The 72,089-nt window shown below is 41.7% G+C and overlaps 4 protein-coding genes across 7 annotated transcripts in view; 2 read left to right on the top strand and 2 right to left on the bottom strand.

Annotated features, from left to right (window-relative positions):
* nmt1a (N-myristoyltransferase 1a) overlaps positions 1-12,479 on the bottom strand; it is a 19,041-nt gene extending 6,562 nt beyond the window's left edge. The window contains exons 1-9 of the mRNA XM_063222853.1: positions 12,335-12,479; positions 8,670-8,769; positions 8,037-8,181; positions 7,780-7,898; positions 6,787-6,878; positions 4,868-4,984; positions 3,790-3,960; positions 3,075-3,183; positions 2,343-2,513 (exon numbers count right to left, since the gene is read on the bottom strand). Coding sequence (XP_063078923.1) covers positions 2,343-2,513; positions 3,075-3,183; positions 3,790-3,960; positions 4,868-4,984; positions 6,787-6,878; positions 7,780-7,898; positions 8,037-8,181; positions 8,670-8,769; positions 12,335-12,444 — 1,134 coding nt within the window. The 5' untranslated portion in view covers positions 12,445-12,479. The remainder of the gene's footprint in view (positions 1-2,342; positions 2,514-3,074; positions 3,184-3,789; positions 3,961-4,867; positions 4,985-6,786; positions 6,879-7,779; positions 7,899-8,036; positions 8,182-8,669; positions 8,770-12,334) is intronic.
* Positions 12,480-33,220: 20,741 nt separating this feature from the next.
* Positions 33,221-37,347, top strand: LOC134460851 (uncharacterized). Of its 2 annotated transcripts, none has more exons than XM_063213440.1 (2): positions 33,221-33,354; positions 35,992-37,347. In XM_063213440.1, the coding sequence occupies exon 2, from the start codon at positions 36,302-36,304 to the stop codon at positions 37,064-37,066; it is 765 nt and encodes a 254-aa protein (XP_063069510.1). In that variant the 5' UTR covers positions 33,221-33,354; positions 35,992-36,301; the 3' UTR covers positions 37,067-37,347. The 2 variants fall into 2 exon arrangements, with proteins under 2 accessions (XP_063069510.1, XP_063069518.1); XM_063213448.1 differs by lacking the exon at positions 33,221-33,354 and adding an exon at positions 33,388-33,444.
* Positions 37,348-43,140: 5,793 nt separating this feature from the next.
* Positions 43,141-50,579, bottom strand: LOC134459642 (elastase-1-like). The gene is made up of 10 exons (XM_063211992.1): positions 50,413-50,579; positions 49,428-49,507; positions 49,216-49,281; positions 48,412-48,503; positions 45,989-46,089; positions 45,695-45,820; positions 45,194-45,330; positions 44,671-44,813; positions 43,970-44,119; positions 43,141-43,256 (listed from the first exon to the last, which is right to left on the bottom strand). Exons 1-10 carry the CDS (start codon positions 50,577-50,579, stop codon positions 43,245-43,247), a joined length of 1,074 nt encoding a protein of 357 aa, XP_063068062.1. The 3' UTR covers positions 43,141-43,244.
* LOC134468897 (elastase-1-like) lies at positions 46,159-67,859 on the top strand. Of its 3 annotated transcripts, none has more exons than XM_063222844.1 (9): positions 46,159-46,178; positions 53,839-53,899; positions 54,911-55,017; positions 55,814-55,914; positions 56,513-56,638; positions 57,249-57,385; positions 58,200-58,345; positions 58,629-58,775; positions 67,736-67,859. In XM_063222844.1, exons 2-9 carry the CDS (start codon positions 53,851-53,853, stop codon positions 67,745-67,747), a joined length of 825 nt encoding a protein of 274 aa, XP_063078914.1. In that variant the 5' UTR covers positions 46,159-46,178; positions 53,839-53,850; the 3' UTR covers positions 67,748-67,859. The 3 variants fall into 3 exon arrangements, with proteins under 3 accessions (XP_063078914.1, XP_063078898.1, XP_063078906.1); XM_063222828.1 differs by lacking the exon at positions 46,159-46,178 and adding an exon at positions 53,607-53,704 and having other exon boundaries at positions 53,834-53,899; XM_063222836.1 differs by lacking the exon at positions 46,159-46,178 and adding an exon at positions 53,664-53,704.
* Positions 67,860-72,089: the final 4,230 nt, after the last annotated feature.

Below are 72,089 nucleotides of genomic sequence, written 5' to 3'. Positions count from 1 at the left end.
CACAGGCCTACAGAAGGATAAGGAGGTTTGCTGTCATCAAATTAGGTATGGAAATGGAAGTTTGGAATGGAAGAACAGCACAACACAGCAGCAGAAACTAACGTTGGTGAGTGTACTTCGGCGCATCTACTTGTTGCTATTGAATGACTGACATGTCCATCAGGATACACTAGTGACTAATAATAACGAAGCCAATTGGAGTGGAGCCAATTTTTGGTTCCCTAGAGGAAATTCTTTCTCTGCATTTATCCCATTTGGACTAGTGAATCACATTGAAGTACACACACTAGTCCGTAGCAGTGGGCTGCCTGCTGACCGGCGCCCGGGGAGCAGTGTGGGGTAGGTGCCTTGCTCAAGGGCACTTCAGCCGTGGTCCAGTTGGGCATTGAACCGGGAATCCTTGGGTTGCCAACCCAGTGCTCTAACCACTGAACCACGACTGCCCCACGACTAGCTCTTCCAGTGATAATATTAGCAGTAAACAGAAGTGATCCAGAAGTGTTTTTTTCATGAAAATAGTTAACTTGGAAGCGACTGGTCTTCTCTTTGGGGCATGAAAATATTTTTGCATTTTTTGCTAAAGTAGCTGCCGCTTAAAGAAGAATAACTTTCGAACAAGCTCTAACATGTGTCTGTAGGTCTAAGACAAAATATTCGGTGGCTGTTCGAAAATGACAACAAAATGATGAAACTGGCTGGGATTCTTGGGCTAACATTTCAAAAAACGCCTGGTAGTCAATAGTCTCTTTTCCATTGGGTTCCGCGTTCCGGTGCGGGCTTTATAAATATTCATGAAACTTGACGGGGGGTCGATGGTGCTGTCTCGCACGCATTTCCATACAACAGGGACCAGAACTGGGCCGTATGATCAGCTGCTGCAACTAGCCCCGACAACACCGTGTTTTCACGCCATGGTGAATCTAAGCCCTAATCTAAACAATAGGACCTATATAGGACTAAATATAACCAGCGATCTCCTTCTCTTAGACCCATAGACATGTGTTTGGGCTTGTTCGAAAGCTGCGAATCTTAGCTTTTCACATGTTTTTACGGAACGTTTTTATGTTCTTTCAATCCAAAGTTATATAACTTTAAGTGGCCGCTGTTTCAAGTGAAAAAATAGCGCTTTCCAACCAGTTTTTTTTTTTTAAATCTCTTGTCATTTTGTTTCCGAACAGCCAGCGATGTCCTTAACCTAGACCTACAGACATGTGTTAGGGCTTGTTCGAAAGCTGAGATTCTTAGCTTTTTACAGGTTTTCACGGAACGTTTTTATGTTCTTTCAATCCAAAGTTACATAACTTTAAGCGGCCGCTGTTTCAAGCGAAAAAATAGCGCTTTCCAACCATGTTTTTTTATCTCGTCATTTTTTCCGAACAGCCAGCGATCACGTTAACCTAGACCTACAGACATGGGTTTGTTCAAAAGCTGAGATTCTTAGCTTTTTACAGGTTTTCATGGCACGTGTTTATGTTCTTTAAATCCAAAGTTATTTAACTTTAAGCGGTCACCACTTCAAGTAAACAATGGCGTTGTTCTCCAGTCGGATAGAGAGGAAATCTTTTTGTCATGGCTGTGTTCTTTGTTCCCTCGAATAAACCACAGTTGTCTTTTACATTCGAAATTTTCATTTTTACATTTAATTTGATAACAGCAAATTCGCCATCCCTCTGCAGGTTCGTATATGAAGATATGTGCAATGAAAAGGGCTACTTTAGTGTGCCCTATTTTGCATGGTGTTAAAAAAAAAACGACTTCTCACAAGGAGGAGGCGTGGAGCTTTGGAAATAGCGTGATTTTAAAATAATAGCCTAATAGGTATAATAATATAACTCCTTGGCCAAGGACTGGAGTTAGGCTACTTTAAAGAACATGATAATTGCTTGAGCAAATTTTGTCTGTCTACTGTAAAAACTGCCGACAGAAAAGCGATGTTGATTTTTAAAGTGCGTGGGTGGGGATAGGTGTTTGCACATGCCGGTAAATCCTAACACAGGCAACATGTAGCCTAGTGGAACTCAGCTCCGCACGCCTCGAACCACGTCTTTCGCGATTCTATAATCGCCCCTGTTTGAGCCCTGTTTGAGCTGATGATGGGTGTGTATGGGTGGAGTAAATGCAAAAAGAAAACGAAACCACGCCCCAGCAGTGCGCAGCCCCGTTCTAACAGGGCTAGTCGAAAAGGGGCTAATGTGTTAATATGGGCGGTTCCAAGCAAACCAACGCTTCCCTCACCCCTGGGCAGATGGGGTGCATCACTGGTCGTGTAAGCTAATGCAGTAACCTCTCCCTATTGTAACAGTCTACTATCTTGAAAATCTGTGTTCAAAGCGCTCTCTCACCTCCACCACGTAGGTGTCTATGATGTTCTCGCGCGGCAGCAGCCAGTGCTCCACCTCTTCCTCGCTCATGATGGGGGCCAGGTGGAACTGGCTCAGGTACTCCAGCAGCAGCCGGTGCACTGCACCTATGTCCTTCTTAGTCATGGGCCGCAGACCTGAAGTCTTGGGGGTCTACAGCCCGACGCACAGAGATAATGAACACATTAAAAAAACATTGAGGTATAATTCAGTTCAATTTAACTTTGCCATTACACATGTGTAAATAAAAGGGTAACAAAATGCAGTTTAGCATCTGATCAGATGTTTAAAGAGCAACAGTGCAATGTATACAGGTTAAATGACATTAGTGGAACATATGGGCACTATTACACAATGTACATAGTAAGACAAAATTGCAATACATGTTAATAGCATAGGTGCCAACAGTAGCAAGATATAATAATAATAACTACAATTTTGTGGGTTGGTTTGGACTTGTATATTTAGGACATGACAAAGTGCCCCCATCTATGTCTGTGCCTCATGGTGTGTAACTCTAAACAAGAGTGCAATAAGGTAAAGGTAGACCATGCACACGGAAGCGGAATATTACGCGAGTTGTAGTGAGCCCAAATAGTGCATTTCAAAGATCATCAGTCGAAGTGCTATCAATAGCATTTAATTTATGACAACGTTTACAAACAACCCAAATGACATGATAATGTAATGCGCTATGATAAAGGAATAGCTTACATCTGGCAGGCGATACAGTTTCATGGTCCGCTGCATAGTCATGTTCCGGCTCAGGTGGGAGAACTTCACCTCGATCAGTTTACGGGGGTTAAGCGATCGATGCCAGTACCTGGACAAAACACAACACACGCAGACAGTTTGATGGTCTCACCGGACATGTGGGCAGTAAATATCCTCACATGTAACGCATGCAACAAATGATTTAGGGAACACAGGGACAGAAAACAATTGTAGACCTTAGCAGCTGCAAGGATGAAAATCAACCAACACAGCTTGATAAACGCTCAAATAAGTGGGATATTAGTTTAAAGATCTATGCTGGAGTGAGTGAATGGCCGTGTCGATATACAGGGTAACTTTCTGAGCAACAATACCATAAGATGTTGTTCAGACTTTTTATCACTATGAAGATTTAAAAAAAAAAAATCATTCCAACAGATATGTAGGCGCTCATCATGTTGATGCCTAATCACATATTTTCGATTTTTAAATATATATGTATTTTTTTGAAGTCTTCATTGAGACAGGACAGCTTGAGAGTGCGGCAGGAAAATAGTGGAAGAGAGGAGGGGGAGGATCAGGATATGATATGGATAAAAACAAATCCCTGGTATAACCGTAAGTTGCCTTGGCTGCTTGAACCATCTTTTTAATTTTTTTAAATGAATGAATTTGGCACATGGTCAAAATAAACCAAATGAACTAAACTTCTCACCTGCAGGTTCCCACGGGCTTAGGGAGCACCACCCCTGCGGTGTAAACGGCCTGGAACATCCCCTGCTGGTTGACGCGTCTGGTGATCTCACGGATGAGCACGGGTGCCACGCGCTTGGCACGCAGCTTCTTGTGCACACACAGGAAGTTGATCTCCACCATCAGCTTCTCACTGCACACAGCAAACCCCACACACAAGCAGGTATTAGTATGTCCACAAGCCCTTCAAATGCAATCAGAAGAGGATCCGGGCAATGCAAAAGCACATCTGAGCTCCACCAACATTTCTTTGTACTTCTTACAAAGGTAGCACACTCAAAACCTCAGTAAAGCTTGGAAAAACGAGTTACTTGTTCAGTTACAAAAGAATGTTGTTGAGGCCTGGACAGACGAGGAGAGTGAAAGTGATGTGATAGGATTCAGAGATAAGATTTTTTTTTACTTTGCGAGTAACCAAATGGAATGCCGACAGTTAACTTCTCGCTTTTGGTAGTTGCAAAAGTGTCAATGTCAACAAACGTTACTAGAGTAACTAGTGGCAACTTGTGTAAATATAACTGAAGAATATAGCAAACAATGCCAAATTAATTAGAGATCATTAGTGATCACTTTGTGAAGTAGAACAACTTTCTAGTTGTCTAGTTGTATATCATTGGTGACACGGTGCACTGATGGTCGTGGTTCAAGTTCAGACATCACCTGGTATGTGTTCAGTTAGAATGGCCTGGAGGGAACTGGGGACCCCTGGAAAGGGGAGGGTTTATCTTTTTCCCTTTTTGTAAAAATCAGTTAGTCTAGAGTAGAGTGTTATCGCCCCATCTGTATCCCATCCCTTTCTTCTTCAACTTGCACGATGTCAACGGGGAAAACACTTCATCTAGTACTATATGTACCCACCTTCATGCATATTATAAATATTGCTTGGTGCTCTGGACGTCATGTTTTCTATCATCCTAACAAAAGATTGTTCAAGAAGGAGCATACTTTGATATATGACCAAGTATTTAAGGTATTTTTGGGGGGAATACTGCCCATCAATCTGAGGGTCATATTCAGCGTGTTTAAATGGTTACACTCACGTGTCATAGATGCGAATGTTGGCAGGAATGGCACTGATGAAGCCCACAAGCTTCTGGTTAGAGTCCACCCTCACTCCACAGTGCCACTGCGGCATCCAGCCCGGGGGTCGGAGAGCCCTGAAAGCATCGGAGAAAACACACACACACACACACACACACACACACACACACACACACACACACACACACACACACACGCACACACGCACACACGCACACACGCACACACACACACACACCTTAAAAATCTAGCTATGGATTTTATTAACATTGTACAAATAAATGCGATAAAGATCAAGCTCCAGATCGGATTCCACTGTTTATCACCCTCCCCTTTTAAATAACATTCCATCAATACTTTTCACAAGAATTTGCATCAATGCAAAGGGCAGGCTAATAGCGCTCTCTGGCCTTCATTGGCATAATTTTGCAATATCGAGTTTTTTAAGAAGTCGCCAAAATCAACAAAGCGTAGAGGCTGGGCTTGTCCTCACCAGGCGCCAGCCAAAAGCCTGTCAGCCAATAGTAATATTGCTTTCAACTGTCTCTGGGTGAAGGAGTCTGTGAACCAATAAACAAACGGGGGCGGGTGGCAGCGCTCAATCTATTTTGTAAAGGAGGAGGAGAAATCTTCGTTCGGGTAAGCAGCAGTGCTCTGCTGGGCATTAGTTGAGAGTGAAGTTGTTTTGATCTGATGCTGGATATATGAGGAATTCAATCCTTAAACCAGTCATTGCATGATGCCGGAGTTGCTGATGGTGTTTTTGGAACTATGTGCTTTAATCAGCAACCATTTGTGATTATGGAAAGCCTACTAGTTAAGAGGCTGCGGTTTTGAGGAAAAAACAGCTTTGTTTCTGGTCTGAGAAACCGCTTGTTAGCATGCTAACACTAGTGAAATATGCCAAGCAATGTTCTTAACTCTAGAACTACAGTACGAGTAGCTGTTACTCACTACTCATTAACACCCACCTGCCTGTAGATATCATAATATTTGCTTAGTCTGATAAGCAATGTAAAAGCAATGTAAAGTAAGACTTCAATTACAATGTGAAATTCAACACAATTTTTAGCTGCCATAGTTAGCTTTTGCTTCCATTCACTAAAATGGGTTACTTCGTTAGCTTGTTAGCTTTAAAAATGTACTGCATTATTTCCAGTCCAGAATGACAATCATCAAACAGAACCATACACAATAATACACAGCATGTTTTCATGCTGAGTGATACAGTATTGCAGACCAGAGCATATATATACACGTATTATCAAATTCAAAAGTGTGACAGCTCTTAAACCCAACCCTCTTCTCCCTTTCTCTCACTCTGTCCCTCTCCAGTTCAAACACATAGATAACCCCCTTCTCACTCTCCTACTCACAAGCGCACCACTATCTCCAGTCCAGAATTGAAATTAGTTGGGAATCAAACAAATTATAGACAGCACAAATGTGTAGCTCATAAAAAAATGCTAGGCCGTCATGCTTTGTGACGTTGTAGCAGCATGACATAATTTATGCAGACCATAGCTTGGTATAGGTCTACTATGCCTTTTACATGCAAATGTGTCACTTGCCCTCCCCTGCCATTCCATATTACAATTCAAACACATTGATAACCTCCTTCTCTTTCCCCACCCCCACCACCACCAACACACCAGACAGTGCAGCTACTTTCATGCGGCAGAACTCAAACTCGCCTAGGGCAGCAAATAGGCCAGAACCGGCCTTGCCATTTCCCAACATTTCTTTCTCAGTATTGAAGACTTAAAAGCAGATGGCTGGCTTCAAACTGATAACGGTGAGCAGATTTCATCACAGCACAGGCCAGGCCAAGGCATGGTCTTAAGATCACATCAGCCAATGGAAGATGGTGACAGTGACCAACAGGACAGCAGTTAGGGGACATGTCATGCCAACTCACCACAGCAGGAAGTCAGGAGAGTAATCGAAACGGAACATGTTGTCATCATCCTCAACGTAGTTCTCATTGAGGAGGGTGTAGAGCTCCTTCAGCTGGAGACACACATTTAAGGCAGAAGAGAGAACAGGCGCAAACATTGAAAAGTTAAAATGCAGTGATCGTTTTCTCTGAGACCTCAAAACACTGGACAATTAAAGAATGCAATTGTGGAATGGTCATGTGGTGCTAGGTTAAAGGAGCAGTCCACACTTTTTTGAATTTCACATAATTGCAGTATTTCCAAGCATTACTCAAGAATGTCCATATCATTTTCATCTAATTGTTTTCAGTACTTAGATTTATTGGTATCAGAATTATTAGAATAGCTTAGCATAATCACTGGAAGTAAATGGGAGCATTAGCATCAAGCTACAAGTGATCACCGGACAGGATTAAATAGCTGGTTTGCACTAAGGTGAATTTCACATTAATTTATGTAGTTTATAAGTGCATTTGATGATGTTTTGTTTGCTCCCATAGACTTGCATTGCTACGCTTAATCTGGCTGTATTGTGAAAGTAGGCAATGCAAACACATAGACGAAAAATCCTATGCATTATCATATTTTACTGGGACTTAACTACATATTAGCAATTTCTTGAAATGAGGTGGACTGTTCCTTTCAGGTTGTGAAGGGATTCCAGTGCAGATTCCAATTTGCCAGAGAGGGTTCTGATCAAGAAATATACCACTTAAATATTAGTAAATCTTGTGCCACTGCTAGAGACAAAAAGCACAGGATGAGCTTATTTTTGTAGACATCCCTAAATCTTCCCATCACTTTCTTTAAAGTCACAGTTCTAACGATAGAACGGTCAAAGTAGACTACGCTAAAGTAAGGTAGCAAGAAAAGCGTTCGGATGACTATGGCAAAGGTGGAATGAAACTCAAAAGGTAGGAGCACAAAAAAAAAAAAAAAAAAAAGCAGGTGGACAGGGCCTTAGGTCATCTCACCACTGCAGGATTCCCCAGGTCGAGAGCATCCCAGCTGAAGCCCGTGGGGAGGCTGTAGGGCTCCTCTCGAATCTGGTCCTTATCGGGTTCAATACAGCCATGTGACGTCACCACTTCTCCTACATGGAACACAAAAAACCCCAAAGAACTCAAAGAGGATTTACATGTAGGCGGCCTTTGAACATAACAACAAAAACAAAAAAAATCTCACAGGTTCACCGCCCTATGGACAAACGAATGTTTGAAGACTTGCTTACCTAGTTTGGGGACAGGCTGTGTGTCCCAGAACTGATAGCTTCGACGGCTTGCCTCCTCCATTGTCTTGGCTGGACCCTGGCCTACGGAAAAGAGCTCAATGGCTTTTTGGATCTCCTGCAGTTTATCTGCGGGGAGGGAGTTCACCTGTGACGGGAAAGATCGAAAGAAAGAATGAAAGAAAGATAGGGTCAAATGCCTTGGGTTAGGTCACTAAATCCACAATTCTTATCTCAACTTTTCTTCTCACAATCTCTTATCCATGTTATAAAAAAGAAGAATGAGCAGAGATAACAATGCTACTAAACAAACCTGGCCACCATGTTATAAAAGTGAAACTTTTCCACTAGATGTATTTAGCTTAGCAGATTGCACTGTAGATGAGAACATCGCCATGATGCAAATGCTTACCTCACATGATCATATTTCTATCGTCATGGTCTCGATTCCATTGCCATTCTATTACTTTACATATTCCGAGGCCGCAAATGATGATCATATCATATCTAATGACATGAACAACCTCAATTTCTAAGACCTCAAGCGATAACATTCTTGAACATTGACAAACAAAAAACACCCTCAATAACCAGCAACAGAACATCTACCAATGAGTACAAGACTGAAGAAGTCACCTTTGCCAAGGGATCCTGTGGAGGCTCCTTAGCTGCGGACTTATCCTTCTTCTTCTTCTGTTTCTTTTTCTTCTTCTTGGCTCCAGTGTCACCTTTCTCCCTGGAGAGCGATAGCAGACAAAGTCACAGCCGGTATCAAACAGATTCTGATGACAACTTATGTGCCTTTGACACCATAGCATATCCCCCAGAAACACAGCCTGCATTCTTTGCAATAGTTTATTATTCCAACAATTGGCTAGTATGAAGCAAGAACCAACTAGCCTGGTTCTCACCAGACCTCCGTTAGGCCTTTCAGGCCGACCAGAACGGAGCCCGCACCAGTTACGTTCGGCACTAAAGTGCTGATCTGCGAACCGCCCGTGTTCATACCGGGCTCTGAACTTTTTCCGCACGTGACTGTTACCTGGATGAACCTGCTGATGGCCACACTGTCGTCACGGTTCGCGGAGAAAAAACAAGTATTTTGCGGTTTGAATAGCGAACCAACTTTCCTGTTCGCCAACGCTAATATCTGTGGCGTGAACACGGCGGCCGGTTTCGCAATTAGGTGCGGGAACGGGCTACAGCACGCTTCTCAGTCGGCCTGAACGTGCTATGAGTGTATATGTGTGTGCATGCGCATGGCTCTGGAGCCCCCTGGTGGAGCTCCAACACACACAGAGGTCTGGGAGACTGTAGCAGGATTCCATTTCTCCAGTCAAAAAATAATCGGAGCATATATTGCTTCAATATCAATGGTAGCTTGCATTGAGGAGTCGCAGGACAGTTTATAGACTAAGTTTATATTGACGCTTTACAGACCAACAGAAAACATTTTTTGAAGGTATTTGTTGGTGGCGAGGACGGGCAGAATGGTGTATAAAGCCATGCTTTCTGAAGGAAGAGCCAATATGTACTCTCCCAGACCTAGTAATGGAGCTGACAAAGCTGCGTGGAACTTCAGGTCGGGCAAGAGCCAGGCAAAGAACTAACAGGTGTGGCACAAAACAAGGCAATAAAAAAACCGCACCATCAGAAAAAGTGATATCTTCGATAAAATGGTCATGAGTGTGCATGCAAAAAACCTTTCACAGCAAGTTTGTCTGCACACAAGTTTAGTATCAAAATGTTACTCTGTCTATGGGAACACCTAAAGAACAAAACAGCCAATTAAACAATAAGTGCAAGACTATTAGACACAGTGCAGCACAACGCTTCCTATCCAAGACGATGGGCAAGTGGCTGTGTTACACGGTTTGCCCTCAATCCATGCACATGGAAGCATACACATGTGCCACTACTTGAGTTTGCGACATTAACCAACGTGTACATGGATCCATCAGCCTAAAGACTGGCTGATTCTAGCCTTAATCAACATTTACCTCGACAACAGAACACAGGCTACAACACAACACAGCACTCCCAAAAGTGTTCTGACCAAATCAAATGGACCTACCAAGTCATCACATATGCATACGACATAAAGACCTGGCCAGTAACTCCTGACCAAAGTTTGAATACCATCAGCCAATGAAAGTCAAATTCCCCTAAACATAACATTAAATACACATGCCTAAAAAACTATTTATAAAGCAAAGTAAAGGAACATGCATCAGGTCATATACCATGCAACAGATTGGGCCAGCAACTTAGGTTGACCAACACCTCAAAATAGCAGCAAACTCACAAGAAAATTGGAAAACCGTGGATTGTGCACAAAGCATAGGCCTACTGAGGAAATCTAAAATACCCTTCCTGTTGTGCAGATTGCCATTTCCTTGTCTACATTAATGGCACCACAAAAGATACCCAGCATCGATGATGGAGGCCATCCGGGGGGCAAATGTGTTTGTGACTGTCTTATGATTAAGGATTTCCCCCTGGGCAAAAGCACCCCACCTCAGTGGAATAACAGTGATAGAAAACAGCACCATACTTACTAAACGGAGTAGGCTAATCCTATTAGCAGCCGTGGGAAGAGTCAGGATGGGACATGGGGCACCAAACTACGGTGCTTACACCGGCACAGATGGTGCACCACATGACCCGGGGGGTTAAGGGGACACTTGACTCCAGTGTAGACTACCACAATGGGTAATGACAACAAAACAACCATCCAACACATGCTATTCGACAGCCTTCCACCAGCATTGGATTGGTTGGATGATGCAAACAACAACCCTCCCCTTGTTGTATTGCAAAAAGCTACAGTATATAATGGTTTACACTACACTGCTATAAGTTCATGGTTATTAGCAAGGGCTTTAGAGACCAGACAGATTCGCCATTTGGTGGAAATTAGCTGGAGCTAACAAGGATGTGCGAGAGATAAGTAGCTAGCAGAACGAAAAGGATAGATTAGCTCACGAGAAAAGGTTCAACTGTAAGAACAGAGCCAGGTATTATTCGCAAATCATATTGCCATACCAGTTCATATGTACGAGCATGAAATGCAACATCAACTGAGGAGTTAAATGAAAAAAAAACAAGGGGAATTGTCGTTGCTGTGTTACATCTTGCGCGTAGGCTAGCCAACGGCGATGCTGCTATTAACATTGTTAACTACTAAAAGAAATAGGCCGCACATGACCTTGACTAGATGGGTGAATTTGGAACGTCGTGACCAACCCCAACATAGCTCAAGAGACTCATCTGAGAATATCCTATGCGAGTCTTAATTTATTGCATACGATTTGACAACTGTCTTTGTTTCTCAGACAAGACAGAAGCAGCGTGAAAACGGCAGCTATAACTATTCGATTAACCAATGGCTGTCAACTTCACTCAATCGGACGCTAACGGTTTCGTGGTACAATGAACTGTACCATGCAAATAAACTGGCATTTACAAGTTACTTTGAATCGTAACGCGTGGTCAGTGGATGACAGCTAGCACTGTTAGCAACTAGCAGACATGCACAGACTGCAGCCTTAGCAACGTCAAAGCTGATGCAGATATGCTAACAGAGCTGAACCTGTGCCGATGTGGACTGGCGTTATAGAGCTATTACAAACGCTTTAAACGTGTAGGGTAAGGTTATGTGCTCTAATTACATGCACTGTCTTGCTGAGTACATGTGTAAAACAAGTGTTTTTCGCTCAGTTGTTTTGAACTTGTGTGGTGGAGATCTCAAACTACCCTATGATAACGTCACATGGCTAGTAAGCTAGCGCAAAGTGGATCACGTTAGCCATTCAGTGCTTGTATGGAGACGAGTTAGCTGGCTGAACCTGCTTCCTTCGCTGCAGGGCAAGTTTGCTTTCGGTTTCCACCCAAAATGACAGTTACATAACAATTTATACATGGCATGTGCTTCATGTTATCATGACATTAAAATTGACACCGCTCGTTTGGCATGTTTCGTTGTTTCTTCAGGGGGAGCGTGAGACATGCAGCATGCATATCCAATTTTGATATTGCGGTGCCGACTCGAGTCATTGGCACACGGTGTCAAACGAGCCTGAATCGCAAATCATTTACACATGTATTCGTAGATAGGTTAATCTAGAAGCGATTTCTCCCTTCGATATAATAGTTTAGAAAATATTCATAAGGGGGCGTGCTTTTATGGAATTAGGTTTCCCTAAGACCCGCTGAGCTGAATCTGGAATCCCAACTACCACGGTTCGAGGCAAGCGTCCATGGCATTTTCAACGTGACAGCAGAAATAAATGTATCATTACCCATCATCAAAGTGATGCTCCTCATTTTCGCAGTCGCTACAATGTCCATGATCTTCTTCTATTCCTACTTTTTCCTCCGTCTTCGGTGCTGTCTCATTCTCATCCGCCATCTTTAATCAGGAAGTAGGAAATTGGTCGTGTGCTGCTCCAAGAACCCTGAAAGACATGCCGCAAAGGTGGATGGTATATGTAGGCAGGTTTGCTGTAATGGTTTGGCCATGCCTTGCACCTTCTCTCTGACAAAGTGTATAATCTATAGGCTATGGCATGTGTGGAGTTGAACTAGTCTTTATATAGCTATAAAAACCGTGTATTTAAAATGGGCCTTATTATTTTTCAGTGGCAAAGGATTCTGTATTCAGTGCCCAATCATGAAATGTTCTCTACATCACAGAAGCATGCTCATTAGGCCTAATTGCAGTTCTACCAAAAGATTGTCTTAGTTCTAATACACTGCACTACTCTGCAGGCATTTCTGATAGGTGTTTAAGCTATGGACATGTCACTGCATTGTTTGTGCAAATGTCAAATGCCCTAAAACCTAAAACCAAAAATGCTGTGGGATTACATTCCTTCCGATGACCACCAACACCTGGTGAAGCTACATCCCCCCTACCCCCACCCAAAATGCTGAAATAACACTGCAGATTGTATGTGCTATGTTTGGGCCGGGTAGTGCTGTAAAAACCTTTACTATTGAGACTTTGAGTAATTTAAATACCGGTACTCAAATACTCATACTTTTAATAAATTTCTTTAATACTCATACCCAATACATTTTAATACTGCACTACCCCACTAGAACACACTATCACTCACACACACAAACAGTCATGTACTCCACACCTCTCTTCCCCCAGGAGCATCCCCATTAAGTCCATGTGAAGTTGCTCTGTTGCAGCATGCTGCTTTGTCAGTCCTTTGTTTCATTAAACCCCCCCACAAACAAACACACACACACACACACACACACACACACACACACACACACACACACACACACACACACACACACACACACACACACACACACACACACACACACCACCCCACCTATGGTACAGCACCATGAGACTGCACTTTACCTGCACTACCTCAGTCCTTGAACAATAAGACAATAAGACAATAAGAATACAACATGCTGCTTACAATTCTACTCCAATCTCCTACTACTTTTTAAACATATAACTATTATTATTACTTTTACTATTGCTACTGTCACTATTGTCTTATTATTTTAATGTATACCAGGGGCGGAGCTACAGGGGTGGCTAGGGGGGCATTTGACCCCCCCTGAAATCTGATTGGCTACCCCAGGGGCTCCCCCAGAAAATGGACAGGAGCCCCGCCCACTCGCCTTACACGAAGCGCATAGATCGCCTGCAAATCGCTATCGCGAGTGAAGAAAGGATAACCATTTTTCCCACACACATTTAGATGCAAGTCTGTGTACACACCACCCTCGTGAATTTACAGCAGGCATATGGGATATGTCTAGTGGTATGCATGGCAACTCTCTCTCTTGTACAGTCTGACGGCAATGATTCATAGAAGCAGATGTGTGCTTTTCCGTCCTGAAGAAGAAAAGCCTTAGAGAAAAAAACTGCTTATTTCAGCCCAGATTCATTTCGTTTTCCTTTTGGAAAGTTAGCTGTCTGCCATTTAAGATTTTTCAGTACTAGGCCTATATATTTCTCAATTGCCCATGTGATGAATAAATAGATTCATTTTTGGTGGTTAATGAAAGTAGCTTCATGATTAATTCATGTGAATTCAACTCAAACCTCATGTCTTAAGTCCAAATATTCACTGGCATAATACTAATTGCTGTCTTTGTGTTGGAATAGAGATGCTGATGAGTATTTTAAAAGAATGTCCTTACAGCACCTTCGATAGCATTGTTATATGTGTGAATTGTAGCAAGCTCATAGAAGCATCGCCACATTACAGTGACTGGATTTTATGGAAGTAACTCTGAAATCTGAAGTCTGAGTTCAGACTTAAATTATTGATGGGAAATTCGAATTACATAAAAACACAGATGATAGAAAATAATTTGATTAACCCTCAGACACCTAACCATTAATTTCCTTTCAACTTCAAAGTCTGATGCAGAAACTTTTATGTTCATTTCTGAGAATTCTGTAGAAACGTTGAAAATCTGCAATAATGGGCATCAGTGAAACACTTATCTTTATCATCTCACATCACTATATGATTCTCACAAACACAGATAGCCTACAGGTGTACACACCTGTCAGTGTATTCCAATGGCGTAGCACCCAGGTATTAGCATTTTCCTTCCAAAAAAAGCAGCCCTTCATATACTTTTCTCAAAAACGTATGTTTCCCACATTTCTGGCACATCTTTGGAGAAAAAAGAGTAGCCTACATATTAAATTATTACCTCTACAATGGTTAAAATGTATTCAGAAAAGTCAGAAAACAGTTAATAAAAATGGCCGTGTTTTACTTGAAATGTGATATTTTCTATATTAATACTATTTTCTATCTGGAAATGACTGTGTGGTGTTGGGATATGTAATTTGAGTTAGGTTCAGTCAATGTAAGGCACATAGCTCTTTGTAAATCTTGCCATTTGCAATGCAGGGTCTGAGGGTCAAATCACAAAAAAAATCACATCACAAATCACCAAAAGACATAAATTGTGACTGATTACTCTTTGACATAATCGGAGACCTAAAACTTAAGGGTGCAGTTATAGGGTGCACTTTAGAAGGGATTCAGTGACAGTACCTTACAGCAGGTGTTAGGGTTGCCAAATGTGACCAATGATTACCAACCCAAAAATACTCAAAAGAACGCCTTAAAACTAAAATCCTGCCAGATTTAAACAGAAGTCTTGATTTATATGACCACAAATTTACAGAATTTTTTACCCATAGATGACAATTGGATGCCGCTCAATCTGGTACCAGTGACGGGTGTCATAAGAACCCGGGACTATCATTCTCTTTAGGCCTATCTATTCTAGTGTTTGAGTGTTTTTTTCTTTGTGTAAGAGTATGCCCCTGTGAAATTCATGTGGCTACCCCATTGCCCCCCCCAATAATACATGTCTGGTTCCGCCACTGATGTCTACATTATATTAGCCTGGTCCTGACCATCCCATAATACTATCATTTCATTTGGAGCCAATCCTTTGGCGGAAGTACGTAGGATGGCTCGCGAGGCTAACATTATATAGGCCTATTCATCTTTTCTTTCTGTCTACATGTTACATGTTAAATGTTTAATGTGAAATGTTCATTTCATTTGTACTGTTCTTAGTATTAATCACTTATTGTTAACAGTCCATCACTGTTACCTGTCCTGTCTTGCACTTTATGTCAGCCTGTAAAATGCCAGTCTTGTCTATGTCTATGTCTTGGCATAGTATAGATAGAAAACGTAATTTCATTTTCCTTGTATGACTTGTGCATATGAAGAAAGTGACCATAAAAGCTGACTTGACTTGACTTGATTTGACATTTTTCTGACCTGTGACGTTACACAGGCGTTTTATTTTATCATTGTGCTATTATTATGCAATTATTTTATTAATTACTCAAACTAAAATGTTTACAGCACTATCCGGCACAAACATAGCACATACAATCTGCAGTGTTATTTCAGTATCTTGGGTCTGAGGGGGGGCCAGCTTCACGCAGGTCCACCAAACACAGAGGTAAGCTTAGGCCTGTTGGGGTTGCAACCGGACCAATCTTTGCTGCTACACCTAATGGCTCTTTAAAAAATAAAAACAAGAAACAGCCTTCCCACTAAACATTTTTTGGAGACTTAACATTAGTTTGCATTTACACTGTATGCTGTACATTGTTCCAACTTATTATGCAAATCACATTCTTCACTTGGGCCTATTTTCCAGGGGTGGGGGACCTATGTCTTTCAGCCCTTGAGGCCATCTTATCTGGTGAAACAGGTGACATTTGAAATTGATGGTAGTTCATGAGTCCCACAACCTACAAGGTATAGCTATAACGTTATGCATCAAACCTGGGGCATCCTTAATCAATGCTCATTGATTATGAATATGAATTATGAATATTTTTATGAATATTTTCTAAACTATTATATCGAAGGGAGAAATCGCTTCTAGATTAACCTATCTACGAATACATGTGTAAATGATTTGCTTTTCAGCCTTTATTGGTTTTTATGAGACAGTATACAGTGGAGAGACAGGAAGTGAGCTGGGAGAGAGAGATGGGGAAGGACGGCAAAGGACCCGGACCAGGAATCGAACCCGGGTCGGCCGAGTGGTATAAACGTGTGCCCTACCATATCAGCCACGGTAGGGCCATGGTGTGCTTCTTTAGGGTAGGCCTACCCGAAGGTGTGAAAAGGATTTTTGGGAAGTACGTGGACTGCATGCCTGACCCTTTTTCTTCATGACAGAAAATTCAACTGGAGTGGTTTCTGCTTGTGTGGTTGGCATTATAGAAGGTTTATGCATAGCTGCATAACTACGGTACACCTTGGTGTTCTTAGGACTCCAGACCTACCAGCAGCTTCAAATGTCACCTGTTTCACCTGTTTGCTGCAATGGTATTTAAGCATGCTCTGATGCATTTGTGTGGCAGAAACCTTATTGTGCCTCTATCTGCATAATCTTGTGTGTACTCTGAAACAACTGCAACTTGACCTGTAAGACCTTTAAGAGAAGTTGAAAGTTGAAATAACACTTTGGCACTTTGGTCAGCTGCCTTTGCTGTTTTAAAAGTGCATTATAAATACACTCTGACTGAAAACATTCAATGTCATTAAGACCAGTGCTTCTAATCTTGCAGATGACAATTTTCAGTTATTTACAAGACTAAAAGTTTTGAATATCAGTTTTGCGTAATAATTTGACAGGTCATTTTAATTTCTTATTTAGAAATATACCATTTGAATTCGGTATCTTCTGCAGTGTTATCTATTTTAAGCATCTTGCAGAAATGTTTGTGTAAATGTAAAGTAACTAAATAGAGCTTTTTGTTTGTTAGTTACATGAAATGATACAAATAGATTTCTCCTGACTCCCTGGTGCATAAACAACCCATAACAGGATGCACCTGCTGTCTTGAAGTAGGCCTGCTTTGTTTTACTTTTTAAAACATGATCTCTTCCTCATTCGGACATGTTGGTTCGGACCGAGGATCCTGATTTAATATCATTATATTATATTATATTATATTATTATATTATATTATATTATATTATATTATATTTAATATCATGTATTATTATGTATTAATACATTAATACATTTCTGAGGGTTATCAAGTCAAGTCAAGTCAAGTCAGCTTTTATTGTCAGTTTCTTCATATGCTCAGGTCATACAAGGAAATTGAAATTACGTTTCTCTCTCCATGAAGGACATAGACATTCACAGGGCTGACATTTACAGACTGACATCAAAGTGCAAGACAGGACAACAAGTAACATTGATGTACCAATGACAGTAGTGATAAAGTGATAAAAAAAAATACTTAGGAACTGGTGAGTGACAATGATGGACCAGTTATAAACCAGTAACAATAAGTGATTAGAGTAATAAATAACAATTAACATTTAACATTTAACATCAAAAATTTAACATATAGGGGAAGGAATAGAAGACATAATAATAAAAATAATAGTAAAAATGTAGAAAAAAGCAGAAAAATACATCTTATGGTCTTACTGATAATGATTTACTTGTGACCATTTTATACTTGCACACTTACACGTGAGTGAAAACACCAAAGAACCATGCCGTGACTGGTATCCCTCACTCAGTAGCAGTGATGCATACAACCTAATGACACATGTGCATGAAAAATGTGTTTGAAAAACAACTTTTGCCAAGCCCAGGGTCCTCCATCCAATAGCTTCATGGCGAATTATTGACCATCCACCTCGCTGGGCCCGGGACAACTTACCCCTTTGTCCCACCCCCTGTCGGTTTCTCTGTGCATGGGCCACAACTCCCCTGGGAGTGGTGTGGGTCAATCCTTAACTGCCTATTTATGTGGAGGTGCGGTACTGAGTGTGCTCCATCTCAGGTCATATCAGCATTGACATGATGAAGGACACATTCTCTCTCCTACTGCTACTGCTTAGCCTCTTACCCTGTAAGTTGGACACTGTTGAGGGACATTTTTTGCCATAACATGACACTGAAAATGTGGTGAAAATGTACCGTGTCTTTGTTTTGTCCTCAGGTTTAATATGTCAGAGTTTGGAGTCGATGCCATCCTCCTCAGTGGTGTCAAGGCCAGGTGAAACCCTCAGCCTTTCCTGTAAGGGGTCAGGCTTTACATTTAAGGATTATGGAATGCATTGGATCAGACAGCAAGCACCGGGAAAGGCATTGGAGTGGATGGGTCTTATCTATTATGATGCAAGCAAAACGGTTTATTCTCAGACTGTTGAAAGTCGGTTGGTGATCATCAGAGATAATCCTAATAGCATGGTGTACATGAAGCTGTCTGATCTCAGAGGAGAGGACTCTGCTGTGTACTACTGTGCCAGATATCACAGTGACAGAAAGTCTGCATGAGGCTGTACAAAAACTACCTACAGTATTTCCTGATTAATTGAGGACATGACTCATTGCAACCAGCTGGTGGCAGTGTAAGACAACAAATGCCAGAGCCTTCCATCAAAACTGTTGTCAGACCCACACAGAGAAATAAAGTCACAGGCAAACCACATGGCTGTTGCCGTTCAGTTTGAAGCAGAGATGGGACCAAGTCATTAATTTGCAAGTCGCAAGTAAGTCTCAAGTCCTTCCAATCAAGTCAGAGTCAAGTCGCAAGTTACGATACATTTGACCAAGTCAAGTCCAAGTCCAAGTCGTGCTTAAGCGAAGTCAAGTCCAAGTCTTATATTTAACAAGTCACTTTGTATTCTATGTGCAATATTGACAATTACTTTTGGTCATAAATGTATTACCTCTCCACACTGCTTTGCATGTCCCCCTTCGCCCTTACGAAAATCGACCATGGTATACCATGATTTCATGTTTTTTTGAGTATAGTTTGACATTGGTTTTTATAACTATAAATTGAACCATGGTTTTACTCTGAAAACTAACCATGGTTTTACCACGGTTTATAATTACTCATTAAATTACACTTAGTTGCCACTTCTTTTATCCAACGCACATATTGGTGACACCTTGTATTCTATGTGCAATATTGACAATTTCTTTTGATCATAAATGCATTACCTCATAGCCTATGTCCCCCTTCGGCAGTCATGTCGAAAATCGACCATGGTATACCATGATTTCATGCGACTGGTTTAACTATAAAATGAACCATGGTTTTACTCTGAAAACTGTTTTTTCCACGGCATATAATTACTCATTAAATTACACTTAGTTGCCACTTCTTTTATCCAACGCACATATTGGTGACAGTCCTTGGAGCAATGTGGGGTTAGGTGCCTTGCTCAAGGGCACTTCAGTCATGGATGGAGGTGTAGGGAGAGGTAGACCTAAGGGTGGTATTCAAACCTGCAACTCTGTGATCTTCATCCCTAACCATTACACCACGGCTGCAAACATGTGATACTATGGATGGTTCAGAGTACTATAGAGAGACCATGGTTACTACATTAAACCATGGTTACAGTAAAACCATGGACACTTTTCGTAAGGGGTTCTAAACAAAAATAGTAGGCCTACTACTACTGTTTAAGAGTAAATCGTTTAGTTTTTTTTCCTTCATGCATTCTCTTCGCACACAAATGCAAAAAAATAAATATATTCAGACGACTTGGAACGCTTTTGCAAGTCATTTCAAGCTAAAACTGTCAAGTCGAGTTAAGTCACAAGTCATTCATAATATTGGTCAAGTCTCAAGTCGAGTCATTTGTGACTCAAGTCACAAGTCAGTCCAAGTCACAAGTCACAAATCTACATCTCTGGTATAGGCCTAAGAGTTTACCGGGTGCCACTGTTGTCAGAAACTACAGAAAACTGAGGCTAGAATTCACACAGGTTCACAGAAATTGGACAATAGAAGATTGGAAAACGTTGTCTGGTCAGACGAGTTTCAATTTCTGCTGTGACATTTGGAGGGAATTGGGTCTGAATTTGGAATCAACAATATGAAAACATGAATCCACTGCCTTCTTGGCTGATGGTGTAATGGTGTCGTAGAACATTTCTTGGCAAACTTTGTGCCCCTTCAGGTCTACTATTGGTCCAAGGCCACAGGCTACCTGGGTGTACCTAGTAGCAAAGAGTATCTAATAAAGTGCCTTAGTGTATGTAGCCTACTGAGAGGATCCTATTCTGTATCTTCACTAGGCCTGAGACAACTAATCCCATTGGCTCCCCAAGAGTATCTGCATTGGCCTATGGCAGGGTTGAGGAACCGGTTTCATTCGAGGGGCCACTTCAAATTCCTCCAAGGGTCGTAAAAGTCCTCCGAGGGCCGTATGAACACGAACCAGGATTTCCCCCTGCACTTTAGGCCTATATTGAAGGCAGCCACACAACAGACACCTTGTCTTGGTCCCTAGAAACATAACTCGATTGCAAATGTAATTTCTAAGATTCCTTTACAAAATATGTCATATTTCATGTGAAGGTGCATAACATTAAAATTATATCGGGGGCCGGATAAAACGGCCTCAAGGGCCGTAAATGGCCTTCGAATCGAGATAAAGGTTCCCCACCCCTGGCCTATGACCTTCAACACTCAATCAGGGAGACCAGGCTGATATGCAAACAATAGGTTAACATGCTTCTTGTTCAGTACACAGCAAAAGAGAAATGTCAGGTTGTAGCCCATGAGTTTTTATTTGTTGCCCATACTTTTAGTAGGCTATTTAATCATTTTAAATATGTAAAAACGATTTTGCACAGTGCCATATGCAGTGTTGGGCAAGTTACGCAAAAACTGTAAGTAGTAGTAATAGCAGCTTTATTATCCCCCATGGGGGAAATTTCTTCTAGTGAGAGGAGTGTAAGACATGAAAACAAACACAATACAGTCAGATTACCAAGCACATTTACCCCAAGCAACACATTCCCCCATAACACAGACAAGACATTGGACAAAAACAGATGTCATCCATCAACAGTGGTCAGTCCCAGTTAACCCCATAGCGTGGACAAAGCATGGGAGGATGTGCAAGCAGCAAATAAATAAATAGATAAGCAAAACATTATAAAAAAGATAAAGCATTAGAGTGTCATTCATTCCTTCTCAGGCCTGCTGAGACAGGGTGTGCAAATTAAGATCTACCTTTTTGTTTCACATGTTTGCGAAAAACTGTAATGTATTACTGATTACGATACTGTCTCTTCAAAATAATCTTTTACACTCTAATATTACTATATTTAAAAAAGGCACCACACTCCTTTTGCTTTACTTTAGTTACTCTTGCCAAATTAACTGAATATAGATAGTGGCCATTTACAGTGTAAATCAAACGCATGAGTCCTGACCCTTTCACCTCCCATCCACGAGGTGTTTCGGTAGCATGCGGACTAAAAAGTAGCAGGTTCAGGAATGGCTACTTTCTCACTCACCACACTGATCACCATTAAAATCCAGGTTACAGTAGAACATGTTGTAACTTAGTTACTAGCATGTGTAACAGCTTTTCCCCCGTAATGCCTTACGGGAATTTCCTGGTGAACCAGTAGCCTGTAAGTAACCCTGGGCGTCAACACATAGCTTCTGGTTCACCAGGAAAATACGGGCATGGATCGACTTTGTTTTGTGGAAATAACACTGTGAAATTTACAGTATAAAGATCTCCCCTCCCCTCCCAGGCTATATGCCAGTAGAAGCATTACACTACTTAGTTATATCAAAAAGTAATGCATTACAGTAAATTACTTTTGTAACAAGTTACTCCAAACACTGGCCATATGGCAACTTCACCAAAATACTTTACCCTTTAATGCGCAGTGTCAGTAATTCTACTACACTTTAGTTAAATTGTGTTATTTTTTCCAAATTGTATATGGGAAATACGATGAGGTTCGTTACAGTTATAACTTTTTGTACTAAATATTAAGTGTTTGATGACATTATCAATCTAAGATGGCCACCAAAGTGAGTTATGACCATAACAACCCACATTTATGTCTGAAAATCAAATCAGAATCAGAAAAACTACCTAAAATTAGTGTTTCACGCAGGCCCGTCACTAGGTTTGAGAGAGAAGGTGGGCTTAGCCCCAGAGGAAGAAAATGCGCGCGCCGAATTTTTTTCCGCTCACCTACTAAGGTTTTGTCTATAAATTCATTATTTTAAGAGCAAAGAAATCCCGCACACTGTCCATTCCACCAACAAACTTTAATACATTGTTTCGGTCATCCGACCTTCTTCATGTTGTATTAAAGTTTGTTGGTGGAATGGACAGTGTGCAGCATTTCTTTACACTTGAATGATAACCCCACTGGGATAATATCCTACACACCTGCCCACCTACAGAGGTGTGCAAAAGCGTCTTCTTGAACAATTATTTCAAGAGCACCATACCGATTTTTAAACACTAGTTACAGTGAAAAAACAAATGATTCACATTTTAATGAACATTCCTTATATGTAAGATAAACAAAACATTACAAAATGTTTCAACTGATGAATATTATGTACAGAAGTTGAAATAATTAGATGAAAATGCCGAGAGCATAATTTACACAAGGACTAGGAACTTTAAGGAGTTACTAACTGCGCGTCTCCAGGAGAAGCAGTGGTCAGGAAGCGATTTATTCAAACAGGTTCCTTACTTGGAAAACTATGCATCCCCGGCAGATATTAGGTCATTTTTACTCCATTAGTAGCTATTTTAATCAGTTCATGTGTGTTTTCAAACTGTTAAGACAAATATTAAAGCTCAACTATAATTTCAAGACAATGTCAAATGGATTTATTAAAAATTGGTACTTTGGGTCGGAAGATTTCATCCGTGTAAGTAATTACACTTTTCTCGAGGTGTTAGTCACAAAGCACAATCCTCTACCTGTTTCCCCCCTGCATAACATATTGCTGTGCACCCTGCTTTTATTGCTGTGCAGTAAAAGTGGCATTAAACAATAAATAAGCAAACAGGAACTTGTATTCAGATTAACTTGCCTTCTTGGTGGTTCGTATTCAGTGCTTTACTGCATTTGTTTTTGGAAAAATGTAAAAAAATAAAAAAATAAATTAAATTGTTTTTTTGCAAAATTGTTAAAGAGGGGGCTAATACTAATGTAGTGGGGGGGGGGGGGGGGGGGGGGGGGGGGGGGGGGGGGGGGGGGGGGGGGGGGGGGGGGGGGGGGGGGGGGGGGGGGGGGGGGCTAAAGTTGGCCCAACGACGGCCCTGGTTTCACGCATGTGTCTATAGGCATATTTCAGGTTTCTTTACCCACAAGGATGACACAAATGATGTAAGAATTAGCTAGAATCAAATACAGATGTGTCTTCATCAGAATTTAAGTTTTTTTCCACATGCAAGGTTTCCCCACAAATCTTGCCATGGCCGTGTATGCAAATATTGCTTAATTTGCAGTTTTTTCCTTGTTTTTTAATTTTTGTTGGTGAAATAGTGTAATATATAGGCCTAATGTGTAAGTGTCATAATGTTGTAATATGACATGAGGTAGGCTAACATGAAAAGTAAAAAATAACTTACTTTTATATTATGGGGTCTATTTAACACTGTTTTCATGGAAAATACTTAAAAATGCTCATGCATGACTACAAAACGCGTGTCTGGAGGCAAATAGGCCTACATTACCTCTTACTAGGGCTGGGCGGTTTTGGAAAAAATGAGCATCTCGGTTTTCTTGATGAAAATTGATATCACGGTTTTTTGATAAACAGTGATTTCCCCCCAAATCTTAATCTTTCGGACGAAAAAAACTGAAATTTAATTTAAAAATGAGATACAATCATGAATTTAAATTAACCTCCATTTCTATGTTATCACTTCTTCATCTCAATAATATTTTATTTTTATAATTTATAGTTTATATTTCCCTACCCAAGACTAAGTTCCCTTTCAAGTAAAAAGGGTTAAGACTAGGGGTGGGCAAACATAAAAATCTTTAATCGCATTAACTCAATGACTTTCTGTGATTAATCGCGATTAATCGCATAGAGCGCGAAACCCAAAAATAATAATAATAAATCATGAATAAAATAAATAATGAATAAAATAAAAATATTTTTTAAATTAATAAAATAAAATAATTAATAATAATTTGCATATGTACTGTGTACATAACCTATGTAGGTCTAATATAATATTCCACAATGGAAATGTAGGCTATTTGCCAACCTATCAGTCTAAATGTAGTAGGATTGTAGGCTACTGAAACTGATATATTAGAAATTATAAACACAAATTAGGATGGTCTACATGGGCCTACAAGAAAAAAAGAAAAAAACGTGTCACTTAAAAAAACTATATGTTAAAACGGCTTGCCATAGGCGTGCGTCTGTGAGATATGTCCCGCCTTCTCTCACTGTGAAAGACTCCCACCTTCTCTCCTATCTGTCTGTCGCTATTTTTAAGGTGTTTCAGCGACTAAAAACTAATTGACTGTCTGTTGGCATTGACAGCAATTACATCTTTCAAAACAATAACGTTGACATGACTAACACTATCTTAAATGATGACGAAGTTGCCGATGTCGCGAAATGTTGATGCAGCCGACTATGCACGACCAGCGCCATGTAGATAAACGTTGCGTGAGGAATGTAATATCTCGCGGTTCGCTTTTTGATCAGGGCTTTAAGTAAGTCCGCGTGGCGTTATTGACAGCTGATAGACAGCCAGCACAACAGTAGGCCTACCCTTTTCATGCTGACCGTACAATAGACTAACGTGCTACATGCTGCTCGAGAGTTGCGCAAGGAGGACCAGAACTGTGTACCGAACATGTCCATTCAGAAGTTGACGTCCTTCTGTAGGCTATGCCTGTTTTGTTTTGACTACTTTTCTAGACATTCTTCTTCTCTGTCAGCAGTCACTGGAAGCAGCAACAAGCGCGCTGACGCTTTCAAAATAAAAGCCACGAACGACGGTCATAAAAGGCAAAAAACGTTATAACGTTATAAATAGCGTTATAACGTTAACAAAATTGTCGGGCGATATTGACCTCAATAGTTAACGCACCGTTAACGCGTTAACGTTGCCCAGCCCTAGTTAATACATTATTATAAGCAGCTGTTTTTGGCTTTTTTTCTCAAGACAGCCCAAAACTGCCCAAAACGCCTTATGTCCCCTAAACCTAAACCTAAACCTAACCCTAACCTTAACCCTACTTAACCCTAAACCTAACCCTAACCCTAACCTTGACCCTAAACCTAACCCTAAATTGCTTGTTTGAAATGTTTGATTACCATGTGACGGTAGGCTACCGAAAGGGCATCAAACTAGTGGGTCGCTAGGCAACAGTCGGGCAATTCAAGTGAATAGGCAGCGTGAAAATTAATCTATTATTTTCGTGAAGACTTTACGAAAGGCGGGCAATAACGTGAATGCACCACGAAAATTACTCTATTATTTTCGTGAATACCTCACGAAATGAGTGAGATACGGTTGCACAAGCAGAATTTCGGATTGACTGGGCGCAGACATCTTTGCGATTTTCGCGCCCCATCGGCTCCTCCCACAGACATAGCTCCTCCTAGTGAAGACTATCAGAGCTGTGAGCCATAGGAATGCATACGATTTCAAACTATGACTACAACGTTATCAAAGTGTGTTTCAATAATTTTCTGTAAGATTTTAAAAAATCGTAACATCTATATTGTCACTCCAGGAATGGAATCACCCTCACTACCACCAAACGTTTTAGAATAGACCCAGAAGTTGAGCAGTCTTGCCAGATCGGACGGTTTCCCGCCAAATCGAGCCGTTTAGGAAGGCGGTATTCGGGTAGAAAAGGGCACACGATCATCATCTCATCTGGCAACCCTGCCGAGACTCTATTCGTTGCAGCAATGCAGGTTACGGTTTGATGATATTTTGTGATACTGAATCGGTCATGCTTGTGTGTATGCAACTTATTTGGAGTTATTGACAACTATGTACATAGATGTGTATATAACCCGTACGTTCAGTAAAGCAGACTGTGCAAGCTTCCCAGAAGACGCTGATGGTAACCTAGCAACATCACAAGCCCAGAAAGATATTCAGACCCTCGTCTTCGCGTGTAATGGCATTGTACAACATTATGCTGTGTTGTATTGTGTATTACGATGTTGTGTTATATATTATTATAGATACACAACACATACGGCAAACGAAGCGTCACATTATTTTTGACACTTTTAGAAGTTAATTTCACATACAGGAAGAACTTTGCTTATGGACTGATGACGTCATTACGTAAAAGTTTGTGGTTACGGGAGTCTTCACCAAGATGGCGGTCTGCTTTGGTCTGACTGCTGAGAAATCCGAAAATTTCGAGGCCCATTGCCAGTCTAGGTTAATCTAGGTCTGTGGTTAACACACAGAGGTTAACACAGTGGGACAGAAACGGAACAGACTGAAGAGACACGAAAACAAACGGATTTACTTGACATTGTGTGAATATTTTCTTTGAATTAAAGGCCAAATCTAATGTAGAATGTATTTTGTCAGGTAGTTTGTGCCATACGGCAATGTATTTCACTCCTATTTTGCTCCCAAATCATTTCAAACAGCAATGTATCTTGTCTGCCCATTGCATTTTGCAAGCTAGGCTAAATTAGCCTCAATGGCAAAACTCATAAGCAGCCTTAACAGCAGTCCTGCACACACAGTTGGGGTGGTAATTAAATACAGTTAAGAATCTGAGAACTGTTGTAGCCTATTAGAATAGCCTTTTATTTAACTTTGTGAGATCAAATGTAAGCTAAGTTAATTGAAATGTTCATCATGATTCATCCATGCCATGTGGGTTCTTCATTAGGCTATGCTTCACTCTCACCAGCAGTGTTGCCAGATTGGGCGGGTGCCCGCCCAGTTGGGTTACTTGGGATGAGCGTCGGCGGGCAAAAATTTGAAAAATTGGCCATTTGGCCGTTTTGGGCCCATAGAAGTCAATGTAATTTGTTGAATTTGGGCGGGATTTGGTCAGACACATCTGGCAACACTGCTCACCAGCTTCTTTAGCGCGCTTAGCCAATTACTTGCATTGCTTCAATCAACATCTTAAATTGTGTTGACATTTCCAAGTAGAAAAGCAACAGTGGACTTATATAGCAGAGTTGAAATGAAGTGTGACACGAAGTATGAAGTTCACGCACATAGCCTAGTATGAACAACAACAACAACAAAAAACTGTCTCTCATCAAAAAGAGAACCTTGTGTAGGTGAAACTGAGATCGCGTTTTTTTAACGGTATACCGCCCAGCTCTACCTCTTACAATGATGTAGATTGAGCTAGAATAGGCCTACATGCTGAATCAAACTAAGCCTTTTGTTCATCAGCATTGGCTGTCTTCTCGCATGCAATAAGAATTTCACACATCATTCTAAGGCTGTCTATATAGGCCTATACATTGCTGATTTTACTTTTTTTTTCTTTAGGACTATGTTTGTTGGTTAATTAGAGTGATATCTGGTGTTCAAGTGTTATATTGTGTTGTTGTTATATGGCATAAAATACAATTTTAAAAAAGAAATGAAACCGCTACTTCTTATAAAACAGTGCCTGCCTATAACTTTTCATTCCTTTGATGTGCAGTGATTAGGGCCCTACGTGGACAGTAGCTTCCACATAAAAAGAGATTTTTGAAAAATTGCAAAAGATTATTAAGCGGGCTTGCAGAGCAAGGCCCGATTCTAGTAATCTCTAAGTACGTTTATGCTTGCTTGCTTGCTTTGTTGCTTTCTTGTGCAGGGCAGTAAAAATAGAAAATGGATCTCCTCCTAGGCCTTTCGAGATAGAGACACCGTTCAAACACTAAAACGACCGGCTCGGCTTGGAGATCATTTGTACTGATATAGCGTGTCCGTGTCTCTTGTCGTTTTTCTGTTTATGGCGATTTTGTGCAAGTTTGGGTCCCCATTGAAAACAATGGTAGAACCTTCGTGCCAGGCATTCCAGCCCTCTAGGTATCAGAGTGCAGGAAGCTTTTTTTGCTCATAAAAAATCAACACTTTCACCTAGAAGATTAGTTGACGCGTTGTTAGTGAGCTCTATGAGATGTCTCCAAACTGTCGAAGTATCATGTTCCAACTCCCATTACTTTTTAAATGGCAGGTGTGTAAAAATGGCAGGGCTGGCCCAATGGCTTTTCCCATTGACTCTTGAAGTGCCTTTCTGAAGAGGTCAGCGCATCTTCCACAAGAGGTCCATTTGTGACTGAACCGTTTAACCTATAAACTTCATTCAAAGACTGTTAGAAAGATCACATGTATGACTCCAATCTGTGACCAGGACATGAGGACAAAAGGACAATTCTTTTTAGTATTTTAACAACAACAAGCTAAAGACATAGAAACTGTTTTTGATTCTGCCCTCTGCCTTAGAGCAACATACTACCTGCCAATGTTGTGCGTGAACACGCTCCTTTTTTTCATGAACGTTGAACTGAACGCAACACATTTTTTAATAAAGAACTTGAACGTGAATTAGTTCACATTACGTGTCATGAACGGCAGACATCACTGTAAATGAACGTTGGAATTTGTTTTCCATTGAAAGCTGAGTGACATCTGTTTTCTCTTTTGAAACGCAACGAGAGAAAGTTCCCCCCTTCTCTCTCTCGCTGGTGCCGCTTGTATCATCAGCAGAGAATCTCTAAGCTATGAGAACGGTATCTACCGTTGACTCCCATTATAGCCCCGTTGGCGAACGCAGCCAAGTGAAAGATGAATGGGAGCCTATTGGGCTAAATGGCTCAGCAGGGATTTGTGACGGTTCTGTTCTCTGGTTTGTAAAGATGTGCGCACATTCTGTACCTTATCATGGAAGTTGTATTAGTGAAGTTAAAGGTTCCTGACATGACTTCGTTCTCCCAAAGACTTGTTAGTTTTGTCCTGCAACACGCTAGCATTCGGCTAATACATGCTGGCTGAGGAATCTCTGCGACTATTCACGACCAGAGCTGACGAGAGACGTACTCTGACTGATCCTGGCAGAGACATCTACGGTCACACACCTCAAACCCCCCCACCACCGTCCAACATGTTAATTGAAGGTGCCCAAATTCTTAAGGATGAGCGCTGTCATTTCCTACCCCATTAACACTTACCGCTTTTCCACCGTAGTGTAGTACCGTAAAGTCGACTGTCACGTGTTATGTCATTGCTATAGTTTAAATAAGGGTCATTTTCACGAATCTAACACTTGACAAGATGCAAACGTGTCGGCAAATGCTTTCACTTACTCTTATCTATCGAACGCAACTTCATTATTTCCAGGGAAAAAATTACACGGGCAGATACAATTATAAGAAGCATACAGCCCCATTGGGACCCATTCATTATTTACTTGGCTGCGAGAACATAGCTGCAGTGCCACTCCTGGCCACCAGCTAGTGAACGTTCTCGTACAATATTCCATTTTCTCTGTCATCAGTGAGAATTTCTTTTGACAGCTGTGTGCGCAATGCATTGCGGGCAACGTAGTGTCCAACTGAGAAAAGTTCAAAGTTATTGCTGCTTACGCACGACGTTACCCATGATGAATTGCGGCGAAGAGAGAGAGAGGCACTGAGGCAGACAGACCAAGCACTGCATTTAAAAAATGGTTCGTGGAAGGGATGGCACAGAGACAGACACCGATTATCCTTATGAACGTTTAAACCACCTGCGCAGCAAAAACAGTAAGGACATCCACAACGTCCTGTTCGAATTTGAAACGGCACATTGAGTTAAAACATCCATCCGGGGTGAATGCATTTGCATGCCCTCGAGGGTCATAAGGGAGGAAAGGGGGAGAAGACCCCTACCAAGCCCAAACGTAAAAAATAGGTGCATTCGAGATGTGTCAACGCATGCATGCGCATTTAGACAGCAATGCACCCTGGATGGAAAATGCTGCATGACGGTTAGATTTCCTGTCAAACTTCGAAATTTCGTCGACGTTGCGTTGACGAGGTGACATGTCACATGGTGTAAAACTATCGCGGGATGAATGCGGCTGCAGTCAGATCTTGCAACCTCTGCAGTTGCTTATCCCCTTCAACGCTCGTCGGCGGACTGCCTCCGAGGTCACGCGCCCATGAACTGGTTGGTCAACAACTCACTCACGTGTGTATATGGGTCTTGTCTCACACCTCTACACAAATTTGCGCAGGTCCCCACTTCAGCTCCTCCTCACTGCCTGTCCCCCCACTCCTCACACGTGGTGTGTTAGTAGAGCAAACCGGTGCGAGCTCATAGTCTCGTTCATATTTGTGGCCGACTTTAAATGCGCTGTATTTAATAACACCCACATCGTGACAACAAGTTCTCGCTCACGTGCTTCCGTCAACGTTGGTCAACAGGAACAAAGTCGTATGGGCTTAATGACACTGCCAGCAGCCTCCAAGAGGTCCGTGGTGGTCTCAGGAGCAGGTAGATCAACTGATTATCGACTACTACATAGATGTACAACCTCTAAACAAAAAAATCACTGTATCACACATGTGTTATAAAAGTGTGTTACATAAGATACACAATTTCCTTAAAAATATATAGGCATATTTGTGCATTTGATTTTTGCATTAGGTCTACCTTCATTCAAGAGTTTTGCTCATGTAAATTAGCCTTATTCATACACAAACAGATAGGCTATAGGCTATATACATATTCATATTATATATATTATTTATTTATTCATTCATTGAAGTGCTAGTGTAACGGGTTCAGCTGTCAACAAGCAAGGCGAGCGTTGTCCCTTGCCAGCTCCCGTATTGTTATGACGTCACAGACTCAGCTAGCTGCTGAGTGGCTTCGCAGCAAGTGGCGGCTAGGTTATTTTTTTAATAAAAAGAGCCGAACGCAGTAGGGCCCTCTCGGTGTTGGGATTTTGGCGGCGTTGTATGCATTGCTCAGATATCCGGTGATGCCCAGCTGGGGTCAGCTCTATGTTCCCACAGCCCATTGGTCCCACAGCCCAAATGGTCCCAGCTTATTCCTGCTGCTCCATGTTCCCAGTTTTAAGAAATTATTCAAATATAGGCCCTATGCTCTACAACTCCATGTTCCCACATTTCCAAGTAAACTAAGAGAACCAATAGGCCTAAAAAATAATGTTAAAAATCTTAGTGATGTGGGACCAATGGGCTGTGGGACCAATGGGCTGTGGGAACATAGACACGCTCCCGCCCTGCTTACCGTATCCATTTCAATGTGGAGGTAGGCCTATGTGTGCTTGCTTGTAAATAGTGATGTGTGTTTCCAAATCCACCGGATGATGTATTCATAGGCTACTCTGTTAATCATAGGTGAGCCAGGGATCCTCCCCAGGTGCTCGGGTTGTCGCTACCCCAACTTGTAGCATTCTGTCCTGTTTGAGGTACGTGTATACCGGTGTATTGTAGTGAATATTATGATTGTGTATTTAATGACTACCTGTCACTCACCAATATTTACCTGATTCCTCAGATGTGCTATCGAGGGTCGGTGGTACACTGTTCACTGCTGTTTTGCCCTTAGATTTTAAGTGTTACCTCTGTTATTTGTTTTGTTTTGTTTGATTTCGCTCCGACCCCCCCTCTCTCTCTCTCTACTCCGGGCTTGGCTATTTAATATCACTGTTGTTTGTCAACAACAGTTGATCCGATCTGTTAGTATAACCTTTCTTCAGGGTAGGTTCCCGTGTCCAGTATGCATTAGTATTAGTGGTGAGGTGCACCCACTGTTTGAATCATTTGCTTGACGTGTTAAGTCTTACCGATTGAATCACTTGCTTGCAGTGCAAAGACTTATTGATTGAATCACTTGCTTGGCGTGGTACGCCTATGCGCATGTGCGTGTAAACATAGGCATCTTTAATTCAGACACGGTTTACCTACCCTGAAGTTAATTTCATGTATAGCCATCTCGGATCTGAACTCCCTTCCCTGCTCAACTTGTGCCCTTATTATTTTAGGCGGTGCAGGAGTTTTTAATGTATGTTCATTTTTCTCATTTTAAGATATGTATTAATAAAGAAATATTTTATTTTGGAACTGGAAATACACGTCCCTGTCTACGTCTATCCGAACCTGTTGTGCCTTCATTGGAGTCTAGGTTTACTCTGGGTGGCGAAATTCCCCCAGTGGCGTAGTCGTGCAATTACAATTATCAGTATTGATGATTCATTAAATAGGAAAATTAACATCTACAGTTCCACTTAGTTACACATAGTAGACTTCATTTCACTAGGCCAGAACTGGTCTACCTTGTCTGTAGCCTACTGCATGCTGCAAGTTTCATCACCTGGTATGAAACCCACAATTGCAGCGTCATGAGCAAATGTCTAGTCAGTTTCAAAGAATGTATGATTTCTAGCTCGTGGTGTGAAAAAAGTATTTATTTGAATATTTCACAAAAAAAGTGAAAATGAACTGAACTTTGAACTAGTTCACAATTAAAATTGTGAACTTTGAACGTGAACTGTTCACTTTGAGCATCTATGAACTGAACTTGAACTAGTTCAGAAAATCTGTGAACTGGCACAACACTGCTCATTTTTTTCATGGTGCGTGCATGAAAGGGTTAAAAATGTGACACGGTAATCACCTATTTCACCTGTGGGAGGTATGCGAATGTCAAAGTGAACCTGACGAAGCGCAATGCGAAACATGTTGTTCACCTAAATAAAAACAGCAAAAACTAAGTCCACCAGTGTGCGGTGATCCTTCTTTTTTACTAAGGGTTAAACTGCTTATAAACGGCCAAAGTAGCCTAAATTCTAGACTTTATAAACGGCTCTGTTGATTATCACAACACAACGCCCCTAGAGGCTAGGTAGATAGAACTACACCACAGTTAACCAGTCACAGTTTCTTCAGCGCGAGGAACAAACTGGAATCGGTCAACTTCCGAGGAAATGAAACTGATGCAAGCAAATGTCTTGGTTAGCTTCATGCCAACACGTGCGAACCAAGGTAAACACATGGTGTATTAATGTTATTATACTTACTATTGAGAATGTGTTTTGTAAGAGTGGGGTGTGACGACGTAACGGAGGCATGCAGGTGAGTGAAGGGGTCGCAGAAAAATATGTTCAAGCTTCCGAACAGGTTAGGATAGAATAGCATGGCCTCATGTGGGTAGATAATGTTTGCAGCCTTGCATGCATTGGCTGTCAATCTTTGTTTCAGCTTAATATAAAAGTAGTCTGCCTATTATGATGATAATAGCTTTTGCACCGTTTTTCTCCATTTGCCTCATTTCTCGAAACGATGACATTCTCAAAACAACATGGACAAATCCCCAAACCAACTTGCAATTTTTCCACGACAGAATCTGGCATTTCTCATTGCTTTCATCAAATCCAATCTCAAATGCTTTGTAGGCTACATGCCTCAACTGTTTAGTAGGCCTACATCTTTGCAAATGGCTATGTCCTAGTAGTCTATCCAGTTAACACATTGAGCATAGGCTAGCCATTAAGCGCATTTTCCAAATAAATGTATAACTTATCTAAACGGATTAAACAATTCTCAGTTTAATAGTTGCCCTCCAAAACATGTCATGATCTCATTGTGCAAGTCATATGCAAAATAGTCTAGGCTACACAACTGTCAAACAGTCAGGACATAGCCTATTTTAAGAATTTCATTAAACAGTAGTTCACGATAGCAACCAACAGGTCAGGCCTTTGTGAATTTACAGTAGGCTTAATGAAAGTTAATGTCCTTGGTAGAATGAGTAAAGGGTCTGTATTGTTAAACTTAAATGGGTTCACTCACTTTTTCATTTTATATAGCCTAAGCTTAATACTACTCAAAATCTGTTAGCTGAACGTAGTCCCTTTGTGACAAAACATCTAATGAATCGTTTTGACTGGCAGTGCTTACACAATGGCAAAGGGGCAATGAATTTTGGGTGTAGGTCCAGGGTTGCCAGATGAGGCTGATGATTTCCAGTGTGACCCACACTTCCCTCTTCATTATACTCCATAGATTTCCATACAAAGTTTTTCTATTTTTGTTACAAATCTAATTCTAATTTGCCAAAATGAAATCCCATTGAAAGTCAATGGAATGTTCTGTCTGGCAGTTAGAATTAGATTTGTAACAAAAATAGAAAAACTTGGTATGGAAATCTATGGAGTATAATGAAGAGGGAAGTGTGGGTCACCAGATCAAAGAACAAAAAACTGCTGACAGCTAAGCATCAATGATGTCTGGGCTTTCATAACCCTCATGCAATGCCACTGCCATTGACTTCAATGTTAAACACAGTCAGGTCAGCAGTCTAACCCATGACTGCGGTTTTGAGTAATGAACAAGGCTGAGACTTTTTAAAGCCTCAGGAAGCTTTACCAGTGTTTCGAGTTAATTGGTTAATTCAGATGATTAGGTTAGCTTGTTTAGACAACCTTTTCATGATGTGCTAATTTTGTGAGATATGAATATTGGGTTTTCATGAGCTGTATGCCAAAATCATCAATATTAAGACAAAACAAGACCTGAAATATTTCAGTTGGTGTGCAATGAATGTAAAACATATGAAAGTTTATTTTTTATCATTACATTATGGGGGAAAAAATGAACTTTAACACAATATGCTAATTATTTGAGAAGGACCTGTATATATAAGAGTTCAGATGCAAAACCCCCTAAGTGCCTTTTCAGAAAATAATCTTAATTCATTTTTATTTCATACAAGCTATCAAAAATGCATATTTTTTATTTTATTTATGTAATATAACTATTTATATGTATTATCAACTACATGAATGTAAACCAAAGCAACAACGGGGTTCTCTAAAATTAAAGAAGTGCAGGTCTTCAGAAATGGAGTTAGGGGGTTTTGCATCTGAACTCTTCATATATATATATAGGAATGTCATCTCAGTTTCAAGAAATGTGTCAAACCAATGGAGAAAGTTTTTGATGTATGTGCCATTTCTGTTCACAGCTTGTATCGCATTATTCACTTGCGTAATCTTACAAGATGTAGGCTAGAGGTTATCTGGTTCATGCAGTGCTTCCTCACTATGAAGCAGTTAGTCTACAGTCATAAATCTGTCATTTGCAGGAAATTATGTTGAGTGAGTGAAACTGCTGCGCTGAAAGGTTTCATAGACCTATGCAGTGGAAGGAAATGTATTAGTTCTTGACATTAAAAAGAACTGCACAGTCTATGCAGAATCACACCACAGTAGAAGTTTGTGTTTATGTTATATCTGATTTCTACTGTGCCACTGATGGCATCCGATGAATTTGGCTCTCTGGTTTGATACTGTCATGATGACCATCAGATGGGAAATAGAAAACTTTAGCATGGACCATTCACTCAATAGCATTCATTCATTCATTCATTCATTCATTCATTCATTCATTCATTCATTCAGTATAACTACATGTAACATTTTAAATACATGTTAATGAATAAAGTGCCCTTTGGGCCCCATCAGCAAAATGGCATCCTTATGCATTTGGTTACCTGACATGTCCACGGCACTTCACCCTCAGTTTCTTGTTTCTTTTTTTCTACATTTCATTCATTGATGAATAAAGAAGAAATGCTTGTATTTGATATTTGAAAATCAATACAGTTTTTTTTCCCCACAGGTTGAGCTACCAAAGAACCAAGAGGAGTTGTAGGCCTACTGATGTGTTTCAGACTGTCCATCTGGTGGATTAGGGAAAGGCCAACAACAGCATTTCTTTAAAAAGACAAACTGGTGCCATCTCTGTGGGCAGTTAACCACACAGGACATTTAAAGTCAAAAGTGGGAACAGAACCTTCTGTACACAGTCACTGTAGTTGGCTCCTTGTTTATGAAGATAACTCTGAAAAAAAAGCAAAACTAGAACTCTCCAGGCTGCTCTTTCATTCCCGAAATAACGCAAAGGACACACATTGGTACAGGTGGAGAACATGAGACAGTTAGGAATTAAAGATGTGAGACAAGTGTGGGTCATGCAGGCTGTAATCCTCATGGGGTTGGTTTGTGATGTCACTCCACTTGATTCCTCCGATGAACAATACCCCTGGGCCAATGGTCAATGGCCTCAGTCAGTTGAAGACTTTGTCAAAAATTGGGACGGAAAATACAATGTAAAAAGCCCTCCATATTCTTCCTATGGTGACTTAATTCCAAATCACACGGGCCCTGACGGGAAGCTCACGGAGGCCATTAACAATCTCCGCCAACTCAACAACAGAATGGCTAACCCTAGAAGATATGACCCGCTAGAAGAGAACTTAGGAAAGGAAGGAGCCGTTCTCACTACAGTCGCCATAGGGATAGTACTAGCACAGCTGATTGTGGGATCTGTGATCTATTGTGCCGTGCACCGGTGCAAAGGACGGTCAGTGGATCGGCGCGGAGCCCTTGTACGAGGCCAACAGGTCACTATAGGAAGTGAGAATGTTGATGCACCGCTGGCACCACCGTCCGCTCCAATGTTGCCATCGGTGTATGCAGGCTCCCAGCAAGGTGTGATGGTGACCGCCGTGACGTCCCAGCAGCCAGCTGAGACTACTGCCTATCTGCTCCCTGCTCCTCAAGGACCAGAATCCTCCAGTGTCAACCTCCTTAACCCACAGGACAAGACGTGTGATGCAGAAGGAGTAGCGTTGACTAACAGCATCCCACCTCTGGTGCAGCCACCACTTATGCCTGGTTACTCTTACGTCTGAATCCCTACTTGTCTACGTTGCTAGGTTGGCCAACCTTGTAATGTTCTGTGGTCAAGTCATCCCAGTCAGCCCTCATGTCTTGACACGTCATGTCTCATGTCTTGATATTATAGTGCAGTAGTATAGTAGCTGTAAGTTCTTGTTTATTGCATATCTAAAGCTCAATACAGGGTTACAGTATGTTGTTCAATCAATCAGAGTGAATTCTTGAAAAGACTCTGATACTGATCATGTTTGCTGTAAACTGTGATCTTTATTAAAACTTTGCATTTGAAAATCTCTATTGAATAATTATTTTGATTTACATTTACATCTCTGTCTAGCTTGGGTCATTTCAGTCTAATTTAAACTAATTCTGTTCAAATGTTTTTTTTGCTCATTACAACATGGGTCTGTAAACTAGGCTATTTAATCTGAAGTAGAGAACTGAAACATTTTGGTGCAGTGATTTACCAATACACCCCCATGCAGTGATGCTATTGTGCAGTAACTATAACAAGTTATCAAGATTCTTATTCTTTCCCTTTTTTGCATTAATGTATGTTTTACATACAGCACATGCCATGTTGCAGTCAACGTCCATTTAGACTTAAATGTATTTGATTTCCTTTGGATATTGACTAGTAAGGCAGCCTGGTCTGCAAGGTAAGAACCTCATTGGGTTTGTACTTCATGGCCAGCTTGGCTATTCCATCAATGATAGATAGAGTTCAGAAGGGGAAAAGCCAGCATGACTTTCAGTTAAGAGCCCTGACGTACAGAACAACCTGTCATTCTCATGGGCAGCCTCAAGATGGCAGTATGAGATAACCGTTGTGCAAACATGCCAATTCACTACAAGTATGCCTAAATCACATCACATACTAATGAGAGGAAATACTAGAGATATATTATGAACTATTGATGTGTAGATTTCGAAGAATACATCAAGATTTGAAAAATGTTAGCTCCAATAGTGACAAATGCACATCCCACACCAGACAAGATGATGCAAAGTGCAAGCTGATGTGGTGGGTGGGGGTGTCCAAGTAGTGTTACTTAAGTCGCTCATAAGAAGCTGTGTGACCTGTAGCTGACATCATATCCAACAGGGGCGATGAACGGGCACATACTGTCACTCTTACTGCTACTCTGCAGCGCACACTGTGAGTTATAAGCATTTATTTATTATAGGTAGTTTGCAATTTGACGGAGGTTGGGTTTGTGTGGGAGATTTCCTCTGCAAAATTATTTTAAGGACAACGGCCTCTTGATAGAGTTGAATGCAACTATGATGACGTTGCTTAAAAAACCCAACTGAATCGCATCTGATTGTAATGTTTTTGTGTTTTTTCCATTAATGTTGTATTGTTTTTTCTCCTGCTTCTGCCAATAAAGGCGCCAACTGCCAGAGTTTGGAGAGCATGCCATCGAGTCCTGTCCCCAGACAGCCTGGTGAAACGCTCAGCATCTCATGTAAAGCTCATGGCTATACGTTTGGCAGCTATGGGTTGTCTTGGATTCGCCAAGCAGCAGGAAAGCCTCTTACTTGGGTTGGACACATTAATACAGCATCAGGGGAAACATCGTATGCAGCACATATGAGTGGACGTGCCACTATAACCAAGGACAATTCAAAAGGAATGTCATATCTGGCCGTGTCTGGTTTGGCAATAGAGGACACTGCGGTGTATTACTGTGCAAGGCTCCCACAGTGGCACAAGAGTGTGGTGAAGCCGTACAAAAACCCCTCAGCTGGCCTCAGCTGTTTCTCTGCGCATAACAGCAATAGGAAATACAGTACTGTGCATTGTGGCATTTGGGTTCAATGTGTTCATCAGGCTAGAATACTGTATGAGAGCCTTACATCAGTAGCTGGTAAAAAGGTAATAAGGCCAATTGTGTCAACTTTAAACAGTAGGGGTACATTACTATATGGAATAAGGATGCTGTGTTTCATGGCAGAAAACAAATACAACCAGCCTTGCCCCGAAGGCCCATTTTATTTATCATTGCAGGATTATACTGTATCTTAGAAATTAAAAACATTCAACATAACATACCATTTTCCAGTTATGATTTTAAAAAGAGTATTTGACCTTTGACCCAATTTTGACCACAATGTTATGGAGTCATTGCCATGTAGGAGTCATCGCCCATCTTTTATTAAAATGCCAAATACCATTTTTAACGGGGTAAAACTTTGACCTTTGACCTTTAACTTGACCAGATTTGCCCCCAAAAAACTTTGCCCATCTTTCATGAAAAAAGGCCCTACATACATATAAATCTGATCTGTAGTGTCTGCATACTGTTGCTCATAGACAGGCAGTTAAACAGACAAAAAATGTATAAGTAAATACTTTTACTTTCTCTTGAGGCATGCAGTTATAAAGACAAAGATTGCCCATATATAACATTTCTCAGATCACTTAGCATAATGCCCACATATTCATGAACCATGCCTCATGTCCAGGCATGATGAGTATGCAAACTCCCTGCTTGATTGTGTGCAGTTTGTGTTTAAATGTCGCTGCTTCATCATGATGTGCACCTCAGTCTTCATTAGCACCCTCAACATGAAGAACACAATCTCACCGCTGCTGCTGCTTCTGCTGAGCACCATACCACGTGAGTTCTTAAATATATACAGCATGTACTGTATGTACATATATGTGTAAGTATGTGTGTAATTTGGTAGATATATGCAGTAATTCATGTATACATGTACCAGTAGTATGTATGTATGCACGTATGTATGCAGGGCCTTAAATTAACATTTTTCACCACAGGCCAATATAGCTATTAGATGAAATCTTACTGGGTCAAAGTAGCTAGTAAGTTGATCTTTTCTACCATCCAAAATTAAATTTCACTAGCATTTGTCTGACTGTTAATTTAGAGCCCTGGATGTATGCATAAACTATGCTGTAGGCTATTCATTCATTTATTCATTCCTTCATTCATTCATGCATGATAAAACGGCGAACTGCAGTAACTTAATCACATTAGGTAGTACACTTACAGTAAAATATTAATTGCTTTACTGCAGACGTTAAATCTCAACGACTGGAATCTTTACCGTCGTCAGCCGTTTCTCAAAGGCCGGGGGAGACCCTTAGTCTGTCCTGCAAGGCCTCTGGATATAACTTTGGAGAGCATGCAGTGCACTGGATAAGGCAGAGGTCCGGTGGCCCTTTGGAATGGCTTGGCCGTGTCAGAACAGACACTGGTGAACAAACACATGCAGGGAGCATGGGCTCACGACTGGGGATAACCAAAGACAACTCCAAGAGCACGTCAACAATGACACTCTCTGGCCTGGCTGAGGGAGATACAGCTGTCTATTTCTGCGCACGGCAGCCACAGTGATGTGAAACCCTGTGATCGCTGTACAAAAACATTATCCCACCCTAACACAGACATGCTCTTACACTGACACGCATGAATGCCTGCCCCACAGAATGCCTGTCAGATTGCCCACACCATGGCCAATGTGATCACATAGACAACCTCTGGGTGGCAGTGTTGGATAATGAATTGTAGTTGAAATAAAATCCTCAAGTTGAGGTCATAGGTTATTTACTGTAAAACCTTCATGTTGACACCACACACTATTGGATGAAAACGAAGATGCAGTCCTGTCCTTATGTAACTCTATTCATTACACAGATGAGAGCTGTACTTTTGTGTGGTGTTAATGTTGTGTGCTGTAAACAAACATGCAGTATGAAGTCCTAGAAGTGGTGGTGAAAGTAAACGTGAAGATGAACAAGTGCTGTTTTTAAAGTGTGTTTTAATTGACTTTTATGCCTTTATTGTGGATAGGACAGTGAAACCCATAACAGGAAAAGAGTGGGAGTGAGACGTGAAAGCCCAACTGGGAAACTCCAACTCCCATTGTCAATGTGACACAGCACTCCACAGCACACAAGTGAACATTGCACACTGCACACAATGATATTGCATTTATGCCTCACCCATGCAAGACGTGGTAGAGATGTGAAATGAGACCAGGCCAGATTTGAATCTGGGTCCCCGTGGGCATGCAAGCCCATTCATAGTACGGTGCATTGACGAGATGGGCCGCTTCACGCACACAAGGGCTGTTTTATTTTTCATAGTGTAAGTGCTGCATCGTATAATAAACCGTATAGGCAAAAACAGCAGGATCTGTGAATGCAAATGGTGTCAACCTGCAGCTATAAATGCTGAGAGTCTTCAGCTTCCCCATCAGATCATGGAGCACACTGGAGCCATGTCACCCACATCATCCTCAACACAAGCCTGTCTGCTCCTGATCCTACTCATCAACACATGTGGGACTTTGGTTCATTCTTTATTCAGGATAGGAAGTATTAGTGCTGATTGTCAATTATCAATTTTCTATCTGTGTTAATGGCAGGGCTTTGAACCGTTATTTTTTTCCAAACGTTCCGTTCCGAACAGAAACGGAATTATAACGTTTCCGGTTATGGGTTCCACCAATAAATTGACGTTCCCGAACCGGTTAGAACAAAAAAATATTGTTCCCGGAACGGTTAATTTCGTTCCTGTCAGCTGATTACTCCCCATAGGCCTAACTGACGTTAATTAACCAAGAAAGACGGAAGTGCAAATGACTCGGCCTACATTCCAAACTGTTTATTCAAGAGGATGAAAAGAATATCCTCCAGAATTTTGTCATTCAGGGACGACCTAAGCGGAGAAGCGGAGAATAAACCTCAATGATGAAAATGTGTGCTCCACGCTGACTTGGGTCACGGGGAGCGCTATGATAGACATTGTGAGTTTGTGCATATTTGAAGAGGCCATGGATGCCCAATAACGTTGAACATTCTCGGTGCGCTTTACACACGCTTCTCTGCAATGTCTTACAATGATGCAATGGAAACTCTGCCCTATTGTATGACAGTGGTTTCTCTTATTTAAGATGTGGAGTGGAGACTTTGTTATCCACAACTCCATTCACTGTCTGATGTCACACAGGACGTGAACCTCAGCTGTCATGGTAACAGGAAAATAATTACTTTTTTTATTTAGTTTGAGGAACGGTATTAACCGGTATTAACCGGTTACCATTATTTTTAAATAAGTGTTCCCGTTCCAGAACATAAAAAATAATAACGTTTCCGGTTTCGTTTCTGTTCCCTGTAAAATACAAAAAGTTTCCGGTTTTCGTTTTCGTTCCTTGAACCGGTTCAAAGCCCTGGTTAATGGTAATATTTCTTGGTCTTTATTGTTTTTCAGGGGTAGACTGCATTGAATACAGCCAGCCCAGCTCTGTAACCATCAGGCCAGGAGAGTCTTTGAGTGTCACCTGCAAAGTAACTGGAGCTTCCATTACTGATAGCAGCAGCAATTATTATGCTACAGCTTGGATTCGACAGCCATCAGGGAAAGGCCTGGAGTGGATTAATCTGATGTACCATAATGAAAACACACGGCACAAAGAGTCACTGAAGAGCAAGTTCAGTGTCTCCAGAGACACCTCCAGTAACACCATCACCCTGCAAGGACAAAACATGCAGCCTGAAGACACAGCTGTCTATTACTGCGCTCGCTACTCACAGTGATACAAAAGAGCTTCAGACCCGTACAAAAACTAAAGGAGCAGATCAGGATGTTTTTCCACACGCAAACACTCACTCACATGCTCATACTCTCTCTCACACACACACACTCAAGTCCGCAGAGGGTTGGGGGCAAATGGGTAAGTTGTCCCAGCCCAGGGAAAAGGGGGGCCCAGAATTGAGACTACATCATGTGTTGTGATGGGGGCCTGGTGATTTTGATCCCAGGCCCAGTCAAAGCTTTTTTCTATTGTGTGGTGAATGACATATCAGGTGTGGGACAGAAATGTGTATGTGTAATGCAATTGAATAATCCATTGGTACAGTACACTGAGCCACCAAAAGCTGCCAGCTACCAGTAAGTTCTGTAATAACATACAGTATCTTATATGTGAGGGTAACTTGGACTGTTCTGTGATCTTCAATACTTTTCGCTACTCAAGTGTTCTTGAGATAAATAAATAAATAAATAAATAAATAAATAAATAAATAAATTAGAAACACAAACAGAACCTCAAATGGTAGATTTTTGCATGCAGTCAATTTATTTCCATTTCAAAATGGAACATGAGAAGTTTCAAGTTGATGCTGAATAAGTATCTCGACCTCGGGGTCCATGGCTTCATTTACCACATCATCTGAATAAGAAAATGAAAGTATAAAAAAGTATGAAAATCATGTAAACAAAATGCACATTTATCATAGGGTATTGTAATAATCGCTTAGCAAAACTATAATTGCACGAACAAGAGTTAGCTTTTTGCTAAATGATGTATGTGCATGCATGCATGAGAGTGTTAAAACATGTGCATACTGTATGTAGTGCACATAGTGCAGTGGCCTCCAAATGGTAGCCCGCGGTCCAGATCCGGCCCCAGCATGGCAAACATTTGGCTCACCATGAGGATGGACCAAATGAAAACATAAATGTATGAAGGCTATCTGTGGCCATACGGTCGGGTGATTGGTTTGGCCCTCAGCCTCATTTGCGCTACATAATTTGGCCCTTGGAGAAAATAACTGGAGACCACTGCAGTACTGTAGGTGTTAGTTTCATGTAATCACAGGTGCTCATGAACACAATTCTGTCACATTGTCAGTGACCTGACACTTGATGGATGATCAGAGGCAAAGAGTACATCAACAGTTTTCAGTTGTGTGTGTGTGTGTGTGTGTGTGTGTGTGTGTGTGTGTGTGTGTGTGTGTGTGTGTGTGTGTGTGTGTGTGTGTGTGTGTGTGGTGGGGGGGGCGGGGGTGCGTGCGTGTGTATGTGCATCTGTGTTTGTGTGTGTGCGAGAGAGAGAGAGAGAGAGAGAGAGAGAGAGAGTGTGTGCAGTGTTTGCTTTCTCACCCAGTTCATCCAGCTGATGTATTGAGACACACGTGTGAAGACGGTGGGCTTCTGGGCGGCGTTGCAGCCTGAACCGGACACGAAGGAGGCGATGCCATGCACCACATACCTACCGCACACCTTGCAGTTCAGAGGACCTCCAGAGTCACCCTGCAGTAATAACCACATACAGTACGTATATGTCAATGAAGGTACACCTAACACTAGCCCTAGCCTGAATTCCCCCTGTAGCACCAGGGTGTGCACAGACCATTGTGTGGTGCAGCACCACACAATGGTCTGTGTGTACACTCCTGGCAATGTGTAATTCACAGTACATTTGGCCGTCTTAATTCAAAACTTAAAGGTGCACTGTGTAGGATTGCAGCCAAAGTAGGCCTAGATGTTGCAACTGTATTTCGCTCATTGAAACTGTGCTGCCAAATTTGATCTGTTCATGAATATTCATCAGTTAATAAACCTAATATTCCATGTTCTTATGCTGACCCTAGTGGCTGCAGCTGTATTAACATGTCCTGCATATTCACATCCTCGTATTGTGTGTGAGATCATCATTTTGAATGTGAAGTGGCAGTTGATGAGTCATATCTGGTGCTAGTTTTGAGACACTATTGCTGATAATTCTTTAAACAACAAAACCTACACTCTGTCAGAGCAAAAAAGACTTTTGAAAAGTATTGAATCCTATGATTCATACGTACATTGCAGCCAGAGTCTGTGCTGCCCCCAGCGCACACCATGGTGTCGGTGACAGTGGCGCCCCACCAGTCCCCTCTGGAGCAGGTGTTGTAGCCCACCAAAGGCAGCTGGGCCTGCTTCAGCTCCGTAGAGATATGCCCATCAGCTGCAGAGGACACAGGGTATTGCATGCCTTTATATTTAGACAGATGCTTTTATCCAAAGTGACTTACAAATGAGGATGTAATCAGCAACTACAACGTGTGGAGAGAAACATAAATTCGGCATTAGAAGGTTAGTACAGAAGAGTAGGATGTGTTGGGAAGCCTTGAATACAAGATGGAACAATAAAGGCCGGCCCCCACCCATAAGGTTTGTTTGGCATCTTACTCTCTATCGCCACTTCAGATATAACTTAGTATGGCAAAATGACACATCAGGAATTGTGTCTTTCAATTGGTGGTTCATTTCTTTACACACTATGTCTTTGAGTTTGTTATGTCTATAACTACAACAACAAGGAAGGCTGTTGCTAGTGCTACTTACTCTCGGTAAGACCCCATCCAGTGATGTAGCAGGGGTGGCCGTGTTTCAGAACCTGTCCTGCAGGGGGTAGTGTGCCCAACTTCACATAGCGGTTCAAGGTCGCCTCAGTGGAAAGATACAACAAAGCGATGTCGAACCTGAGAGAGGGAAAAGGGTTAATTCAGTGGTTTCTAATCCATATTCCCAAAAACATTTTTTTTTTTGCTAAACTTTAATGTAAATAAATGTATGGATGGGTTATAAAAGCATATATGCAAGGCTTACGCAAATAGTCCCTTCGTGCAAGGTAAAAAAAATCAACAACAAAAAAACACGCCAACCACATATCAAATAAAGAAATCCAGCCAAAAAAAAAAAGATTAGACAAGCAAAAGTACAATAAAAATGTCCATATACACATGCCATACATTAGAAAAAATATAAACTGAAGATAAACTGTGCTTGTTTATGAATATAATTTGACATGTGGTAGAGCGTTGATTGAGCACTCCATATACTGACCCCTGGGCGACATTATTAGTGTCCCAGTCCGGGTGGATGAATGGAAACAAGACATCAATGAACTGTTCATGCCCCTCCTTCTTCTCCAGGTTGTGTTCTCCAAGGACAACTCGGAAAGTGTTCTCGCTGCAGAGCACAGGGCAGCAGTACCATAGCGCAAAAAACACATACAATAGCATCAACATGTAACATACAGTAACTCTCCAACTCTCTTACTCGTAACCCCCCCCCACACACACACACTTCTCTCTCACACACATGCACGCACACACACACAGGCACACAGGCACGCACCTGTCCACACAGTGTGCGGCGGTCATCACCCATTGCTTCCTGATCAAAGTTCCTCCACAGATGTGACTGTACTCATGTCCATATTTCACCTGCAGTGACACCTGGTGGATGAACAAGGCAAACATACACACATGAAGGGAACAGAGTGTGGATGAGCAAGTGTGCTGTGGACGTGGACTGGACGGACAAGGTAACATAAATGTAAGGGCAACAGAGAGTGGCGTACCACCAGAGGTGTTACAACTAAAAGTAGAGTTGAGATCATGATGTACAAGTACAAACCCCAACTCCGATGAAGTTGGGACGTTTGGTAAACAGTGAATAAAATCAAAATGCTATCATTTTCAAAACATTCAATCTATTCATTAGATGGAGAATAGTGAAAAGACAACATATTAAGTGTTAAAACTGAGGAAAAATATTGTTTTGGGGGACATATGTACTCATGTCTAATTTGATAAATCCAACATGTCTCAAAAGAGTTGGGACGGGGACAATAAATGGCAGCCAATGTCGAGGAAGACTAAAAACAAAACAAAAGACAACACTTGACAGTTAAATACATTAACCGATGAGATGATTTTATATAAAAAACAGTGTTAATTCCTATCTTGGACATGATTTCACCAGCTTGAATGGTGGGTGTATTCCTTGTCATGTTTTGCAAAGTTTTCCTTTCTGTAGTGCTTACAGTGTGACAGGTCTTGACCAAAAACCCACCATTTTATCACCTGCTGGTCCTTATGATGGAGCCAAACTGTTAAAACATAGTAGAGAATGCAATTTGACCTTACTATGTGGCAGTAATCGAAGATCTCCCTTCAAAATATAATGCATGAGTGGCTTTTCATGCTGTTTAAAACCCATTTATACCATTCAGCACTGTATTTAACTCTACAGATGAGTGAGAACATCTTAATCAATGCACTACTGCACCCGCATGCCATCATGGAGGCTGACTTTTGAAGCTAGCACTAACACAAGTTGGATGGTCCATTTTTACTGTAGCACAGGATGTGCAATGCTCTAGTATTGTCAAAAAGAATGGACTTCTACAACTTCTGCTGACTTCTGTAAGCAAAGGACAGTTTCCCATGTCTTCTGGGTCTATTTCAAGTGAGCTCCGGTGCTTAGGAGAATGTTACACCCCTGTATCATTTTCATGCATTAAGCATTCTTAATATGGTCAATTTTCAATAGCTCTAGCACTCCAGGAATTAGAGTGAGACTACAGCCAATATATATTTCATGATGTCATGAACCTATACAATGATTTTATTAACAAAAATATGTCTTATATACACTCAATCGTGGTAAATCAAAGGGAATTCAAAAATGTATGTAATAACTATGGTAATTATTCCCTTTGCATCTTTAATTCTGAGTGACTCAGCCTCTCTGTGATGATCTTATACCTGGACACCTATATTGTCTGTCAGTACAATTCATTTTGAAATGTTCTTCTTTGTTGTTTTATCTTATTTGGATGTTTACTAAATTTCACTGATCCCCGTCCCAACTCTTTTGAGACGTGTTGGATTTATCAAATTAGAAATGAGTACATATGTCCCCCAAAACAATATTTTTTTCTCAGTTTTAACACTTAATATGTTGTCTTTTCACTATTCTCCATCTAATGAATAGATTGAATGTTTTGAAAATGATAGCATTTTGATTTTATTCACTGTTTACCAAACGTCCCAACTTCATTGGAGTTGGGGTTTGTACAAGTAGTAGTGGACACTAGTAATCCCACTGTACCTAATGAGGTAGATGCACCGTAATAATGACAATGAAATAAACATTGGACGTTGTATGGACGTGCAGATCATGTCTATATTAGGTCCGCCCATCCAAGACTAATTCTGGACCAATAAATAACATGCAAATTAAGTCCACGATTTAGACGTCTAACAAGTCAACCACATGTGCACTGTGCGCCCATTAATATGCCTGACAAAACACCAAATTGGAACTGTTTTAGAGTCAAAAGTGCTGTGGCGCACAGTGTTATTGCACTGTGCTGGTAACATTGTCCACAAGATTGCAGGTTTGAATCTAGCATATGGCACGAATCACAGACTTTCTCTCTCCTACTCCTAAGCTACCATAGCCTCACTGTCCTGACAAATCAAGATCAGGGGAATACGAATGTCAATACTCAACGTCCAAGAGACGTCATCTGGTGTTACACAGGGCAGGTGTCAATCAAAGTAAACGGGACGTCCAAAAATAACCTTAAAAAGATGTCAGAAAAAGATCTCATTTTGCATTAACATAGGGCACCTTCAGTGCACGTAGATTGGACGTCCAAAAATTACCATCTTTCCTCAAAGTAACAGGGTGCTGAAAGTTGGGTTTAGCTGAGAGTGGGATATATAGGCCTACAGTATATTCATGAGCTGATAGTGGTATTGCTGTACCTGCCATGGCCAGGAGTTGGGGGGCGCCACCTGCCCACCCACCACAACCCCCTGAACATCCTTCATATACTGTAGCGGCTCCTGAGTCAACACTGGAGACAGCCAGAGGGGGGGGGAGAGGGGCGGGGATTATGCATTCTCAAATAAACATTTAAACGGATTACTCTGCACTCACGATTAAAAAGGTGTCAAACGTAAACGAAAACTTTGAAACAAGAAAGAAAAACTTCTGCACACTTAACTCCTTCTGTTCATTTAATAGCCAAGCTTTCGGTCGACAAACCTTCCTCATAAAAAGAGAAATGTAGGAAGTTTACAAAGTGGCTAAAGTCGTGAGGAAAATGATAAATGCACCATGTTTATAGTATGTGCCAAATAAACACATGTACACTTTCCATATTCAATGTTTACATGTTGCAATATGCAGTACAAGCTGAGATGGAATCTCTGTGTGTGTGTGTGTGTGTGTGTGTGTGTGTGTGTGTGTGTGTGTGTGTGTGTGTGTGTGTGTGTGTGTGTGTGTGTGTGCGCGCGCATATCACTATGACTTTAGTAAAGCTAATATATTGTTATGTAAATTTCTAATGCTGTATTTCTATTTTGTAGGCTATAGGTTAATTCAATTCAAACGCCATATTCAAAAAACAAAAAAAGTAGCAAGAGATCATGATTATAAAAAAAATATTCTGCTAATAATACACATTTTTTTGCATGTTGTGTCAAAAGACGGCAGTATTAACACAAATTAGCATGTTTTTAAAAATATAAAAATAGATAGCAACTAAGTTGCTTCTTCACTTTTACCTGTGGCCAGGCAGAGGGCCAACACAGCCAAGATAATTATACACTGCATGGCGAACTTGGGCTGTTCTGGAAGACACACACATAAACATATGGACACACGGGGGGGAGAGAGAGAAACCATTAAACATCAGTTCTTGACAAATGGCAATGACCGCTTAACCATGACAAAGCCAAAAAAGACATTATCAGAGCATAAAAGGCGACACACTCACCTCCAAACAGTCTTCTGATTTCCAGGAGTGTCTTGAAATGATATGCAGTGAAACGTTTGATAGTGTTTTTATAGACATTTCTGACGGACAGGATGGGACAAGAGGGAACCCAAGTAAACAGATTGATGAAAACAATGACGATGTCTGTGCATGCTCTGGTGCCAACATTAAACAATGGCATCCGTGTGTTTTTACTCATTTTATATCATCTGTCACTACTATAATTTATTATAATCTCTAAAACGGATAATATGTCTCCACTATGATCCCTGCCTAAACAGCAGCAACGGCACAGCGGGGAGTGTCTCCTCACACCTGACTGCCACTCAATATCATGCCCAGAGTATTACATACATACATACATACATACGCACGCGCACACACACACACACACACACACACACACACACACACACACACACAGTCACAGTCACGCGCACACGCATACGTGCACACACACGGACACAAACACACACACACACACACACACACACACACACACACACACACACACACACACACACACACACATGCACAGTCACACACACAGTCACAGTCACCACACACACACACACACACACACACACACACACACACACACACACACACACACACACACACACACACACACACACACACACACACACACACACACTCTACTTTTCTATGGATTTGGAAACATTGCTGATTTTGGGCCAGGTAATCTTCCATTGCAGTATGTTCTCTCATTTAGTCCATGCTGTTGTTGTCCCAGTCCCACCATCTTTCTGGCACGTTTTTCCTCCATGCCTACCCACACTTCCTCCTGAATGAGCTGTTGTCACTCTTTCTCATGGGCCTTGTCCACCCTAGTTGGTGGGAAAAAGTCAATTCCTCTGGGCCCTGAGGCTATGGAATCTCCACCAGTGCCTTCTGCCTCAGTCGTGACTCTGCCACCTCCGGCCTGTCAACATCTGTATGTCTGCCAATGCCACCTGCTTATTACCTGTACTGCAGGGCTTCCTGTGTTCTGCTCTCCCTGAACTCTTCCATGAGTCCACTGAACGGGAGCTGCAAGGTGTGTCTACTGCCATGCAGGGCAGCACTGCTCAAGCTTCGTTGCATGTAGTTGCAGATCTTTCTCCCCATGGCCTTGCTAGTTGTGATGGGCATTGTGGGCACAAACAGATGCCACAGGATGCGGGGTACGACGGAAGGCTGGTAAATCCAGGCCTTGAATATCCTTGGCAGGGCAGATCTGTTGACACATCTCAACCAGCCGTTGAGCTCTGTGCTGGTATGGATGTGGAATCTTTGAGGGTGCAATCAAAGAACTTGCCCTTTTTGGGGACAGTTTAGGACTGGGCTGGTCGTCCCTGGAGGACATCAGTGGGTGCGTTCCAACATGCGACCTTGTGTCCTCCATTTGTGCTTGTGGCCTCGTACCAGGAAGTAGTACGTCCTGATGACATCACTAACAACAGCATTATATTTCAATATCTCGCAAAAGCATTTGCAAACTGGATGGTGAATGAAGAATAGTCCCCCAAAAATCGCTGTGGCTAGGCAGACAGCGGGGAAACTTAATTGTTTTCTCCACGGAGGCGGGGCATCAGCAAAACATGAGGCCACAAGCATATTTGAAGGCACACAGTGTTTATGGCAGTCCTTGGAAAGAGGTAATCATGGCTGCCTCAACACGACATCCACATTAGCAGTCGCACACTTATACTGTCACATCAAAGTACATACATCGCGCCTCACTGCCTACAACAAGGTGTGTCTGTGTGACTTCATCATCATGCAAAGGCCAGTGGTGTCATGTTTTATTTGTCATGTATACACCAATTATAAAAGCCTGTATAATTGCAATTGCATGTAATCTTACTCAAACACAGACGTTGACATAACCACATGACCTCATCATGAGCCTCCCAACACCCCTTGGCCTCATCATACTGTAAGCCTACCATAAGCCTTAGTACAAAAAATGAAATAGACTGATGCACCTCAAGTGCAACTGTGTGACCACCCTCTCAGCTGTATCCTCCTCAATGCCCACCAATATGCTCTACTAACGCCCCTGTTGAGAAAAACAGCAGCAACCACAGATGATGCGTTGGGGATGGAGCTGCTGTATAAAAGCAAGATTAAACTCAGTTACAGGCTTGGTGAGCAGCACATGTTGACAAACAATAAAATTCGTTCGTTCCAGTGCACTTTGACAATGTGTGATGATTTGAATTGTGTATACCTGTTTGGGACACCCTGTACATGCCTAACTGTCTAAATGATTTATAAGACATGTGTCAAGTAAAATCTGTCATACATTCAGAAACTTCTTTTTTTCGCCAACAAGGAGTTTATTACATTACATTACATTAGAATACATTACATTACATTACATTGTATTTGGCAAAGACTTTAAACCCAAAGCACCTTACAAACAAGGACATAATAATCATAGCCAGCATCACTAGCAGGTACAAGGTGCACAGGAAATATACAGAACAACACGTGCAGATGCAAAGAAGGGTTTGTTGTTTTTTGTTGTTGTTGTTGTAAAGTAGAGTACACACACAAACACCCATACACATCATGTCAAGAGTCTGGCCTGGAGCGAGGGCAGCTCAAGCATTAGTATAGTAGATAGTCATGAAAGAGGAGAGTCTTTACTTGTTTCTTGAAGGCTGCAAGAGATGTGCTTAGTCTTGCTGCCTCTGGGAGATCAGTCCACCACTTGGGAACAACAGCAGAGAACAGTCTTGGCTTGAAGTACCTAGAGTGAGCAGAACCAGACCAGGCTTGTGCTGGAGGAGGTTCTCTTGAAGCAACATAAGGCTTTTGTAAGTCCTTCAGATAACATGGGGCCGTTCCTGAGATGTTTTTTTTGGCAAGGGTCAAGGCCTTATGCTTGATCCGAGCAGCGATCGGTAGCCAGTGCAACTCAATGAATAGAGGAGTAACATGGGTCCTTTTGGGTTGATTTGTGACCAAATGTGCCGCTGCATTCTGGACCATCTTCAGTGGTTTTAGCGCACAAGCAGGTAGACCTGCCATGAGTGAGTTGCAGTAGTCAACGCGGGACAGGACAGTGGCCTGGACCAGTCGTTGTGTAGAATATTGTGTCAGCACAGGTCTGATATTCCGTACGTTGGACATCTGGAATCGACAGGTCTGGGTTACTGAGTTGATGTAGTTGGAGCATGACAGTTCATCATCAATTATGACGCCAAGGTTTTTGGCGACTTTGTTTGGGGTCACGATGGTGGAGCCTATCTTGAGGTTGATGTTGTGACTAAGCGACTCTTTAGCTGTGATCACGAGAAGCTCTGTCTTGGCCAGGTTCAGCTGTAGGTGGTGGTCCTTCATCCATGTTGACAAATCGGTGAGGCAGGCAGAGATGCGTTCCGAAACCGTGGTGTCCTCTGGACCGAGCGACAGGTACATCTGGGTGTCATGACAGCTCATCGTCAATCATGACGCCAAGGTTTTTGGGTCACAATGCATGGTGGAGCCCATCCTGAGGTTGATGTTGTGACAGAGTGATTCTTTAGCTGCGATCACCAGGAGCTCTGTCTTGGACAGGTTCAGCTGGTGGTCCTTCATCCAAGTTGACAAGTCGGTGATTGATAGAGTAAAGGGCATAGTAGTCCCTAGATATTTGCTTACTGTAACATGTCAATTTTCTTCTTGGAGCAGGCGTCACTCTTAATTATTACAGTCTCTGAGGGTGCTGGCCCAAATTTCAAATTCAATGTTTCAAGAAGGAGGCCGCACCTTGCATAGTAGTGTTTTTGTATTGCACAGACGCGTTTCGGCGTGTGCCTTCTTCAGTGTGCCAGTCCTGTAAGTCACTAATACAGCAAGTAATTGGGCATATCTACATGGTATTGTGATATCGGAAAGAACCCTAATATAAATTGTGACCTCTTCAGGCACACACACTTTAAACATTTATACATTTAGTATCCACACACATAGGCTTAGACATGTGCGTGCATGCATGTTTGTGAACAGGTTCATATTCTGGGCGGGATGATCTAAGACAATTAGGCGTGGCGACGTGACCGTCTCTAATGTTTGTTTTCTGTTTGACTACAGATTAACGTAGAAAAGCGACCATTAAACATGAAATAAAATCCCACGGTTGTCATTGTTAAATGTTGTCAGATCAAACAAGTGTGTTATCATTGACATGAAGATGTTTACGCTGCAAGTACCAGGGAAGAGTATAAAACAGGCCATTGCTTCTCAGTGTTAAATCTGTCAAAGACACTCTTGGAGAAAGGGAGTCTGTGAGTAAGCCTTTGTCTACTCATGTGATTTTTTTGTCTTCCCTTTCATTCTTTCATTAGTTTTCAAGTAGCCTATTGATTTTTTATTATCTTAAATTATTGGTGAATTTTCTCTTGTATGTCCTCCAGATCAGCTGAAGTTCACCATGCAGTTTCTATTGCTGATCGCGGCGTTCAGCTTCTTCTCAGCACCAGGTAAATATGAACTTACAGTCAGTACTGGGCTACATTTTTCACCCATTTGAATTCAAATGTGCGACTCTAAGCTGTAATGTAATGCACCTAAATCCTTTCCCTTGTTGTTTGTACTGTTTGTTGTCTGGACATTACTGTAAGCATTGGTTGACAATGTCCATCATAGAGTGTGTGTGTGAGTACCACACAGCGCTGCCTAGACACACAAATAATTTGACTTGACTTTATTTATTTATATGTTTGTCAAACAAATCGTTTATTTTAAAAGAAAGACCAGGAATCATTATTATGCATTAATAGTAATATGTATTGCCTGTGTGGTGGATCAATTTACGTAACGGTACATTGGGGTTTGGAAACAAACTAAACGAGATTTATAAATAATACTGTATGGCTTGAAAATACATTATTCTTATCAAATATAAAACATGCCTTTCAAACAAGCACACGCTTGCACTTTGCAAATATGAGACATGCCTTACTACAATATTGACTTTAAACATGAAAGTGCCCATAACCAATGGTGACATAATGATTGTAAAAAGATAATGGATTTCAAATACAGTAAGAAATGTGTAAAGGAAAAATAGGTAACAGACACTAACATACGTCCCAGGTAACACAAACTGACGATGGTGTGACTGATTGAGAATCAAGAGAGCACGACATTATCTTCTTTTAGCCCTATCTGTGGGCTACATTGCTGTCTCTCTGTCTGTCTGTCCGTCTGTCTGTCTGCACCCTGTCTCTCTCCTCTTGTTGACTCTTCGCTTCCAAGACAATGTCCCTTCAGAACCAAGATTCCCTAATTGTGCTTTATTTCCTTGATTGTGTCAACTCATATGTCACTCTCTTTGCAGAAAGCTGACTGCTAAACATGATGTAATGTACTGTGATGTAATGTAATGTAATATATAATGTAATGTAATGTACTGTGATGTGATGTAATGTAATCTAATGTACTGTGATGCTATGCGATGCGATGTGATATGATGTAATGTCTACCTCCAGTGTTGAGTGATGGCCCAGAGCCCCTGTGGAGCTACCTGGAGGATGCCCAGGCTAGGGAGGCTGTGGTGGGGGGCGAGGTGGCTCGGCCACACTCCTGGCCTACGCAGGTAAGCACAGAATACTGTATGCGACCAACACAATCTAGATAGATAGATAGATAGATAGATAGATAGATAGATAGATAGATAGATAGCCTTTATTGTACCAGGGGGAAATTCATTTTCGGAGAATATGCTTTCGGAACTCATGGTTCATCGTTGCATAGTTTGGCATGATAGGTTTTATCATTGTCGCTTTTCATGTTATACTCTGGTTTGCCAGGCAAGGTGTTTACACAGCAATTCAAAAATGCAGTGTTAATTCAACACCGGTTTTCTGGTAGGCCTACAGCTTGTCACTCGGCCGCCCCTTTTTGCTTTTTGAATAGGCACACAGCTCGATTGTAAATCAAAAAGTGTCGGCCAAGTCACGCTGTGTCGAGCTGCAGGCCTACCAGAAAACCGGCAGTGGAAAGGAGGCATAAGTGTTGTTGTATTTGGTCCCTGCTCTTAGTGTTGAAATAACACTGCATTTTCTTTACTGTGTAGGAGAGGCCTCAGTTCGTCCTGGCCTCTTTTGCAGGACTGCTGACAGTTTTTGCTGGGCCCTGGACAAAGTCATCTGGCTTAGGCCTAAATGTCTGTCTGTCATGCTAACCCACTAAAAAAACAAACAAAAAACAAGGCAAAAACATACCTCTATCATGCTAGCCCACTAAAATGTAAAACAAGAATTTCAGCCGAGAGTGTGGCTTTTCTACAAGAAATGTACAAATCTGTTCACTTGCACCTGAAGACCTTGAAAAGTTGAGCGCACTTTAGGAACAAAACAAAACATTAATGCACCTCCACATGTGCCCTCTAGGTGTCACTGCAGGTCAGATCTGGACGTGGCTACAGTCACGTCTGTGGAGGAACTCTGATCAGGAAGCAATGGGTGATGACCGCTGCGCACTGTGTGGACAGGTGTGTGTGTGTGTGTGTGTGTGTGTGTGTGTGTGTGTGTGTGTGTGTGTGTGTACTTCTCATCACATATGGTAAAGCAGACAAGGATTCTATTCATCACATGCATAGAAATACTATAACAGTGAAATATGAGGAAAGTTACCAGGAGGATGCAACACGATGTGGCACCATGACAACTGTATCTAAGCAACTGCATTAATTGTTCATGAAAAGTTGGATGGAATGAAAACTATTAGCATACTCGGATCCCTTATGCTCTGAGATGGAGTAACATTTGACACAGGCTCAGTAAGGCCTTATGAACTTGTTTCATGAGTCATAGGATCAGTCTTCTTTACAAGCATCATAAAGGTTGCATATTCACTGCCCTACTTCAGTCCATGGACATGGCTACTAATCTAAGGTTAGCTGGTAATGAGCAGTTGAATAGAATCAAAGCAATACACCGTTCTCTATGGTGATTGCCTGGTTTTCACCGACTACCAAAGCTCTGCGAGCTAAGTTTGCAACACCTGATGGATGCATTTGAGTCGGGGATGCATTCGTGTTTGTCCTGCATGATTCTCACCGCTTTAAAACCCCTGTCGCATGTGTTCAGCCCAAAGACGTGGCGCGTTGGTCTCGGAGAGCACGACCTCCAGAGGCGTGAGCGCGGAGAGCAGTACATCGACGTCAGCCAGGCCATCGTCCACCCACGCTGGAACCCCAGGAACACAGCCAGCGGGTCAGTTCAGTCCAGCTGAATTTTTGAAAATATATATTTTATTTTATGCCTTTATTGACAAGACAGTCTGAGGTGGTGACAGGAAGCGAGCGAGTGAGAGAGCGATGGGGGAGGATCGGGAAACGACCTTGGGACGGAATCAAATCAAATCAAACCCGGGTCCCCGGTGTAGCAGTGCAGTGTCCTACCGTTTGAGCTGTATTTTCACACAGATTACAGCCAACGCATCAGTTCACACTCATGAGCAACACTGATTCATTAGTTACAGTGCCACATATTCCAAATGACCTGGTTTTACCTGTCCAATTCAGCCAGGTGATCTGCTGGTTGAATGTTCGCCTGGTTGTTGAACTGGACAGGTAAAACACAAGGGCATCTGGAATACGTGGCACTGGATTGTAACTAATGAGTCCATTTTGCCTATCACTGTCAGTTTACAGTCAAACTGTATTTTAATACAGCCAACGTGTTGCTTTACAGTCGGTTGACATACTAGAATACAGCCAACAATCTGTATTTAACACACTAGGTGTGTGTGTGTGTGTGTGTGTGTGTGCGTGTGCGTGTGCGTGTGCGTGTGTGTTCGTTCGTCCGTTCTCCCTTCTCTCAGGTACGACATTGCTCTACTGCGTCTCTCTTCTCCGGCGAGGTTGAACCGCTATGTGCAGCTGGCTAGACTGCCACGTTCTGGTACGGTGCTGAGGAACAACCACCCCTGCTACATCTCCGGATGGGGCCTCACCAGCGGTGAGTAGTAGTGGCCTTTAATCTAAGCCTTGACATTTAGATGCATCATGCACCCCAGAGGCAGAAACACATTATTTAAAGGGACACTGTGTGAAATTTTTAGTTGTTTATTTCCAGAATTTATGCTGCCCATTCACTAATGTTTTCATGAATACTTACCACCACCATCAAGTATTCGTTATGACTGGGAAAATTGCACTTTTACATACATACATGAAAAGGGGGATCTTCTCCATGGTCCGCCATTTTGAATTACCAAAAATAGCCATTTTTATCTGCAAAAATGACTCTACTTGGACCATAAAAGAAAATATTTGTTTATTTCTTGGAAAACTTTCATGTAAAGATCAAATTTGGCAATTGGCTGCCCAGTTTCAATGAGCAGCATAGTTGCAGTACACTTTTTGACCATTTCCTGCACAGTGTCCCTTTAAGAGTTGACAGGTTAGCCACGTATAGTCTACAGTGTATCATCCCAACTTGTCAATTTATGATTACCTTTGACCAGACGTCAATTTCTGACATCTTAGGTACCGTATGCCCTTTACGTCAAAAAGTAACATTGGCCTCAAAGGCGCCCCTTCACTGCATAACTTCACTGATGTTTAGGGTTAGGGAAAGGTCTAGGTTTAGGCGACGTGGTCAACATACGACATGGCAGGTACCGCCTCAACGTAAAAAATCGCTGCCTGGTCAACGGTAGTCAGGAATTGACTAGCTGGGATGAGACAGTGTTGTGTATAATAACGGTCTGTATGTTGTTACAGTATATCCTTAAAATCCTCTCTCTCTCTCTCTCTCTCTCTCTCTCTAGCTGGTGGAAGCATATCCATGCGGTTGAAGCAGGCCAAATTGCCAGTGGTGGACCAGAGGACCTGCGCTAGGTACGACTGGTGGGGCAGCAAGGCCAAGAGCAGCATGGTTTGTGCTGGGGGTAATGGACGAGACTCCGGTTGCCAGGTAAGCTCCAGGGCTCAATATTATTAACCTTTTAGCTTCAAGGTCACTGTGGTTATAGTGTTTTTTTCTCTCACTAGCTGTTCTACCTCTCTACTTGCCATTTCTGTTTTCAGTACTATTTCGGAATAGAGTTGTGTGTAAGGCCGCAAAAAAAACAGGAATTGTGCTCAAGATTAAAAAAGCATGATTCTTTTTCAGCGTTGAGGGTAAAAATGAGGGTATTTTAGGGTCTACATGACAACGTGTGTGTATGTGTGTGTGTGTGTGTGTGTGTGCGTCTCAGGGAGACTCAGGTGGCCCCCTGCACTGTAGCGTGCGTGGGAGGTGGGAGGTCCACGGCGTCACCAGCTTCGGCTCGTCCAGATGCGCTCATCGCCAGAGACCCACTATCTTCACCCGGGTGTCCGCCTACATCGACTGGATGAGACAAGTAAGAGCTCTTACAGCACACACACACACACACACGCACACGCACACGCACACGCACACACACACACACACACACACACACACACACACACACACACACACACACAGTACTCTGCCTACTGCCAAATTTGATGTTTTCATGAATTTATTACATAATATGCTAACATTTACTAGTATGGACAAAGTACAGTAAGTTTTTCACCTAAAATATTTCTGGAAATTCAAAATGGTGGACATGGAGAAGACCCACCTTTTCATGCATGAAAAGTGCACGTTTTCTCAGTCATAATGAATTAGTGGGAATTGATTATGGTAATTTGGTGGTGGTGATAAGTATTTCTGAAAAAGGTAAAATTTTGTGAATGGACACCATGAATTCTGGAAATAAACTGCTAAAATATTACACAGTGCACCTTTAAAGTGGAAATGAAGCACTGACAACTATTATCATTTTTTGGCGGCTTATTTATTTTCATAAACGAATGGATGTTCGTTGGACTGCACTTTTAAGTAGTTTTGCTGAAAAATGACGTCTGAGTTTCGCCACAAGGGCGCAGCCATGTTCGCCGCCTACGTAACGCGAATGGTAGAAGTTGGTGACTAATGTAACCTTCCATTCACTTAACGTTAGCGTGTGCTAACTACAGCGCTAACTGACTCTAATCGTGGCAGTAAAATTGAAGAAGGACGAGGGGTTAATTTTACGTTGTCCCTGGATCTTCTATGTTATAGAGCTACTATCAGATGAAAGAGAAATGCCAAGTGTCAAAAAGCCTTTGCTACGAGCATAGGTGCAGCCATCCACCCATTGCATCCACCATAGGACAGGACTGAGGCTGCTTGCTCTCATATTTGTAGTGAGAGACCGTCACCAATAACGTGTTTTTCCTACATTGTTGTACGCTAATCTGAAAGCCCATGTCGTGAAGTTGGCTATGGGGTCCAATTCAATCATAATTGAAAAAAACTTGCAAAATTGGCGGAAGTTTGGAAAGCTTTGTGAAGGGAATGGACGCAGCCTGTGTGTGTGTGTAGCTATCCTCCCCTCGTCTCGCTCTCGGATGAGCTTTGGGGATTTGAAGTTGATGCCACGGGAAATGACTACACACATTAAACTATCATGGCCTAAATTAAGTTATGGCACGCTTGTTAAAGTAGCTGCATCTATTGTAGTAAACTATTTTGTTATTGAAGCCGCGAATGGCTGGAATAGCGTTGCCTTGGATTATTGTTGACTGGACCGATAAACGTGGGCACGGAGATGTGAAGTAAAATTAATTCAGGTGCTTGGAAAATGTTGGCGAAATCATCGGAAGATGAAGGTAGGGAACTGCAACATTGCACAATTATGAATAATGATCATGTTGGCTCATGCCAACATTTGTTAGCGACTTGTCACCTTAGCAAGAAAGCTGCTTGTTTACCTGTGCTTCATGGTATGGGATGTCTTGTCTGCCTTCATGCCTCATATTTGTTCTGTCCCACCCAAACACGTATTCTTGCTTCATTTGGGTTAAGCAAATAAGCTCATAATCAGCCACGCAAGGCCCAAATGTTTAATTCACTACTATCATAACAGCATTAGAATAGTACATACCATTCATGTCACCCGCTGTTGGCTGGAAACATTAACAGAAACATTACGTGTTTGTGCTTTATTTCCTTATTAACGGCTTAAACTTCAGACTTCAAAATATATATATTTGCTGGCCTATCTTAGTGGTGTTATAGATACCTATATTAGGTGACTGCTTCATTTCGTCTTTAAAGGGTATCTAAATGAAAACACCAATTCCCTATTCCATATCTTCAGATATGCACATTCACTCACTAGGGTGAACTATGGTAATTTGGGACATCAGCCAAATTGGGACAAATAAGGTCTTGGGTTGTTTTCTTTCTAAGTATTATGAGATGTAATATTGTTACTGCAACTGTCATGTATAAGGAATAATAATTTTATTTGGTGTTAAGTATCATAAAAGGAATGATCAAAGGTTTGAAGTGACAGTGGATCCAACACTTGTCAGTTGAGCTAGCTGACATGTCGATTATGCTATCAGATCATAAGGATTTTATGGCTGAATTAGTGATTATATGGTACAAAAGATGATTGAAATATATGTTGTTTTACTAAAGGTTTAACTCAATATAAAAAAAATAGACATTTGTCTTTACTTTATTAAGGAGACATCATTTTAGTAAGTATAGTGGAGTGAGCTAATTTGGGACAATATTTTAAGCTAAAATGGGACAGTTTTCTCATAGCAACAGAATGGGCTTCTGCGTATCAGGTCTTTTCGTCGAATGAATTGGTGAGAGGGGACCATTCGAACAAAACGTTGGACCATTAGTATAAGGCTGGGGATCTTTAGTCGAGGATGGTCCGTCTACCGCAAAAGCCAACGAAAGGTCCTTAAAATTGAACTAAAGATCCTTAGGTTTCAACTAAAGGTCCCTTCAGTCTGCCTATATTAGAAATGTAAATCAGCTTTTTTAATGCTCATTTTAACGGGTTTTCTTCAGCCTGCCTGTATTAGAAATGTAAATCAGCTTTTTTAATGCTCATTTTAAGGGTTTTGTTTATTTAAATATGTAAATCAGCTGTTAAGTTTTGTTTTTTGTTGATTTAAACATGTAAATCTATAAATAAAATGTACTTACTCATTTTAACTGGTAGGGCTATGTTGTTGTTTTTTTAACGTTTCCGTCGTTACATTTTTTGACAATTTACGTTTACGCCCTTACATTTTTTGACAAAATATCTAGACAATATTTGAGAAGCTTTTTTTTTCACGTCGTTACATTTTTTGACAATTTACGTTTACGCCCTTACATTTTTTGACAATTATCTAGACAATATTTGAGAAGCTTTTTTTTCCACTTTTACGCCGTTACTTTACTCCCATCTGCGGGCAGAGAGGCGGGACCAAGCACAGCCTGCTCGCTTTGAATCAAAGCAGGGCGGTTTAATGTGTCAAGAAGTAGGCTATTGACCCTTGTGCTCGCTTTGAATCAGAGCAGCGCGCGTCTAGGCTGTAGACTATAGTGCATCTAGAAGTAGGCTATTGACCATTGAGCACATTGTCATGCAGCGAGTTTTCTGACTTTCCGTTAACTTTTTAGATGCGAAGCACCAGCAACAAGAGAAAGCTGTCTCCCGACACTTTGATGTTTCTGATTCTGAATGACAACAAATAGTTCGCGCATGAGCCAGAAAACAATATAGGTCCTAACAGTGTTGAAAACATTACAGAACCCATGCACCTGTGTTAAGCCCATGGCTACAGTAGAGAGAGAGAGAGAGAGAGAGAGAGAGAGAGAGAGAGAGAGAGAGAGAGAGAGAGAGAGAGAGAGAGAGAAGTTAAATCGCTACAGTGCACAGGAGAGCGTTCTCTCTCCGCCGCGTAAAGGTCTTTGCATGAACAAATGCAATGGTAATTGAATAATAGTTTGCCAGTATTGCAGGGTGTATTAAACCCAGTGTACGTTGGGGTGCAAGGGAGAGCAAGGAAGAGAGCAGCATCTGTGATTAACCGCTTCGAAATGTGTGCGTAAAACCTGCTGTTAACCAGTGGGTTTTGTGAAGTTTGAAGTGTACCGCATTAAAAAAAAGCTTTGTTTGATGTCGTGTTTGTATTTTACTTTGACGTTGCCTATAGTCCTCAGTTTATGGGTATTTTCAGTTGACCCCCTACACGTTTTCTTTCTGTCATGTAGGGTATTGTAAATAAATCGACCGTATTTTTTATCATTTTGATTTCGGACTTAATTTAGCCCTTCAATCACCCCTCTCCAATTGCAAACCTGATAGAAGAGCATTCGCTACCCTGCACACTCGTTAAGCACTTATTGTCTGACTGATTTTGGCTGCTGCGAATAAGGTAGGTCTATCTTATAAAAAAAAGGGTCTGTCGTCGTTTTGGCTGAAGGTTGACACCACGAACCAGATGACAATTGCAGTCTTGCCGCGGGTCTTGAACAGTGCTCTCTCTTTCCGATTCAGATTGCTTCTTCTGAGAAGGCAACTGGCTACCGCAGGAGAGGGGAAAGGTGGCAATATTATCCACAAGCTTGTTGGATAAATTGTGTTTAGCCTATCACAGATGAGGTTCTGGAATATTTTGTAGTGCATGGAACATTGACAAGGAAAGGTAGCTATTATATCCTCGTGAATAGGTCTTCGACTTTTCAAAATGCATCCTCTCAACATTCAACATGTAAATGGGTTATTCTGTAGTCCAACGCTATCCTGGCAGGAGAATCATTCGTTACAAATACTGCATACACACTCAGCAATTGTGTCTGTTGGTTTTTGCCCTCCAGGTCTTCATAAAAGCATCTACCACCGCTGTGATAATTTGACTACACACCGCTGAACAGTTAACAGTTTTTTAGGCTACTGTATTGACAATTGCAGTCATGCCGCTTGTCTTGAACTGTCTCTTCCCGTTCCATATCGTGACAGCCAGATGAGAAGCGCAAAGGTGGGGGCTATCCGCGATCGCGGAGGAAAGGTGTCAATATCCATAGCCTAACCCTTGAACTGTGGAGCAATTGCATATTGTTTAGGTTCTTGAATACTTGGAATTAGCATGGAATTAATTTTCCATTAATAAGGAAACGTGTAAGATTTATCCTCAATCCTACCCGATAATGTTTTGTCATAGGCCTAATGTTAATGCCCTCCCCAACACACATCACAGTACAATATTGCGACACGCTTGGCACAATGATAGGCCTACTAAATGAGTTCAATGTTCTTGCAACACTTTTCCCAAGAAAAGTCGGTTTTCATTTCGAGATTCCAGAGCAAATCAGTTGGTACTGCGCTGCTCGCTTGCTGGACAATAAACGTTGAACTGAACCGTGTTGTGTGCGTGTGTGGCTATGTGTGTAGGCTACCATCGCATGTCCATGATCGTCCGTGCTCTTATCATGCAAATGACATGTCATGCAGGCAAGGCGTCCGTTTGATTTCAAAAGTGCTGGCCCGGACAATTACCATAAACCCGAGTAAGGTTTGAAAAGTGCTGGGTACAAGGCTACTTCCGATTTGAGGTTTCATGATAAATAGCCTAATACGCATTGGTGTATTGACGCATAATGTGGCCATGTTAAATTAAAAGGCCATCTGCGCTGTCTTGTTTATTTCTGATATCCTGCGCTGAAGTCATCTTTATCATACATATTATTAATGCAACGGTAACTGAGTGGTTAACCCATCATAACTACATGTAGCCTTGCATAATGGTGCACGTCAATTTGTTGTCATAACTTCGCTCTGTCCCTTTTGATTTCCTCAAGCAATTCATCCCTTTTGTCATTGTCCCTGTTGCAGAGACTGTTTCCTGCAGTGTTTCTCAACCTTTTTTTTAGGCAAGACACCCTTTCAATTAATGAAAAATTAAGGCACCCCAAACCAACAAGCCGTAACATGGCATCGCATCCGATAACACACAAGCTTAGAAAAGTAACACATTTGGAGACGTCACACGACCTAGGTTCGAAGTTGCAGCTGACTGGGGCTACCTATATTTACTTTAGGCTATTGTGCGTAGATAGCAGATGAAATATTCCACTGACCAGCATTAACTTATCAATTTAGTCAAATATCTATTATATCATTCTACATAATTTATTTATCAGCCGTTTCCAGGGCACCCCTGAAGGTTAAAGTATTCGCTAATGGGCATGAAGTCTTGTCATGCAAATGACCTGCCGTGTTCAGGGGAAGTCATCCACCCAAAGGCAACCCTTTCAACAAAGCCACGCAGAGTGGACAGTTGAATGCTGCTTGAAATAAGTCCATAATGAATAAAATATTACGCGCAACGTCTACAAGAGAAGTAATGGTTATTATTACCGTTGCGCGTAAAGATGAGGAAGAGATGGATGGATGCTGTCCTATGGAAGGGGCCGTCAAACAGTCTACACGACATCTTCATTAAAGTCGTTAAAAAAGTACTTGTCAACAAAATCATGCCCCCGGAAAAATAAATAAAGTGCTTGCATTGACACGCTGTTGTTTTAATTTCGCATTTCTTTCATGTCCACTTAGTATGCTTTATCCAATTAGCCATGGATGCAGGATCATTCACTGGACTGGACACTATTGTAAGAGGTGAAATAGACCACGATTCAGGAATGACAGACAACAGGAGTAAAGGTTATGTTAGTTTTATTTTTACAATTTCATAAAATACAATTAGGAGGGAAAAACCCCACAATATCCATGCAGCCAGCAGCGTCTGTAAACTGCTATCGTCTTTGAATAAATGAATCACAATCTGGAGACACTCGGACGATAGTAGCCTACAAAAGTTAAGTTAAGTTACACACTCAGTCACTGCTGCCGGACGTTGGCTCGTCGATTACTTAATTCAACTATAACACGCGCAATAGCCTACCCAAATGCAACTTAACCTACAGTTCCCAAAGCGGCCGGCCGCACGCAATGGATACCTACTGCCTACGTCCCGGCACGACAGCTTGTAGACAGTTCAGCAGCCCCTGCCCCACCCCAGCGCTTAGCGCACAAGTCTACACTATTGTCCAAGTGTTGTTATTTCAAGAAAGCAAACTGTCACTGTCCGCCGGCCGCTGTCGTGACATCTTTCATTAACACTAGTATTGTTTTAACAAGTGAGGAGTCCGTTGATAGTTTCCTTAAGGGTGAAGTAGCCTGCTCTTTAGGCTAGCGTTGCCTCCTCCAGCCAACCATTCGGCGCACAGTGTTCAGACTGTAGCAGGATGATAGGCTAATGATGATGGTCAGGGCGCACATCAGTGCTTGGGTTGTCTGTACTTTTATCTGGAATACTGTCGCCGATCAGATAGAAATGACCCTGTTATGAACCCGAGTTTAGTAGATATCGCGCAGTGAACGAGGCAGCCTGCAAACAGTTTGAAGCGCAATGTGGCTGTAACACGTTAGAAAGTAGCCAAACTCTGTTACTTGTTATGAGCGTAATGGTGGGGTGGCGTCCGGCCAATGTCATATCCTAAGCGTATCGCTCGGTGCGTAATTCCAAGAGCAGTATAATGAAAAGGAAGAAAAGGAAGATGATGGGCTAGACCCGAAATGTTTGTCCCCTGTCTGTCGGTTTTATTTACTTTTTTCGGCTTTGTTTACAGTTACAGTAGTTTTTGATTCTGCATTCAGCTCCAGTGTGCGACTCCTTTCTTTCTTTTTAAATTATGAGCGTTCCACGAACTATCTTTCTTTGTGCACGCTATAAAATGGCAATAAACCTGTTACTATAAACTACTGGTTAACTTTGTATGCTTTCTAATGTTGGTAAAGGCGGGATAAGCGGGATAATGTATTGTCCACACGTGACTACGGAAAATATATTTCCTTCCAAGCGGAATAACAGCACTCCGCCTTCGGCATCGGGGGTGTTATTCGCCCATAGGAAAATATTTTCTTATAGTCACGTGTGGACAATAAATTATCTCTTACCTTTACATTACTGTTGTAGGCCTACATTTTAAAACATTTCGTTGATATTGTAGCGGTGCAACCGACTGTAGTTTTAAGTTATGAGATGGGCGCCAGTAAGGCAGCAATAAGATTGCCGTTACCTTTCCAAAATGAATACAAATCAGTGATCAACACATTAGAAATAACTCAGATCATCACAACGAATATCTTTTCTTATTTTTAGTAGTGCATTTTTGCAAAATCCTTGTTTGCAGACTTGTGCGCTTGGTCTCAATTTGGAACAGCTCACATCAATGTCTGGCTTTAGCGATTCTTGCGAATGGTGATCTTCTCGGCACACTTCATGGTTCCCTCTCTCTTGCTCTCTCGGCTTGCTTCCTGACAGTCTCACCCGCCATTTGAAATTAACCCCATTTTATAGGCTGCACATGTAGTGCACAGGGGGTAACGCTGCTATCTCACTCCGGAGGAGGCAGAGGCAGTCCGTTACGATATAGTATATTTATAAAATAGGCTATAAAATAGGCCTAATGATAAAAAAGCAGCCTGAACTAAAATAAAAAAAAAAAATTAAAAAAATAGAGACGCACGCACACACTTTCTTCATGGTTCGATTTTTGTTTTCATTGCATTGTGGTGGTAGGCACACAAGTTTGATAAAATATAAAAAATAATAGGCTAATAAAATAGGCAGACTACACTAAACGTCTGCCCAGTTACACGAAAGGTCTGCATGGGTTGAACGTAACGTCCTTAGGTCTTCTACGAAAGATCCGCAGGTACTGCACGAAACGCCCCATGCCTTCTATGAATGGTCCAACGTTTTGTTCGAATGGTCCCCTCTCAGCAATTCATTAGACGAATCGTCTCGAATTCGGCTTCTGTTAGCTGTTAGCATAGCATATTAGCACGCCATAGGCCTGTATTGTAATAGCCTATGAATCCCACATGCTAATGGACATGGCCACAGTCACACATGCCCTACTCCTTCAATATTCTCTTGAAATGGAAATGTTTCAGGGATGTTATATCATTTTTTAAATAGTTAAGATCCTAGTCTACTGTTAACAAGAGAAAAACGGTATTATTCTTCAGTTTGCGCAAAAATAATGATAATCAAACAGACTGTCCCATTTTACATTAAAGGGTGTCCCAAATTACCATAGCATTTTCTCATAACGAAGTTGATGTCTCACTGTCTTTAAATGTTAATATATATACAATATATATTTATATATAATATATTATACTTTAAAAACTAATTCCTACGTGGAAATGTACCCAAGACCCATATGAAGACATACAATTACTAAATGTTGGTGTATTTTAAACTTAAAGTGGATTTTTTTTTGCGATCTACCAAAAGTGTCCCAATTTACCATACTTCACCCTACATAATACTTAGATATGCAATACACATTCACTCACACATATGCATAATGATTTGATATGCAATTCACATTCACTCACACATGTGCATAATGCTTGTCGTGATGCTTCCTCCCTCCCTGCAGAACATGCGATAAGAGGCTGGAGCCAGCAGTACCCTGAGCAGCAGGGTGTCGGAACACGAGATCTCCTCACCTGCCACCTCTGATGCAACACTAAACACAATAAAGTTTATGCATGCAAAAATGATACATGTTCCTGAAGTCTCATTGCTCTTACGGCCCTCTTTACTCGAGGCACCTCATTATAGCATTGACATTAGAACTGATTTCTACAAAGTTATTAGTCTAGAAAATACCCACCTGTCAGACTGGAAATAAGAGCACAATTGCAGAATCTTCAATGTATCAACAAAGGAATTGGTTCAGGTGACAAAACTTAGGAGGGCACGCACATGTTCGCAACAAAAGTCAGGCTTGGTAAGGACAAAACTTAGGGGGTCTTCAAGATTCAGTTATCATCATGAGCAAAGTCCAATGTACAGGAATTAAGGCAGTCCATGATCCAAGCACACAAATTACACAATTACGTACTGTATATACGTACACTATTATTACTGTACGCATTTTCAACAAAGTTTTTCCACATGCATGCTCTCTCTCTCTCTCTCTCTCTCTCTCTCTCTCTCTCTCTCTCTCTCTCTCTCTCTCTCTCTCTCTCTCTCTCTCTCTCTCTCTCTCTCTCTCTCTCTCTCTCTCTCTCTGTTACACACAGACAGGCTACACACACACTGTTGGACACGCGCACGCACGCACGCACGCACGCACACACACGCGCACACACACACACACACACACACACACACACACACACACACACACACACACACACACACACACACACACACACACACACACACACACACACACATACAGTATGCACGCACATACCGTATTAGCCCGAATATAAGACGATCCTGATTATAAGACGACCCCCATTTTCAAGCTCATGTTTTGGGGAAAAAGTTTTTTGAAGACTTAATTTTGTTTCACATTGGAAACTTTTCTCAAAATGCAGTTTTTAATTTGTTGGAAAATCTGAGGCTTTTTACAAAGAACAAATTTCACAATATAATCTTCATGGAATTTCCTTAAGACCATAGATGGCTACTCATATCCTTTTCCTTTCTTTACTCACTTCACCTGTCAAGCGCCAATAGGCACCTTCTGGCTATAGCCGCCTGGGCCCGCAACATAGCCTACACTCAGAGCATTAGTCTGTGCCAGCCAGGCAACCAGTAGAGATAGGCAATCTATTGTGCAATGCACAGATTTTGCAAAATGCTTAGTTGACAGCAATATCTAACCAGCAGCCGTCTCGCCAAATCGCCGTTCACTTTATGCATCCAAAGTTTTCCGTTGGACTGTAGAAACCGAACGTGACCAAAGGCAGATTGACGCATTGCACTTGAAACCGATGCGCTGCCTATCAGAACCACGTTGACATTAGAAGTCCGATTGATATTCATTTCGTACCAAGGGTAAAACTCCTAGTGATTTTATATGAACAAGACAATCTCTTGCCCTAACCATTATTCTGTGTTGCTGCATCGTTGTGAGGCATATCGTCAAATGCACCGCTTGTCAAAGGCACCGCTTTTCAGAGGCGCCGCTGTCTCGCGCACACACAGATGACCATTGATTTTGCTGATGACAGCATCCAAAACTTAGCCTACAGTTGTTCGTCAAATCACACTTCATTTCTTTATTTCTAGTGGTGTTGTCGGCTGACCAGAGAGAACGACCAAAGCTTTCCTGATGAGACTGTAAAACCAAACACAAATAAAAGCAGAGTAACGAGCCGCGATTGACTTGTGTTTTTCCCCTTGCACTGTCGTCCGCATCGCGTTGACATTGACAGTTGATAGAGTGCAACAGTCATAACGAAACAAGCATCTGCAAATTTGATATGGACAAAACAATCTCTTAACCATCCGTTATTGAGTTTTGTGGCATTGTTGTGAAGCATAGGCTAATGGCCGCATTCAGGTTAAGTCAGGTTTTACATTTTTCTCTAGCGCGCGGAAATAAAACGACCCCCCTTTTTAGAGCACTATTTTTTAGAACAAAAACCACTTCTTATATTCGGGCCAATACGGTACTTCACCATCAATGTGATCACAGTGACAACCTCCAGGTGGCAGTGTTGGATAATAAATTGAAATAAGGTGCTCCATTCATGTTGGCACAATGAACTATTACAGATAAATAAAGTTGCAGTCCCCTATATGTAACAGTAAATACTTAAACATTTTAATGTTGTGTGCAGGATACATACCTACTTTTTGTAAATAAATTCCTATAAGTGGAGGTAAAAGTAAATGTGAAAGTGAACAAGCACTTTTCCCCTCTTGAATACCTATAATAAACCACATTGCATACAAAACATGCTGTTGTGCACAAGTGGTATTTCTTTCCTTAAATGCTACGTCATATAATGAACTACAGTATAATGAACTCAAAATGTTGAGTGCATTTCATTAATGCTGGTTATTGAGTCATCTATCAACAAGACAAAAGCAGCAGGATCTGTGAATGCAAATGGTGTCAACCTGCAGCTATAAATGCTGAGAGTCTTCAGCTTCCCCATCAGATCATGGAGCACACTGGAGCCATGTCACCCACATCATCCTCAACACAAACCTGTCTGCTCCTGATCCTGCTCATCAACACATGTGAGGCTTCGTTTTTATTGTTGTCTTTATTCAGACCAAGGGGTGTTTTTTGTTAAAAGTTAATATTCTGTGCTATAACATTTATTGGTCTTTATTATTTTCCAGGGGTAGACTGTGTTGAATACAGCCAGCCCAGCTCTGTAACCATCAGGCCAGGAGAGTCTTTGAGTGTCACCTGCAAAGTGACTGGAGCTTCTATTACTGATAGGAGCTACTGGGCTACAGCTTGGATTCGACAGCCATCAGGGAAAGGTCTGGAGTGGATTAATCTGATGTTCTATGATGAAGACACACGACACAAAGATTCACTGAAGAGCAAGTTCAGTATCTCCAGAGACACCTCCAGTAACACCATCACCCTGCAAGGACAAAACATGCAGCCTGAAGACACAGCTGTCTATTACTGCGCTCGAGCCCCACAGTGATACAAAACAGCTTCAGACCCATACAAAAACTAGAATGTTTTTACACGCACGCACGTACACACACACACACGCATGCACACACACAGAGACACACACACACACACAAACACACGCACCCATATCATTTTTACATGAATATTGTACCAACATACTTAGACAAAGAGAGTTTCCCTCAACCTCTTGCCTATCACATTCCTGTCACAAATACACACTGAAACACACACTGAAACACACACTGAAACACACACACACACACATTGGGTGAGGCCTATATACTTCACCATCAATGTGATCACATAGACAACCACAAGGTGGTAGTGTTGGATAACAAATTGTACTTGGAAATAAGGTCCTCAATTAATGTCATATACCTATCTTCGTGTTGGCACAACGATCTAACACAAATCAACAAAGATGCAGTCCCCTACATAATACTCATGAGATGAATGCTGTACTCTTGCCATATGTTAATGTTGTGTACTGGACACAAACCTGTAATTGGGAAGTTGAGTTGGGTAGTGAGACTGGCCAGATTAGAACCTGGATCTCCGTGGGCATGCAAGCCCACTCATGATGCGGTGCATTAGTGTGATGGGCCACCTCACCCATGGGTGGTACCCTGCGTGGCAGCCACTGCCGCCAGTGTGTCAATGTGAGTGTGCATGTGTGAATGTGAGGCATACAATGTAAAGCGCTTTGATTGCTGGTAGGAGTGGAAAGGCGCAATATAAATGCAGTCCATAATAAATGCAGTCCATGCTGCATTTCATTAACGCTGGCTATTGAGCCATCTAACGCAGCAGGATCTGTGAATGCAAATGGTGTCAACCTGCAGCTATAAATGCTGAGAGTCTTCAGCTTCCCCATCAGATCATGGAGCACACTGGAGCCATGTCACCCACATCATCCTCAACACAAACCTGTCTGCTCCTGATCCTGCTCATCAACACATGTGGGACTTTAATTTATTCTTTAAAACCTTTACTCAGGACAGAGGGTTTTTATGTTGCTTGTTAAAATTTCATATTCTGTGCTATAATATTTCTTGTCTTTCTTTTTCCAGGGGTAGACTGCATTGAATACAGCCAGCCCAGCTCTGTAACCATCAGGCCAGGAGAGTCTTTGAGTGTCACCTGCAAAGTTACTGGAGGCTCCATTACTGAGAGCAGCTACTGGGCTACAGCTTGGATTCGACAGCCATCAGGGAAAGGCCTGGAATGGATAAATGAAATTGGCTACGATGGATCCAAAGCACACAAAGAGTCACTGAAGAGCAAGTTCAGTATCTCCAGAGACACCTCCAGTAACACCATCACCCTG

The sequence above is a fragment of the Engraulis encrasicolus genome, chromosome 2, assembly GCF_034702125.1.
Source record: "Engraulis encrasicolus isolate BLACKSEA-1 chromosome 2, IST_EnEncr_1.0, whole genome shotgun sequence".
Taxonomy (NCBI): Eukaryota; Metazoa; Chordata; class Actinopteri; order Clupeiformes; family Engraulidae; genus Engraulis; species Engraulis encrasicolus.
This window is presented reverse-complemented; position numbering and strand designations above follow the sequence as displayed.

Coding starts and splice junctions, on each gene's coding strand:
- LOC134460851 (XM_063213440.1), top strand. CDS start 36,302: ATGAGACAGTTAGGAATTAAAGATGTGAGACAAGTGTGGGTCATGCAG.
- LOC134459642 (XM_063211992.1), bottom strand. CDS start 50,579: ATGCCCATCACAACTAGCAAGGCCATGGGGAGAAAGATCTGCAACTAC. Junction 49,282..49,427: donor AATCAGAAGACTGTTTGGAG/GTGAGTGTGTCG, acceptor TGTGTCTTCCAG/AACAGCCCAAGTTCGCCATG. Junction 45,331..45,694: donor ACTAATAATGTCGCCCAGGG/GTCAGTATATGG, acceptor TCCCTCTCTCAG/GTTCGACATCGCTTTGTTGT.
- LOC134468897 (XM_063222844.1), top strand. CDS start 53,851: ATGCAGTTTCTATTGCTGATCGCGGCGTTCAGCTTCTTCTCAGCACCA. Junction 57,386..58,199: donor CGGATGGGGCCTCACCAGCG/GTGAGTAGTAGT, acceptor CTCTCTCTCTAG/CTGGTGGAAGCATATCCATG. Junction 58,346..58,628: donor GACGAGACTCCGGTTGCCAG/GTAAGCTCCAGG, acceptor TGTGCGTCTCAG/GGAGACTCAGGTGGCCCCCT.